The 72,089-nt window shown below is 36.7% G+C and overlaps 4 protein-coding genes across 6 annotated transcripts; 2 read left to right on the forward strand and 2 right to left on the reverse strand.

The window, feature by feature from the left end:
- Nucleotides 1–3,289: 3,289 nt before the first annotated feature.
- On the forward strand, nt 3,290–13,638 carry LOC134654325 (trypsin-1-like). Its single transcript, XM_063509789.1, has 6 exons — nt 3,290–3,604; nt 4,026–4,203; nt 5,053–5,169; nt 8,856–9,022; nt 12,833–12,984; nt 13,432–13,638. Exons 1-6 carry the CDS (start codon nt 3,544–3,546, stop codon nt 13,636–13,638), a joined length of 882 nt encoding a protein of 293 aa, XP_063365859.1. The 5' UTR covers nt 3,290–3,543.
- Nucleotides 13,639–13,801: 163 nt separating this feature from the next.
- Nucleotides 13,802–30,209, reverse strand: LOC134653896 (SET domain-containing protein SmydA-8). 3 transcript variants are annotated; one of them, XM_063509258.1, is made up of 6 exons: nt 30,114–30,209; nt 22,517–22,556; nt 21,580–21,764; nt 15,829–15,954; nt 15,396–15,518; nt 13,803–15,013 (listed from the first exon to the last, which is right to left on the reverse strand). In XM_063509258.1, exons 2-6 carry the CDS (start codon nt 22,550–22,552, stop codon nt 13,921–13,923), a joined length of 1,563 nt encoding a protein of 520 aa, XP_063365328.1. In that variant the 5' UTR covers nt 22,553–22,556; nt 30,114–30,209; the 3' UTR covers nt 13,803–13,920. The 3 variants fall into 3 exon arrangements, with proteins under 3 accessions (XP_063365327.1, XP_063365328.1, XP_063365329.1); XM_063509257.1 differs by lacking the exons at nt 22,517–22,556; nt 30,114–30,209 and adding an exon at nt 22,182–22,373 and having other exon boundaries at nt 13,802–15,013; XM_063509259.1 differs by lacking the exon at nt 22,517–22,556 and having other exon boundaries at nt 13,804–15,013.
- Nucleotides 30,210–33,392: 3,183 nt separating this feature from the next.
- On the forward strand, nt 33,393–36,711 carry LOC134653906 (SET domain-containing protein SmydA-8). The gene is made up of 3 exons (XM_063509269.1): nt 33,393–34,801; nt 35,279–35,463; nt 36,522–36,711. The coding sequence occupies exons 1-3, from the start codon at nt 33,502–33,504 to the stop codon at nt 36,681–36,683; spliced, it is 1,647 nt and encodes a 548-aa protein (XP_063365339.1). The 5' UTR covers nt 33,393–33,501; the 3' UTR covers nt 36,684–36,711.
- A 781-nt stretch (nt 36,712–37,492) lies between these two features.
- On the reverse strand, nt 37,493–42,679 carry LOC134653911 (red-sensitive opsin). Its single transcript, XM_063509275.1, has 7 exons — nt 42,557–42,679; nt 41,406–41,709; nt 40,973–41,151; nt 40,373–40,495; nt 39,465–39,653; nt 38,363–38,536; nt 37,493–37,706 (listed from the first exon to the last, which is right to left on the reverse strand). The coding sequence occupies exons 1-7, from the start codon at nt 42,656–42,658 to the stop codon at nt 37,494–37,496; spliced, it is 1,284 nt and encodes a 427-aa protein (XP_063365345.1). The 5' UTR covers nt 42,659–42,679; the 3' UTR covers nt 37,493.
- Between the last annotated feature and the right edge of the window lie 29,410 nt (nt 42,680–72,089).

The raw sequence follows: 72,089 nt of genomic DNA on the forward strand, positions 1-72,089 counted from the left end.
AGTCGAATAGCCTAAACGGCGTTTGTCTATGTTGCACCAAACCTGAGTTCCACTAGGTACAGCCAGGGTTCAGCATCAGCTCTATCTTGGGTACTGCTCTCCTAAGTGCTCACCAAGACGAGTCGGATGACCAAAACGGCATTTGTCTATGTTGCACCAAACCTGAGTTCCATTAGGTACTGCCAGGGTTCAGCATGAGCTCTATCTTGGGTACTGCTCTCCCAAGTGCTCACCAAGACGAGTCGGATGACCAAAACGGCGTTTGTCTATGTTGCACCAAACCTGAGTTCCACTAGGTACAGCCAAGGTTCAGCATCAGCTCCATCTTGGGTACTGCTCTCCCAAGTGCTCATTGTGACGAGTCGAATAGCCTAAACGGCGTGTGTCTATGTTGCACCAAACCTGAGTTCCACTAGGTACAGCCAGGGTTCAGCATCAGCTCCATCTTGGGTACTGCTCTCCCAAGTGCTCATTGTGACGAGTCGAATAGCCTAAACGGCGTGTGTGTATGTTGCACCAAACCTGAATTCCACTAGCTACACCCAGGGTTCAGCATCAGCTCTATCTTGGGTACTGGTCTCCCAAGTGCTCATCAAGACGAGTCGGATGACCAAACGGCGTGTTTCTATGTTGCACCAAACCTGAGGTCCACTAGCTAGATAAAAATTACGGGCGCCTTTATAAAATTACGATATATTTTTGTTAATTGATAATTATCAATAATATTTTTAATTGTCATTAAAAATTGATTTAATTTTTAATGGTTTGTGAAGCATTACCCATTAATTCTTTTTAATTTTTAATGGTTCGAAATAAATTAATATTAATGCAAATTGATGTTAATGCGAATTGACAATTAATTTTCCTTCAATGGTTAATGGTTAATTCGAATTAACCTTTTCAATGGTTAATTTTTAATGGTAATTGGGATTAACGTTCGGCCAACACTGCAATACGTGCACCCATGGAGCCAAAAATGTGATTTATTTGCTTAAGTGTTAGACTCATTTTTAGATGTATTGAAAATGTAGATAATTCGTTTTTAATGAGTAGGTATTATGCTGTATTATCGGATAATTGTGTTTGATAACGATGGGATGACCTTTGGTCTACCTTCCTTCAATTAGATTTTTTTTTAATTTGCACGTCTGTATTAAACTTAAGGTTTCAGTTGGTTACAGTCAGCATTAGATAATAGTCTGTGCGGAAAGAGAAAGTCGTGGAATGTACAATACATTCCACGACTCTTCTCTTTCCGCACAGACTCTAGTAACGGAACAGACTACGCGTCAAAATTATGTATCACTAGCGACCCGCCCCGGCTTCGCACGGGTTAACATATTATACATAAACCTTCCTCTTGATTCACTCTATTAAAACCGCATCAAAATCCGTTGCGTAGTTTTAAAGATCTAAGCATACATAGGGATAGACAGACAGCGGGAAGCGACTTTGTTTTATACTATGTAGTGATAGTAATTCTCTAATAGCTTTAAGGGGCCCAACAGATTACCGCCGGGCAATATCAGCCTGTCAGTTAAACGCAAAAGGTGACAGTTCCGAACAACTGACAGGCTGATATCGTACGGCGAAGTGGTAATCTGTGAGCCCCTTAACAAAAACTTATAAGTCCCTGTAAGTAGACTTTGACAGATAGGTACTTTAGAACCTGAACTGAAGAGATAGACTTATCTCTGTTTGGAAAATAATACCAGGATGGCAAATACTTTTGGGGCATTGTTTCATCCGCTATTATTATAAAATAAATAAATATTATAGGACATTCTTACATAGATTGACTAAGTCCTAAGCTAGTCTAAGCTCAAGAAGGCTTGTGTTGTGGGTACTCAGACATATTGGTATTAATGATGCTGACTGTACATTTACGCAAGTACCTAGTTAAACAAAGTTTCAGCTGATTATGTAACTGAAATAAAGACGGCAATCATAGCTCTTGAGATTTCAGGCTGGAACAGGAGCGTGAAAGAATAACTTTTTAAGGTAATTTGAACTTTTCTAAGTGATCTCGTTATACCATCATTCGCAGAACATTTTGGATGGTGGATAATTACGAGAACAGGAGCCCAAAGAGCTACTAAAGCCGATATCAGTTATTAAGCTCAAGAACACAAGTGGATAAGACTATTGCAACGTTTCTGATGAAACCACGTTTCCCAGCAGCAACATGTATGCAAGCATGAAGCAGTAGTATTAAAAAACTCGTAGGCACACTCCTTATTTGAAATGTAACCTTCGAGAAAACCTCGGAAGGGTGTCCAATGTTTGCGCTAGGAAATTGCTCTGAAACCGCACACCACCGCCATTTAAAGAAGCCACCCCACACTAGCGTTTCTCGAGCGTCGGCGTCTAGTCAACTCTATGGCTGCTGCTCGACGCAACGTCGGCGCAACTGCGCAGCGATGGCATTTTTCATAGCGCTGCACTACTTGACTAGACGCCGACGCTCAAAAGACGCTAGTGTGGGGTAGGTAGCCCATAGGTTCTACGGTGTAACAAGTAACTACATAAGATAACGTCCCGATTTTAATGATGTTATGTGATTAAGGTACCTACTCTAAATAAAACATTATGAATTCAGTGCCTAGATATCGATATCACAAATAATTATTAGTCAGAAGCATGCATGGCATTGCATGGGTCTATTTATGTATAATGACACTTAGTTCCGCGAGGCGTTATCACGAGGTTGCAGCGAACCTGACAATGAATTCGTTTTAGTGATGCGGGTCGATATCGATGTTTATTTATCGAAATACTATGCAATTTAATGCCGCTGATTAAAGTAGGTATAATAGGAATATTAATAACTGTATAATATACACAGTTTTTTATGAATAAGTACTGAAGATAAAGTGTATCAGTTAATAACTGTTAACATTACAGCTTGGAAAATGATGAGAAAAATGTTTTGTTCAAAAAGTTACTAATTGGGCCTGCATAGTCCAATGAAGGTGCATAGATTGAATGTTTATGTTTAATAAATGTATTCACATGAAAGAGCTAACTTCGTTGTGATATTTATTTTCCGGCTCTATAAAAAAATTATTTGATTTCAGGCAAGCACACATATAAACACACAAAGTGAAATACAAAAATTACCTATGTTATGAACGTTGTGTTCTTATGTATGAGTTTATTTACATCTTAGTGTTATCACAATCATGCCTATTTTTTTTATCAAGTGGTATTATTACCGCTGTGCTTATCAGTCTGGTTGACGCAAGCACCTCTAGCATCGGCCGGCTTCGCCCACCATTTTGAGTATTATCTCGATAGAACTATCGATGTACTTATATTTTTCCGCATCACTAGGATGAGATATAGGGGTCAGGCCTTCGAACAAGCAAAGGAGGGGCCTTTCAGTACAAATCACAGGACTTTAAATAATCATATGATAATAATTTAAATTTAGTTAGCGCACACGCTTTGACACGCGCGTGCGCTGATTTTTTTATTTATTTTTGTTTTTATTTAGTTTTAGTTTATTTATTTAATTTAAGTGTTCGTTTTTTGTTAGTAACAATGATTCGGTTATTAGTGCTTGTGATATTTGTGTTGGATTTTGGAGAATGCTTTTTGAATTGTGAGTTTTATCTATTTTCAATTTTAGAAGCTCCAAATATTATGATAAAAATATTTTTAATTATCATTACCCATACTTTTCTTAAAAAATATTATCTAGAAAGCTATAACAACAGCTTTGTTTGTGTAATATATTTCCTAAAAAATAATGATTGACTCCGTTTATTTAAATACACAATTATCAGAAAATCAATATACAATAACATATAACATAGAACCATTCCTTAGATACTTACATTTACAAGTAAAACAAAATATCACAAATAGAAACTATTTAAGGATCCATAATGTGTGATAAAGACACCAATTTTACACACTTCTACTACGATATAGCATTAATTCACAAAAACCTTTTCCAGTAACATCTATTCCTAATTGGTTCAAATAAAAATTACTTTTTTATGTGACTCTAATTTCCACAGTGGCCGACGTAGAGTGCGGGGTCGATACGGCCCGCCGTGGCCGTATCGTTGGGGGCACAGATAGCTTGCCGGCTGAATTCCCGTGGGCCGCCAGTCTTTGGAGGCAGGGGGCGCATCAGTGTGGCGCTACTGTGCTTAGCGACCGATGGTTGTTGACCGCTGGACATTGCGTTTGCAGGTAAATAATAAGGTTCTAGACCTATGTGTGCGGGGTCGATACGGCCCGCCGTGGCCGTACTGTTGGGGGTACGGATAGCTTGCCGGCTGAATTCCCGTGGGCCGCCAGTCCTTGGAGGCAGGGGGCGCATCAGTGTGGCGCTACTGTGCTTAGCGACCGATGGTTGTTAACCGCTGGACATTGCGTTTGCAGGTAAATAATAAGAATAACGCGAATAATCAAAGTAACTATGCCCAAAGGTTCAAGACCTATGAGTGCGGGGTCGTTATGGCCCGTCGTGGCCGTATCGTTGGGGGCACGGATAGCTTGCCGGCTGAATTCCCGTGGGCGGCCAGTGTTTGGAGGCAGGGGGCGCATCAGTGTGGCGCCACTGTGCTTAGCGACCGATGGTTGTTAACTGCTGGACATTGCGTTTGCAGGTAAATAATAAGACTACAGGATGACTCACGTTAGACCGGGCCGTGTCCGGGCCGGAGCTTCCGGAGCTTTGTTTTTATGGAAATCATCACGTGATCACCTCTGTCATCTGTCATAGACTGCCCGGTCGGCCCGGTCTAATGTGAGTAGGGTTTGCAATCCGGATCCGAAATGTATGAAATTATCCGAATCTGGATCCGGATTCGCGGATATTCCCATACATTTCGGATCCGTCGTGCAAACCCTAAATGTGAGTCATCATAGCGAATAATCAAAGTAACTAGACCCAAAGGTTCTAGATCTATGAGTGCGGGGTCGATATGGCCCGTCGTGGCCGTATTGTGTGGGGCAGTCATTAAAGACAGCGAGCGCAGGAGCCAGCCATGGCCCTAACCCTAATAAATAATAAATCTTGTCATATCTCGATTTCAGTGTATTTCACGAGTTCTACAAATCCAAACAACTGTCGGTGGTAGTCGGCTACACGGACATAACCAGCAACGAAAACAACATGGCGCTCTCCAGGATAATACCGCATCCTGAATACAGGTAAGTATTGGTACAGATGCTTAAAGCATCATAAAGATATCGATCGGAACGGGGGTTAAATTTATCAAAACTTAAAAAAAAGAAAGAAATAATAAAAAAATATATGACGAAATATAGAAAAATCTGGCCAAGTGCGAGTCGGCCTCGCGCACGAAGGGTTCTGTACCATTACGCAAAAAACGGCAAAAAAATCACGTTTGTTGTATGTGAGCCCCACTTCCATATTTATTACTTAGGTATATTCTGATATTGTAAAATAATTAAGAGCCATACAGAAGATTATCATGCATGAGATCTGCTTAAGTAATAATTTATGCATAGATTTTGTCACAAGGGAGCAAAATGACATATGTATTTACGGCGAGGGCGTACATTAAATCTAGAAAAGTGGCACTTTGATCTCTCCTGGCAGGGAAGAAAAGTGCCACTTTGATCCTTGCATTGCTTTCAGGGAAGAAAAAGCGCTTTTCCGAATAATTTTAGGTAAATCTTTCTCTACTCTTTAATAAAGTGTTTCAACCAATGCCTATTCTACAACCTCTAGGTAGGTACTTAATTGAACTCAAACAAACATCAAATTAATCTTGCCTTTGTGCAATCAGCATGATATAAAGGAGGAACTTTTGATTCAGGTACAAACTTGCCTAAGTAATTAATTGAAACGGTATGGGAATCGCAAGATTAATTGTACATTTTCTATAATAATTCAAAATTTGATTAATTAATTGATTTGTAATACATTCAGCCCTTACGTAAGTAATCCTAGTGTTTGTAACAGGGATGTTGCGAACATCCGCATCCGCATCCGCAACCGCGGAACTTCCGCATTATTTTCAACATCCGCATCTGCATCCGCATCCGTATAAAATCGATGCGGAGCTTATGCGGATGCGGATGTCGAACAAGTCAGTACATGAACGTCTTAGCGGCGGCGTAAGTGCTACGTAATTTCGTCATTGCCTATAAGTCCTATAACGAAATCGTCTAGATCCAGAAAAGTCGGCCAACGGCCAAGTTACTGTTTATTAAATATATCGCACCTATATTCTTGCTCAAATACTGAACGTTTCGTTTTTTTTTTTAATAAAAAAAATACTAAAAATGTAATATTTGACGTTTCCTAAGTACCTAATCTTGACATCCGCATCCGCATCCGCATCCGCGGATGTCAAAAAATCTGCATCCGCAACATCCCTGGTTTGTAATTATGATCATTTATGAAATACTTACCTAAGTATAAACTGTAGTCAAACGTAATGAAACTTCAACTTCTTTAGAAATAATTATGCGTCGTGAATCAAATAAATTCACACACTAGGCTAGATGACAAGTTTATTAATGGCGGTCGATCCGGTTTGTTTTGAGGATCAAATGTTTATATGTGACCAATTGCATTAAAGTAATACAACAGTCAGAAATGCCAGTTAAAGTCCGATGTTCGTAATACTCTAACGCAAGAAACGCCTCTCACTAAAGAGGATTTTGACGTCAAAAACAAAACTAAACTAGCAGGCCAATTTTATTCGAACATGCACCTAACATCTAACCGATATAAGGCCCACTTGCACCATCGTACTAATCCGGTGTTAAGCGGTTTAACCGTTAACCCAGTGTCAAATTGTACTGGAAACCATGGTAACTCCAGGTATAACCGGTTAACCCCGGGTTAGTGGAATGGTGCAAGTGGGCCTAAGAATGATATATTATTGGATTCATATCAGTTAGCTGTCATTCGGGCGGGTCTTGTTCGCATCATGCTCGGACAAATCTGAGCGAAATGAACAGAAGCGATTGACAGCTAACTGATATGATTCCAATATCATTCCTAACCTCCTGAGATTCAGAAGCATTTGTTTTGTTTTTGAATTTGGAACCCTTAAGATGACAGTCCATTTACAACCGCAGCTGCACTACTGTCCGTTTTACTATGGAAATTGACAGTAACAGCGACGCGTTCAGTACCAGGTAGTGCAGCTGCGGTCAGAAATGGAATGTTACCCTTAGTTACTCAATGAAAGTTCAAAATATTTTTGCTAAAGACGCCGCTCGCCGGTTCGAATCCGGCCTTCACCACTGGACAGCTTCGTCACTTTTTCTTTTATACAGGGTGCTTCCTGTAACAGGAGCAATAAATTTAACTAAAGGCTGTACTCCTCAAACTGACCAACATTTGTTCAGCAACTTTAAAAAAATATGAATTCTTTAGACTTCCTCTTTTTCATACAAAATAAATATTGCCTTCAATGTACGCTGATATTAGTGTGTTTGACGTTGCTTGTCACGCTTTAAACATAACAAAATTTGCAATACATTGCGTCATAGAATAAACTTTACAGTGTAATAAAAATCAAAACATGAGTTATTTTCAAAAGTTGCTGATCAAATGTTAGTCAGTTTGAGGAGTACATACTTTAGTTAAATTTATTGCTCCTGTTACAGGAAGCACCCTGTATATGACATCTATTTCAGTTTATAAACAAAACATTGCATTAAAATCGAACGCTTCCACTGCGCCGTTGTCTGACGGGATGTTTTAATGGATTGATCTTTTGTCGCAGACAAAGAAAACCCGCGAAAACATAAGACAATCGTTTGGCAAATGTTCCATTTTTAAAGTCATTGAATGCGATTTTTGCTTTGTCCTATGACTTTGTTAAGGTTTTTATTTTAGTTTTAGTTTCCTAATGTTTAAGACTTTTGTATTTAATCCGGTTCAGATTTAACAGTTTGTTACGGTTATGATCTTATTTTGATATGAACTTGAAGATCGCTCACGCTGATTGATACGTAATAAAGTAAAGTCGTGCGCGCAAATTACCAAGACGATTGTCAAAGTCGTATAAAAATCATAACAATTTGGTAAATTAGAATCTCTATCACCTACGTGGGTATAGCGACGGAATTAAACCATCAGTTTCAGTTTCAGTTTCATTTATTTTTTAAATGAATAATAAATTATTAGTATTATATAAAATACTGCACCAAAGCGCTTGAAATATAATAGCTACTTAAAATTAAGCCCTAAGATTATTTTGGACATTTTAATGAATAGCAAACAAGTTGTAAATTTTGTCAAATCTCTACTATTTTACCGCCTAATGGTGTAGACTTCGAAAGCCGATTTTACAATACAATTTTTATATATTTTTATTGTTAAGTACAACATCGCTCAATTTCGACGTAGCTGACATCTTTCAACAATTACCTTGAACAATAGTGGCATTATGAGAGCTGTAGACCTTGCGAACCCTTTATATATATATACCTATATTTAATTATTGAACCTGCTCACAAAATTTCACTACAATCGGTTGATAAGTACGACCTATCAAGATAAAACGGACACATTTGATTCATTCAGTCACCAGATTTCAATTTCCACTGATATTTGACACCATTAAGATTTTCGTATTGCTTTTGATCGTCAACAAGCAGTTTTAAGGATGACTCACGTTAGACCGGGCCGTGTTTGGGCCGGCGCTTCCGGAGCTTCGTTTTCTATGGAAAGCATCATGTGATCACCTCTGTCATCTGTCATAGAAAAGTAAGCGTTGGTAGCTCCAGCCCGGACACGGGCACGGAACGTGAGTCATCCTTTATTCGTAGAAAACGACTATTTGTTTTAGATATGTACCTGAGCCCACATTGATGCTTTTGCCACGTTTACCCACATTGATGGTTTTCAGATGCAACGGCAAATCAAACGACGTAGCACTCCTCACAACAATACAGCAGCTTCAATGGTCCAGCGATTTAAGGCCCGCCTGCCTTCCACAGCCAGAGGCCCAGGACTTCAGCGGTGCTGTAGCGACCGTTGCTGGTTGGGGATTCACTAATGAAGATAGAGGGAAAGGTAAATATTACGGCAGTTACAGTGGTTAAGAAAAATAAGGCCCGCCTGCTTTCTACAACTGGAGGCTGAGGACTTCAGCGGTGCTCTTGCTACGGTTGCTGGTTGGGGATTCACTAATGAAGATAGAGGTAAAGGTAAATATTACGGCAGTTACAGTGGTTTAGAAAAATAAGGCCCGCGTGCCTTCTACAGCCGGAGGTCCAGGACTTCAGCGGTGCTGTAGCCACCGTTGCTGGTTGGGGATTCATTAATGAAGATAGAGGGAAAGGTATTTATTACGGTAGTTACAGTAGTTCAGAAAAATAAGGCCCGCCTACCTTCCACAGCCGAAAGCTTCTTTAGGACAGCAGTGCTGTTGCTACGGTTGTTTGTTGGGGGTTCACTAATGAAGATAGGTAAAGGTGAAACCCTTAATTTGGCAGTGTCCAAAATACTGTAAACGATCTTTGACCCTCTTTTTTATTTATTTTTTACATTAGAACGATTACGACTAGAGCGCCGAGGAGGCTTGAATTCACGAGTTTCTTTTGCAAATATACATTTCTGGAATAAATTTGCGAACGATATAAAATAAAGAGATACATATTTATTCTTTAGTAAAGACCCAAGATCAAAGAAAAATCTTATTTCATAAAGTGTATTAAGGCTCTATATTTCTTCTCTTCAAATAATATCAGGGGAAGAATTCGAACTTAAGTATTGTTATTGATATAATCGCAGCAAGCGCTATAGTCAGATCGCTGGTAGCCTAGCGGTAAGAGCATGCGACTTTCAATCAGGAGGTTGCAAGTTCCAATCCCAGCTCGTACCAAACCTATGAGTTTTTCGGGACTTATTTACGATATATCATTTGATATGTACCTATTGCTTTTCGGTAAAGGAAAATCGTGAGGAAACAGGACTCATCCCAGTTGCTTTCGTAAAAATAGTGCCTACGCCAATTCTTGGGATTAGTTGCCAAGCGGCCCCCAGGATCTCATGAACCGTGGCAAAAAGCCGGGACAATGCGAAGATGATGATGATGATTAATATAATAGCAGCGCATCTCGCTCGCAGCGATAAAATGTATGAGCGACATATATCAAAACGAGATCAAAATTGACATCAATTTGATTGATTGAAGTTCGAATCGGCATGCAGTCTTCAGTATTACTCTTTTGTATACATAATATCTATCCAAATAAAAATAGTCCCTAAATCCACTTCCACTTACCGTCTGTAGGGCAGATAAGAATAAAAGAAAATCAACTAAAACACTTGAATTGTCGGAAGGGTTTGTTGAAATCGTCAAGAGCCAGATTTACCTGTTTGTCTCAATTCATGCGTGATTTGATACAAATATAAGATATATTTGGACAGGCTTAAGGATGAAAAGTAAACTCGTGTAAACCTAGTTGAACTTGGCCATAATAATTTCTTATCAACCTCAGTTAAATGGTAGACGTATACAATAATCTTACTTCTTAATCAGGTTTTAGATAACGAAGTAGCTGTCTTATATCTCCATACAACCTGTTTCATATTAGCCTAGCCAATATTCATTTGAACCTAAATAGGTACATAGTTGTGTATGGCATATAACTTCTGCTTCACTTCATTTTACGCTGTCGGCTCTACAGAAAGATATTGGCTGTTCGCGCTCCGATGAGCATTTGTTTATTTACTCATACGTCACTATCCTCTCGGGATAGTGATATGAGCACTTTTAGATGTCGTTCACAGCGTTCAGACCAGCTATCGTGGTCGTATTTTTATCACCTGTCATGCCATGCGTCACTTTCGCACTTACATATTTGTTAGAACGTGACAGCCATGGTGACAATGATAAAGAATCGGCCATCTTAGCCCTACTGGCCACTTTAGACCCATGTTTGGATTTCCGGTTGAACTTCAAAATGGCGAGATCCAGGCCACTTCGCAAACTGATATCTAAATGATGTTATTTAGTTATCGTTCATTTCGCTTGTACTTGTCCGTGCATGTATTGGCGCGAAACGTGCGATTACTAAATGATATAATTTAGATTATAATTCTGGGGCCTTATTCGACAAGCGTAACGTAACGTAAACGTATCGTGCTGAACTTCCGTTGAATATGATCAATCCTGTGTCAAAATTTGACATTAGCAATCCACAGTTAGGTGACAACCAGACCAAACCATTATTAAACCTTGAAGTAGTAATAAAACAAAGTTGATATTTGTTGAATTATTGGTTGTACCAAATGATATATTATTATCCGCACTTGATGAACATGCGGTTCATTCAATTGTTTAATTTAAGTGGACGCGAAATTTGACAGTTGTACATGTCGAATAGGGGCCCTGATGTCAGAATACGTTCGAATTGACATCTGATCATCTTTAGAATATTTTTAGCCATTCTCTAGTGAATCCGGAATCCGTCGTGGTTATTTAGCTATCACTTTACTGAAAGCAACTAGCCAACAAAGTCATGCTTTACGAGCACACTTTTGAGCCCTCCGCTTTTTGCTACCTAATCCCAGGTATTGGCACAGGCACTAGAATTTCCGAAAGCGATTGCGGAATCTAGACTTTATTGGGCTAGTCTGGTGTCAATGTTGTTAACGACTTTCATCTTGTAGACCGAGCATTAATATATAATTTTGCTGTCTTTTTTTGGGAACTTGTCGAAATGGCGAAGCCATGGGGGTTCGCAAGAAGTAGTAATAATAACAACATAATTATTAGTATGTGACAATATATGTGTAACATTGTAGGAGGCAAATCTCATTAGTTTCATTACCAAGCAAGCCCTACTAATTGAGAAACAATTGCGACTAGTTAGATTCCCAAAATGAAATAAATTAATCAATAATATACCTTTAACCTTGGTAATAGAGTGTAATTTGAGTATAGAGCAACGTATAAGACGATTTGAAAGTAATCACTGTTTGCCTTTATGAATTAATTAGATAGATTAAGTAATTGTGTAATATTATTTTGTCTTTAGTACGCTGTTGTTTACATACGTAATACTAATATGTGTGGCTTTTAAACAGGAAGTGAGTTCAAACCACGGCTTGTGTATCAATAAGTTTCTCAGAAGTAAGGTTATATACAAAATTTAATATGTTTATTTTAAACAACAGTCGCTTTTTGGAAAAGAAAATCATCATCGGCAAACCTGATAAGAAAATTCCGAAGAAGGCTTTTGGCAGGTTGAAAGTCAAGATAGCAGATGCTTTCACATCTAGTTTCTTCGCCAATTCTTGGCAGTAACTTACATAGCAAACTCAAGGCTCTCATACTTGTAGCAAGCCGAAATAAAAGTCGGGACTGTGTTACAGGATTATCATTATCAGGATTAACTTTGCATGGTCGATACGGAGCTATGGACCAAATTACTACATACAGGAAAGACACTACTACTACTAGGAAAGACAGTGATAACGTGGAAAAGGTGGTAATCACTGGTGAAATCTAAGACCAACCGACAGACCAAATTTGCTCATCTCTTGATATAGCGCTCCATGATGCTATAGGTACATTCGGCGACTGACAGAAAGAGGTGGCCACTACTCTCAGTGAAACCGATGCAAGTAGAAGGGCCAAATCACTAGCGATAGGAATAGAAACAAGAAAAGCATCCATATAAGTATCATTACATAGTATAAAACAAAGTCGCTTCCCGCTGTCTGTCCCTATGTATGCTTAGATCTTTAAAACTACGCAACGGATTTTGATGTGTTTTTTTTTTAATAGATAGAGTGATTCAAGAGGAAGGTTTATGTATAGTTTGTTAACCCGTGCGAAGCTAATATACCATAAAAAAACATTGTCCTTTTCAGGCTCTCGACCAAACATCCTCCAAAAGACCGACGTCGTAGTAGTCACCAATGAAGAATGCAACCAGTGGTACAAGAGCCAAGGGAAGAAGGTCAGCGTCATCGCCAGTCAGATGTGCGCGGGCTATGAGGACGGAGGCAGGGATTCTTGCTGGGTAAATATATTTATAAGAGTTATTATTTAATTAATAATTATAACTAGAATATACTCCCAATTCCCTTATGGTTCAATCTTCCCCCAATCCGCATTGGGCTAGCTTGGACGTAATTAAATTTAAAACTTCTTGGAATCAGAGAAGACATGTCACTAGTAGTGGCACGTACTTATTTAGGCTGCTAATGATGATCACACTCAAGACAACGGCTTGTATAGAGCATTGTATTTTTCTTCCGAGTTCCCTTATTTCTGAGTATTTTGGACATTATTTGTGACCCCACTCATATGCTGCTTTTTCCCAGCCAAAACTAAACTGCTTACTCCTTAACCAGCAGTAGAACTTGTAAAAGCTGATGATAGTGATGAAAGATGTGACGTTTTTCTGTTTTAAAATATCTGTTTCTCCGGTGTCCTAAAAATTCTTATTAACATCATTCTTCTACAGGCAGACAGTGGCGGCCCACTAATGATCAAAGAGCAAACCCACGCCATGGTTGTAGGCGTGGTTTCAACCGGAAGTGGCTGCGCGCGTGCCAAGATGCCCGGGATCTACACCAGGGTGTCGAGATACACCGACTGGATCGTGAGCAGCATCGATAGTGATAAGGGAAGGAGTGGGTTTAGCTGGTACAGGAATTTGGGCAGAAAGTAACTAAAATTTTTGTACTAATTTTGAAAAATAAGGAAAATTCAAAGGAAGGAAGGAGGAAGGTTGCAAAATGAAATTTAAAATTGAAAAGTACTTATGACCATAAATAGTATGAAAAGAAAACAAGAAAAATATAAATAAAATCAACATTGTCTATAAATATAGTTTATGACTACAAAATGTAGATATAAGAAAATGTGAACAAAGAAACAACTGTGATATTTAAAGATAAGGTAGCAACAATTATAAAATATTACTAATAAAATCAAAAACTAATAAACAAACTCAAACGTTGATCTTCTTTTTCTTACAATACTTATCAAAATCCTTTTTGCTCTCCGTAATAACAGCAAACAACTTTTTTCCGGCTATTTCTTCCATGTCATCTTTCAATGAGTCTAATGCTGCGTTAATAGCAGTTTTAGCTTCTGAAATAAGTGGTTTCAAATCGTCTAGAGGTTTTCCTTCACCGTTGGCTTTCTTGACAATCATAACTAAGGCAGAATGTAATTCATGTTGCAAGACAGCCATGTACAAACTCAGTCTAGCGTTACCTGGATCTAGTTTCTTGGTAATATCAATGAGATCCTTGCACATTTTGATTTTCCTATTCAAAATTTCATCTGAAGTGTAACCCGCTTGTCGACCATACAGCTGTAACAAGGAGTGCTTTATAGAATATAAGTGATAGTGATTTGGATGCAGAAACATTGACAATCTGCAAAGCAAATCTTCCCACATCTGTATTGTTCCTCCCATCATTTCAACAGCCTCAATTTCTTCAGCCATTTGTGATATTAACATAAGAACTTGTGATCCATTTACTTTTACTGAACATTTATTACAAGCCCAATCAGTTTCATCATCTAACGGGTCTTCAGACAAATGTATTCCGTCGCAGATACTATCTCCATCTCCTAGACATTTCATAGCACTGATGTAGGTTCCAAGTTCAGTTGGATCAGCACATCTTTCACACCGACAGGCAAAATATTTGGTATCCTTCAAATGCTGTCTCCTCGCTTGTGTTCCCCATAAAGCGTGGCTATACATTGTTGTTATATGATTCCCTTTTAACACTGGAACCACAACTTTGACAGTGATTTTAAAGAAATCATTCCTATCTTTAGTCACGTGACTAAAGGTATGTTTGGTGTTTGGTATGCAACTATGTTCCATGATGCAAGTATTAGTGTACAGTGCAAGTAGCTCAGTGCCCTCCAGAAGTCGAATTTCGAGTGCATTAGTGTCAATAATGCCACAGAATACGTGAAGGTGTTCTGCTGACATCTCTGGAAAATATTTCTGCTTCGTCTCCTCGTCAAGCTTATTGATGAAGTTGTTCATGAGGTATTCTACGATGAACTCGTTGGCTTCACTGAAATAAAGAAATATATTTGTTATTACCTAACGACTTAAAACGACGTTTGTTGCAACTAAGCAATATTTATATATACAGGGTGACCTTAGCCATTGGACAACCCCTGAAATCCCACGTAGGGAAGTATCCCTACGTGGGATTTCAGGGGTTGTCCAATGGCTAGAAGTATCTCAGGAATGCTCTGACAACCCCTGAAACTCCACGTAGGGATACTTCTCAGGAATGCACTAACGTTACTGGTTTTTTAATTAGAACAAAAAATAAAAAAATAAAGTTCAAACAAAAGTTATTTAGGTACTTTTTAAATTAAACAATAATATCCCACAGACCAAAACTTTTCATCGTTAACAACGTGCTTTTCATTTCATTAGCAACTCACTCGTAAGCTTCTGTTCCCGGAGAACGGCACTCCATATGCGACTGCATTTCTGACAGCTTCTTCCACAGTTCGGGTGCAGTCGACTGCAGTAAGGCGCATCGTAGAGGCAGGAGAGCGTCATGCCTGGAAAATATTTTACAATAATTTAGACTTTGTGGATGAGTCTCAAAGATAATGGACTAAAGTCTTGAGAAGGTTGAATATTACGCTGGACAAGTGCTACTGCAAGGCTGCAAGGGATAAAGTATTCCTACATGTCCTAATCTCATCCAGATCACTTTGAAATTATTGGGGAGAACTATGTCTAGCAAGGATGCAGGCGAGCTGCAAAAGTGCATATGTACTTCAAGGGTGATCTCCATTCAAAATGTGGGTATGCACGTTTACAGCTCTGCGTACATAGTCCAGCAGCTTCGCAATAAAGCTGTCTTACCTATAATAGTCAGGCATATTGTCCAGAACACATTCGGGCCGCGCGCTCAGTATGACGCACTCAGCTCCGTGGTGTCTCGGGTCTGTCAGTCCTGGGCAGTTCCCACTGCACACTGGCCAGCCACATCTGAAAAGGGACAAAAAGGAGATACTAAAATCTATATGGAAAGCGTCTTTGCTTTACACGGACTGCTAAAATTAACTATTCAAATCCTAAGCTTTGGCGTAGTTGACGTTTGGATAATAATTATGCTAGAGTCTGTGTGGAAAGAGAAGAGTCGTGGAATGTAAGGGGGCATACATTTCACGACTCTTCTCTTTCCGCACAGACTCTAACTGTAATTTTTTCGATCTGTAGGTACCATTATTTACTTTGAAATCATTTCAAAAACAAAACAAAGCTTCCTGAAAACAATAAAAATGATTAAGAATTCAAAACACCGAACCCTGTTTACGCAAAATGGAATTTGTTATGTAAAATTACTAAATCCAATTATTTGAAATTCTCTTGCAAATTCAACATGAGAGATTTGAAAAATAAAATGTTTTAAGTATTCCAATTCTTAGAAACAAAGATGAACAAAGGATTACTTGGAGTTTTCATAGTTAACCACGGCTAATAGGTAAGTGTAGGGTTCTTTATATACAAGTTTGTATTTTCCTGATACAGCCGGCCACAAACCGCCATCTTTGTACCGGGCAATAGAAGGCAAGGTTCATGATGGAGATTTGAGAGGGGCGGTTCGTCTTCTTTTGTCCGATTCTTCTCTTGCTCCGTCTAGTGCCGACACTCTGGAGGCTCTGAGGGCTAAGCACCCTGCACCTTCTAGACCACTTGATTTTCCGCCTGAGCCTGACCTAACGAGTCCTTTTCTTACCATATCAGTATCCGACGTTACTAACGCAATTGGTTCTTTTTACAATGGCTCTGCTGCCGGCATAGATGGCCTTCGCCCACAACATTTGAAGGAACTCACCTCGCTAAATGTGGGTGACAATGGATACAAACTTCTCGAATCGCTTACTAAATTGTGTAATTTTCTTTTACGTGGCATGCTTAACCCCCAAGTCTGCCCTTATTTATATGGTGCGAGTTTATGCGCGTTAGAGAAAAAAGATGGAGGTGTAAGGCCCATTGCAATAGGTACAACCTTACGGCGACTCGTTGCTAAATTGGGTTGCCGTTCAGTAAAGGATGAGATGGCAGCATATTTTCAGCCACGTCAAATAGGTTTTGGCACTCCTTTAGGTTGCGAGGCGGCAATCCATGCGACTAGGCATTTTGCTGAGTCCCGTGAGAACAGCGATACCGTTATATTGAAGCTTGACGTCAAGAACGCATTTAATTCGGTAGAAAGGGATATAATTTTGGAACAGGTAAAGACATGTGTTCCAACTTTGTATCCCTTTCTTTTCCAATGTTATTCCTCTCCGAGTAACCTGTTCTTTGGTGACAGCACGATCTCTTCACAGGTTGGTGCTCAACAAGGAGATCCGTTGGGTCCTCTGGTATTTTGTCTTGCGATACAGAATTGTATAACGACTTTGCAGTCACCATTGAATGTGTGGTACTTGGATGATGGCACTATTGGAGGAAGCCCTAATGTAGTTCTGGATGATGTGAGTAGGCTCTTACCGGCTTTGCAATCAATTGGGCTGGAGGTAAATTCCACAAAATGTCAGCTGTATCCATGTGGTACCTCAGCATTAGATTCCGTGCCTAACTTCCAGTCGGTTTTTCCAGGTCTCCGGCTGCTGAACAAAACTTCATTTTCCTTATTAGGAGCACCCATTTTTCCAGAGGGGGTGAGCTCGGCGGTTCAGGCCAAGACTCAGGCGCTGGAGTCTGCTTTTGTACATTTCAAACACTTGTCGGCGCATGTTTCACTCATTCTTCTACGAAACTGCTTTGCAATGCCTCGTGTGACGTATATCTTGAGAACTGCACCGATATGGAGGTTTGATCAAGATGCAAACACCTGTACATCTTGATCGTGTACTTCGTCAGGGCTTAGAGGGTGTTTTGAATGTCAGCTTCGATGAACCACAGTGGCGCCAGGCATCACTTCCTGTTCGGTATGGGGGTCTGGGGGTACGTTGCATGCGTGACGTCGGTTTGGTGGCTTTCCTAGCATCATCTCATGCGGCATCAGGTCTTGCCACTAGAATTCTTTCCTTCAATGGTGGCAATATCTGTATTACATTTCTTCAGGAGGCTCTTTCCGAGTGGTCGTGCCGCTTTGCAGGAGTTGAACGACCAGAAAACCCCTCTTCACAAAGACTTTGGGATGATATTTTGTGCCGTGAGTGGCATAAGGGCCTGTTGGAGAGTGCTGTGGGGAAGGACGTTGCCAGGCTAAAGGCTGTTAGGGAACCTGAGTCCGGGGCATGGTTGCATGCCTTGCCGACACCACACTTGGGAACCTTACTTGATAATGACACGTTACGGATGGCGGTAGCACTGAGAATCGGGGGCAAGGTGTGCGAGCCACATCAGTGTAAGTGCGGGGTAATGGTGGAGACGGATGGACACCACGGGCTAAGCTGCTTACGGTGTGTGGGTAGGATACCTAGGCACTGTGCCATCAATGAGTTAATAAGGCGAGCTTTGGTGTCGGCGAACGTCCCATGTATCATGGAGCCCCAGGGCCTAAGTCGTTTGGACGGTAAGAGACCGGATGGTCTTACACTTGTTCCTTGGGCGAAGGGCCGCAGCTTGCTTTGGGATGCCACGTGTGTGAGTACTTTTGCACCCACTCATCTCGCGCGCACGGTGAACAAGGCAGGTGCAGCGGCTGAAAGTGCTGCTAGGTTGAAGCACAGCAAGTACGCGAACCTTGAACAAGTGTACGACTTCGTCCCGGTTGCCGTCGAGACGGCGGGGCCTTGGTGTGCCGAGGCCAAAGCCTTTATTAAGGATATAGGGCGACGTTTAACGGATAGGGGCTGTGACCCTCGCTCTGGTTCTTTCCTTGTCCAACATATATCACTGGCCATTCAGCGGGGTAATGCGGCCAGTATTTTTGGCACATTTGATCCGGGAGACAATCAGAGTGAGGGGTGATATTTTATTTGTTAAGTTACTTTTACTCATTCTTAGGTTTATTTTAGTTTATAATTTGTATGTTTAATCAGTTAACTACCTATATTTTTGAAGTGTAAATTAAATGTATTTCACAACAATAAAAAAAAAAAAAAGTAAAGGCATATTGACAAACTATAGTAAGTAGGCACAGGTGAAATGTATTGTCTGTATTTGGTCCTCGAAAGCAGTACTAAAAGCGCACGAGTTTTACCTTATAAAACCTTATAAACATTCGTCGCTCAAAAAAATGTGTGCATTAAATAAAATTGCAGTCGACCAGCACTTGACCTGGATGTTATTGCACTGGCTTAGTAAGAGCCAGCGAGTCGAATGCTCAGGCCATCCGATATACATTATAAATATGCAGAAAATAGTTATTTTGCTGAATATCGAAGTAAACAATAAGTATAACTGAAGTGTAGGGATTGATAGTCACACACGTTGGGCGGACAGAATGACGTCAGTGACAAACGCCACACTGCAAGCTAGGATGCACTGGGCCCAGGACAGAGTGGGTTGGAGAGCACTGGTGAAGAGAGCCCACAATCGTCACGTTCCTCAGCTATGAGGTTACAACAAGGAAGAAGAATAACTGAGAAACACAGAACGCAGGCAATAAGCACGTCAACGATAATCATTCAGCGATTCAGTGTTTTATCTTTGGAAATACTTATGTCGCCGACTTATTTAAACAGGCATATCAAATTCTGCGCCAGAAAATTTCGAGATTTCTCGCAGCCGATCTGACTGGTACACCCGGGCCTATAACTTTAACTCTACAGTAGGGTTAGCAGACGTCAGGGATTTTGGCTGTCAGGAATGCGGCTCAAGAAAATGTCAGTAATTTTAATGAATCAGTAGATCAGGAATTTTGTCAGGTAATTCAAATTTTGTATCAGGTAACCCTTACTGTGTCTCGCCAAGCAATGCCAACTTTACCGCCTAGCTGTTGAGTGTTGGGCTGGATGCCCATTAACCTCCACTAGACTACTTTATTATAAAGTTTGTAGCAACTGTAGGAACGTTATTTTTAAAGCTTTTGGCTTTTTAGATACGAATGTATCAAAGGGGTGTTATTCACAGAATTAGGACACGTTTTATCTATTATGTTAGGTTAGTCACAAAAGACTGGCACGTTAGACAGAATGGTGGTGTGATACGTTACGTACAAATAACCATACATTTGACGTGCCCCTCCCCCGCAAAAATCGGCAGACTTTTTTGTACAGAAAATGACAGACCAGGCGTCTCCAGTTACTAAATGCTCTAAGCGCTCGTCAGACCTTCGTAATTATGCGTAGTATTCATATTATTAAATTTATTTAACTCAAACAAGAGTTGATTGACACCAGCACTGACAATGTCTGCATATTAGTTTCGTATTCAATTTAGTTATTCAGATAACTTCGTTTGCATTGAAATGCGGTATTAATATTTTCTTGGAATCCTCTCCAGACGGAGGATTTAGTATTAACATTATTTATTAAAATTAAAATATGTTTGCACAACTTATAAACCAATGAACTCTTTGAAGACGTGTTGAAAAACAGCTGATTGTGCCGCAGATAGTTATAGGTTGAAGTGGAAGGCGACAGACGTAAGGGCGAATGACCCCCACCAACTAGATGGTCCGACCAAGTTAAAAAGGCCATCTCAGGCAAACTCCATCAAGCGGTGCAGGCTAGGAGAGATCGAGACCGATGCAGATGGAGACAAATGGCTAAACCAAGTCATCACAATCCTCAGTAACGGACCGAAAAAGAAGAAGAGAAGTTAAATAAAGGTTGGACCAAAGTTGTAAGTACCTATGGGTTTATGTGATGAACCTGACGGATCCTCCAAACTCAGGGGCAATGATGCAGCCAGAACGTCGAATCATGTTTAAACAAAACAGAAAGCGGCTAAGTTGAAATGGGACGGGGCTGGTCATGTCTGAATGCCGATGCCGGACGACTTGTGGGCCAAGTTAACCACGGAGTGGGAGCCCCACAAGTCTAACCTGGGATGCGGCAGACCTCGTCGGCGATGGTGGGATAACTTGGACTCTTTTTTGAGAGGCTGGCCAGTATAGCACTAAAGAGAGACGAATAGAAAAAGAGAGGGACGCATTGGAAATAATGTTCATTACTGTCACCACTGTCTCCCTACATATTTTACTACCAATGCCTAAAGTACCTAATAATCAGTTTTCCTTATTTGTACAAACATCGTAAACTAAGTTACGCTACGCCGGGCTATATTGGATATCTTCAGAGAATACATGAAACTGGGTCACAAACTTTTTAGGAGCGTTAATTCCTATGGTCATGATTAAAATAAACGGATTTTAAAACAAAGTAATGTTTTTACCTAAACGTCTCTATTGTTTCCCAAATAGTTTTAAGTCATAATGTATTGTTTGCCCGCATTCAGAATCGCGTCACTTTTCAGGATTGCCATAAAACAAACCTAGCTTAACCTAACCTATATATATTATAGGATAACCTTATGAAATACATTATGACTTAAAACTTTATGGGAAACAAAGGGACCCCGTTAAGAACATTGGTAAAAGTAATGTCCAACAATATGGCTTTAAGACCCAGATTTGAAGTACCAAAGGCAAAGCAAACTCGCACTCGCTTCCAGGTCTTACCTAAAAACAGAAAGAAACAAAAAGAACCTCACTTAGCACATCTCTCTCCAACATCAGTGGGTACCGGCTTGTAGCACCCCACACACGGCATGGTGGCCTCAGGGACAACCGTGGCCTTGGGGCCAAAGACCAGGGGTCGTTCGGTGAGGACCAGGTCCCCTGGGGCCAGGTCGCGGGCCGCGACGAGGTAGCGCCCGAGCTCTTCTGAGGTGCGAGCCTGGAAGATCAAATGAGTTATAAGTAAAAATTAACATACTTTGATTTTAAAATGGGGAAGGTATTGTAATATTTGTAGGTAATGTATATATGGTTCGTGCGTCGATCGATTGATTTTGAGAAAATAGAGAAAGTATTTGAGCAATCGAATGTAGGAAAAGGACGATATTCGTAGGTGGGCTACTTCTTAAAAAATGCGATGCAGTGTCATGTAATAGTTGTAGACTACCTACTATTTCTGAAGTAGTATGTAGGATATGAAGGCACATAATAACTAAAAAAAAAACCGGTCAAATATTAGTCGGACTCGCGTTCCAAGGGTTCCGTACATAACCTAATTTTTAATAATGTATTTATTTATGTGGAACGTGAATAAAATGTGTAGGTACATTTTTCAAAATAATTCAAAATTACATACATGTTCGTAGCGAACGTTCTTCTGGTCTATCAACCGTAACATTGCTATTGCACTACTAATCATCGACACTTGTTATTTAATTGCATCCCGATCGAATTAGTATTTATAGGTTTTCAACTTATCATTTTATTTTTCAAACGCTCAGTGCCATCTAGTGGCGATTAGGCGAAAACTAAATGTAGCGCGCCATCTATTGATCAAATGAGAAACTACAACCGCTTGAAGCTATTCCATGCAGTTCGTTAAGGTTCGTCGTAAGCTACTAGTGTCGCTATATTTATATAGATGGCGTGCAAAATAACATTAATTATTTTACATAGTTGCAATTTGCTTACCTCAAAGACGTCGCTGGTGCCATTTTCTAGCCCCATGTTACTGTAAAATTAATTAAACGCATAAACATCTTCTTACCAATTACTAAAGCTTTATGATTTTAGCAGTATGTGTATAATATTGTATGTAACATACAGTTGCTCCAAAGCCTAAACCCCAATGTTATATATGCCATTGCCAACATTGTAAACCAAACGTGAAAAGGTTAAGGCAGCCGTTTTACTTTGGCACGTGTCGAAAAGGGGCCAAGTTTACTGCTAATTACATTCAAACTGTGTTCCAATACTTCCAATCAGCCAACTAAACGCTAAAGTGATAAATGGCGAGTTGGCAACGTCTTCTACTCAAATATGTCAAGGTTTACTTCATTCAAACTATCGTATCTTTATACAGTGCCTATAGTTAACATAAGAGCTTTGCTAAGTAACTATATAAGAGCTTTTATTCCCTTTCTACATTTACCGAATTCAACCAGTATATATTTACATCGAGATCAGAGGGGCTACCGCGAAAAGTCGCAAATTGCGGGGATGTTTCTCTTTTACTCCAATAAAGGCTTAATTAGAGTGACAGAAAAATTACCCAATTTACGAACTGCGATTTTCGCGGTTAGATATTGGCCAGTGCCTAAGTGTAAGGCCTGAGTGGACGCTCATGTTGGGCGTGCAGCGGAGCGGGGCGTGCGGCGTGCATGTTAAACACAGACCAACCCCTATAGACAGAGCTTATAGGACGACTCGCGGTCATCACCCGTATGGTGCATAGGTCAAATATAATATCGCACGCGCGCCGCTCCGATCAGTAGCGACCAAGCTTACGACCTGTTAGCAGTGTGCACGTGTCTAAGAAAATAAATCGTAAACTATTGAATTCTTGAGGAAATCATGGGATATTGCAGCGTAATATGGTGTGGCAAGTCATCTTAGACTTCTACTTACAAAACAGATGGAATTACCTTCGACGGGAAAGTCAAATTCATTATTTCGTTGAAAATTGTTTCTTGTCCGCGGGGTTCATTTTATAGTGGTCAATAAGCTCAGGGCGAAGTATGTCCGTCCCTTTTCGTCAACTTGAAAATGCAATGTGCTATCCCTTTCACATTACGACTAGGGATGCGACGATGATGGTTTCGTCAGTTGCGCGAACTTCGTGCCTTCGTTCGTACCGTATTGTACCATTTTAAGAAATATAAAACAAAACTGTGATTCTCTTTTACTTTTAATTGAATATAATAATGTAATTAATCTGTAGTTTTAATATAATGGTAGTTTATCTTAAATATTAAGTAGGTATACGTATTTTCGTTTTTTGCTAGTAGTATAATCATTATAGAGTTCTAGTTTTAAAATAAGAAATGGGTGAGTTTTTTTAGAATCGCGTAGGTGCGCAGTTAGGTCTCATGTCACCAGATGGGCCTCATGATGAACTTCAAAGAAGTGCGAGGGAACTAGGTGTTGGTTTGTGATAGGCATATGTTGTGTGGGTTTTTTAGAATCCTCTAGGGGAGCAGTTAGGTCTCATGTCACGAGATGGGCCTGATAATAAACTTCAAAGTAGTGCGAGGGAACTCGGTGTTGGTTTGTGATAGGTATATGTTATGTGGGTGTTTTAGAATCCTCTAGGGGAGCAGCTAGGTCTCATGTCACGAGATGGGCCTGATGATGAACTTCAAAGAAGTGCGAGGGAACTCGGTGTTGGGTTGTTATAGGCATATTTTGTGTGGATTTTTTAGAATCCTCTAGGGGAGCAGTTAGGTCTCATGTCACGAGATGGGCCTGATGATGAACTTCAATGAAGTGCGAGGGAACTCGGTGTTGGTTTGTGATAGGCATATGTTGTGTGGGTTTTTTAGAATCCTCTAGGAGAGAAGTTAGGTCTCATGTCACGAGATGGACCCGATGATGAACTTCAAAGAAGTGCGAGGGAACTCGGTTTTGGTTTGTGATAGACATACGTCATCATCTTCCCCGCGTTGTTTCGGCTTTTGCCACGGCTCATGGGTACCTAGGGTCCGCTTGGCAACTAGTCCCGAGAATTGGCGTAGGCTGTAGTTTTTACGAAAGCTTCTGCTATCTGACCTTCCAACCCAGAGGGTACACTAGACCTTATTGGGATTAGTCCGGTTTCCTCACGATGTTTCCTTTACAGAAAAGCGACTAGTAAATATCTAATGATATTTCGTACCTAAGTTCCAAAAAACTCATTGGTACGAGCCGGGTTTCGAACCCGCGACACTACTCAGAATTAAAAACCATTTCCATTTTTACTGAGAAAAAAACAATGCACCCAATTTTTTTGGCCTATTTCATTATGTTTTTAATAGAACACTCTATAATGACCGTAACAAAACGGAAAGTAAATTGTATGAACTTTCGGTGACAATTTTTGCTCGTATTAGGATTGAAAGAGATCGCGATTTTAAGTGGAAATAATATAAAGATCTAAAGTTTAAAATGCAAGATGCGGGAACAACTTTAAATATAAATGCCATTATGTTAAGTAAAATTTTTAGGTTTTACCTACATTTTTACATTGCTAAAATATTATTAGTCAATAATATTCTTAAATAAGTTTACTTTAATTACCTAAACTAAATGATAACAATTTTACCACAATAAATTACTGTACCACTGTACCACTGTCCGTAATGAACGTGTCCCATCCCTACGCTGACACGTGACATCGCGCCATATTTGAAACGACCAATCGCAACGCCGTGAGTACCCCTCCCGCACCTCACAGTTTGGTGAGTTGCGTCGCGAACAAAATGACCAATATTAGGTTTCTATAGGCGGTATTCTATGATGTTAAACAAATGCAAGCGTATAGGAGCAGGAGCAGCCTTAGTGCACGCTGCTCAAATCACTTGTGAGGCCGACGCCACGCTGCACGTCCCGCCGAACACCCCGCATCGAGCGTCCACTCAGGCCTTACACTAACGTTTTAACAGCAATAAGTACGGTCGAAGATTTTAATGTACGACCCATTTCGTAGGTACCTTGTTACAGTGACAATCAATATGAAAGTCGCTAGAGATCTCATACTATTGTAAAATCTTTGGCTTAGGTACAGTCGTATCTTATCATATCGTATCGTACTTGGGTGTCGAGAGATCATTTACTAGGTGGTCTGGTGCTAGTAATCGGTAATCTATATAAAATAATCCTAGCTTTTAATACAGTTAGTACTTAAGAGCCAACAGGAGTGGTCTTTTCTCCATACAAACGTACTCGACTGTTTCCTCCGTGGATTTTGAAGCTAGAGCAATGATTTTTTCAACACCGATTAATATTGTCAATATCTGTGTCGGACCGTTTTGCTTTTTTTGATATTTTAGTTTTTTAAGGCGCTAGAGCCCTTCAAAAATGGCCAAAATGGCCTAATTGACTATGCCGCAATGAGAGGCGTGCTATTCAAAACTGACATCAATTAGTCAAAAAAGTAAAACGGTCCGACACAGATAATGTCATAATCATTTAGATTTCCAAATTTGGTTACGATTGGTTAAGTTTTGGAGGAGGAAACAGTCTAGTACGAAACCTCGATTTTTGATATTTTTACGCAGGATTTTTCGCCTTGTCCTTATCGCACTAGTTTTAGGAGCCGCTTCCGTTAGCGAGACGGGTATATTTACCTAAAATATTTTAATCTTAGCTCCAGTTGGCTCTTAATTGCTGATACGCCGTATCTCTTTGAGAACTGTACGGCGTATAAGAGCTTTGGTAAGTTACTATTTATGAACTCGATTTAGTGCATTTAGAAAATGGCCTCCGTAAGTATTAAATGCTGTATAGGTCGTTTTAGAATTAATAGGTTAGGGATATTCTATTGAAGAGTCATTGAATGAAAGCTTAGGTGACAGGAAAATAGACTTTATAATACCCACGTAAAGTTCATTTCAGTACTAATCTTTTAATAAAAGATAATTTTGGCGAGTGCAGAAAATGTAAATTTTATTTCTATAGGATTAGAGTTTAGTTTCGAACAATGCTTAAAATTCGAAAATACTCGTAAATAGCGTAACGGCAATTTGGCATGCGCTTGCACAGGATTCAATGCCGGTCATTCAATATAGTGAACTGTCAAAACATTGGCAGTATTCTTGACAGTCTTGAGTGATACTAACATTATGTTAGACATTTCATAAATTATTTTATAAACATTATAACAGAGTTGCACTAAGAAAAGTCTGCAACGATTTTGATAACACACGCAGTACACGTGTAGGTAGTGTGACACACGCAGAACTTTTAAACGTCAGACTTCTATGAAATTACGACGTATAAATAACACTTGCACTGCGAGTGCTATCAAAATCGTTGCAAACTTATCTTGGTCTAACTCTAAAGACAGTGGTCCTTATAAAAAAAAAGTTCCCTGCATTTCCTATGAAAATTTCCGAGAAATTTAGGCACTAAACGTGGCGACTAAATAGGTAAGTACATAAGTACCTAACATTATGACCCATACCTACATAACTCCATCCTGTGCTCGGGAGCCTGTGCCAAGTAATAAAACATACACACTGAATGACCTAATCTCACAAATTGCAACTGAAACGCGCGATTCCTAACAGTTAAAATCTGTGGGAGAAGTCCCGTTTCACAAAATACCTGCCCCAGAAATAGATGCGCTAAATCATTTTAAAACGGCACCATCGAGTAGTACGCGCGAACGGGAAATGAGGTGAGTAAAGTTGACTTGGCGGATATTGTTTGACAAGGACAAGGACAAGGACTGATTCAGTTTTTTTTTAAGTTTATTTGTGGCTTTCCATTACAGAAGGGTCCTTAATACTTCATGTGCAATAAGGACGTTTTAACATAATTGATGTTAATTATAAGACGTAATATTTGGAAAAAATGTGTCCCACCGAGTTTCTTACCGATCCCATATTGGGATACCCTTTTTCAATTTAGGGGGGATTTAAATCTTCTCGGGCAGAGGTGTAGGGTTAGAGCCGGTGAAACTATTTGAAGTTCATTAAGCGCATTCTAGAATAAACTAAACTATTAAATAAACTAAAAATAAAATGTACAATATTGCCTGCCAGACTTAGTAGTAAGCCCAACCAAGGTAGTATCTCCATACAAACGTAGTTACGCTCTCATTTTAAAACGACTGGCTAGATTGCTCTGAAACTTTGTACTTACAATAGGATAAGGTAAATCTTTGCATGTAACTAGTTTATGTAGCTTCAGATATCGTAGTTAATAAAATACAGCGAATTAAGTTTTTCATACAAAATTTGTTTTTGCTATATTTCGTTTGTTTTATAAGCTGGAGCTAACCTATATAAACTAATTGCAGGCATAGATATACCTCATGTATGTGCAAAGTTTCATTAAAATCCAACACGTTGTTTTAAAATGAGAATTAAGCTCCGTTTGTATGGGAAGGTGGAATTCGGCCGAGCTTGCTGCGCACTATGAGGCTTCGTGATAAACCATATCAAATCAAAACATTAAGGATGACTCACGTTAGACCGGGCCGTGTCCGGGCCGGAGCTTCCGGCGCTTACTTTTCTGTGACAGATGACAGGTGATCACGTGATGCTTTCCATAGAACACGAAGCTCCGGAAGCTCCGGCCCGGACACGGCCCGGTCTAACGTCAGTCGTCCTTAAAGTGGTAGCTTTTATGTCAGAAATTGCGTGTCATAACTTAAAAACCGACCAAGTGCGAGTCGAACTCGCGCACGGAGGGTTCCGCACCATCAACAAAAAATAGAGCACAACAAGCAAAAAAAAACAAGCAAACAAACGGTCACCCATCCAAGTACTGACCCCGCCCGACGTTGCTTAACTTCGGTCAAAAATCACGTTTGTTGTATGGGAGCCCCACTTAAGAGCCAACAGGAGTGGTCATTTCTCCATACAAACGTACTCGACTGTTTCCTCCGTGGGTTTTGAAGCTAGAGCAATGATTTTTTCAACACAGATTAATATTGTCAATATCTGTGTCGGACCGTTTTGCTATTTTTGATATTTTTGTTTTTTAAGGCGCTAGAGCCCTTCAAAAATGGCCTAATTGACTATGCCGCAATGAGAGGCGTGCTATTCAAAACTGATATCAATTAGTCAAAAAAGCAAAACGGTCCGACACAGATAATGTCATAATCATTTAGATTTCCAAATTTGGTTACGATTGGTTAAGTTTTGGAGGAGGAAACAGTCGAGTACGAAACCTCGATTTTTGAGATTTTTACGCAGGATTTTTCGCCTTGTCCTTATCGCACTAGTTTTAGGAGCCTCTTCCGTTAGCGAGACGGGTATATTTACCTAAAATATTTAAATCTTAGCTCCTGTTGGCTCTTAAATCTTTATTTTATTCTGTTTTTAGTATTTGTTGTTATAGCGGCAACAGAAATACATCATCTGTGAAAATTTCAACTGTGTAGCTATCACGGTTCTTGAGATACAGCCTGGTGACAGACGGACGGACGGACGGACGGACGGACGGAATTGCATTAAAGCAATACAAAAGTCAGAAATGATAGTCAAAGTCCGACAGTCATACTTCACTCGCGAAACGCCCCGAACAAAACGCTATGTGAACGTGACGTCAAGGACACTGAGAGCGCTCTTGAAGTATGAATACAATCTTTTTTTGGATAAAATGTGAGGAATCGAATGGTAATCTTTCCTTACCTACTTATTTCGTGTTTGAAAGTAAAAATAAACCTTAATTTTGAAACTTTCGGGTGTTGTATTTTTGTATTATTTCCATATAGTTTTTTAATATCTACAATATTGTGATAAATTGCTCATTTGCTATCTATTTTACTAGATTTTGCTATAAAATTCAACGTGTGTCATCATCCCTATTATTTGACTATATTACATATAGAATACCTATAAGCGCGGATTCTCTATAAGACTCGGTTCCTACCGGCTTACCAATGAAAGGCGTGAACACCTTGCCTACAGATAACTAAGAAACCGGCGGCTTTCCTAACGTACCTACAGGATGGTCCAAACATAGACGTCCAAAAATTTTTTTTAGATTCCTCACATCGTGGGCTATCAGAATATTTATGTTAGCCGTATTCTAGTTATAAATTTTTGAACTTTTAAATTTGTCAAGAAATTCCGGGATGAACCAATTAATTAAAAAAAAAAAAGTATTGAACTTTTTTGAATGTTTCTTTTTGTAACATAAACCTTTACAAACGGCGCAGTTTCTAAAAAAAAACAGCATCCTCACTTGACTGCGAGTTGGGAAAAAAAAAGACAAATGTCAAAGTTTTACGTTACATCATACATATACCCCATATTCTGCAATGATAGCCCACGATGTGAGCAAACTAAAAAAAAATTTTAGGCTTCTATGTTTGAACCACTCTGTATGTTTGATACCCCGCCACTGATAGGTGACCTACATTGAACTTTAATCACTTATGAAGATGTTTTTACCATTAAAACGAATTAAGATTTATTTTAGTAACAAACCGACACTTCGCTTCGCGACCACTTTCCACATTTCCACAAATACCACGACGATGAACTAAATTCCACATTTTATTATCACACTAGTTATATTACTTATAAAATAAACCTATCACGTTTCATTTCATCATATTATTAACGGTTAAACTTACTTTTATAAAACACTAAACTGAATTCAAATTTAGAACGTCCAGTTTTCCCCGATCCGCTTTTTTCATGGAATCGAGCGGCGCGCGCGCCGAGCTCTTTCAGACTACAACTCATTTTCCGAGCCCGTACCGAAAGCATTTTTGTTATGTAATAGTGTGAACGGCCCTTTGAATGCCGAATTTGATTATTGTTTACGGATTTTTTTTTTGTAATAAATTGTCTACAATTTTTTATAACGTAAATATTTCAGGGCGCATCACGTTTTTGTAGCTGTGACCAACTAACCATACGACAACAAAATGTAACCTTTGCTATTAACCAATCAAAATCATCTTGTGTATTTGGCAACATCACACGAGATCGCGTGCGAGGTTCTCGCAAAACTATACGATTTCACAAATATCTGTACAAGCCAACGTTCTAAAAATATATTTACACGTCTCTAAGACTGACAATAGGGTCGTGTAAATATATTTTTGGAACGTTGGCCTGTAAAGATGTTTGTGGACTCGACCGTAAAGCAGAAAACATCGTTCTTATTTAAATTATATAGGTACTTACTTAGGTAGTAAAAGAAGGGACAATTCGATCGCGAAGACTGTAATCATGTACTGTATACTGGAAACATATAATAAATATGTAAATTTATTGGTATTGGTTTACAAGTCGGTAAAAAGTAGGTACTTACATGTTTTACTAATTCTAGGTACATCATTTACACAGCAGCAGCATTTTTTAGGGTTCCGTAGCCAAATGGCAAAAAACGGAACCCTTATAGATTCGTCATGTCTGTCTGTCTGTCTGTCTGTCCGTCTGTCCGTCTGTCCGTCTGTCCGTCTGTCTGTCCGTCCGTATGTCACAGCCACATTTCTCCGAAACTATAAGAACTATACTGTTGAAACTTGGTAAGTAGATGTATTCTGTGAACCGCATTAAGATTTTCACACAAAAATAGAAAAAAAAACAATAAATTTTTGGGGTTCCCCATACTTAGAACTGAAACTCAATTTTTTTTTTCATCAAACCCATACGTGTGGGGTATCTATGGATAGGTCTTCAAAAATGATATTGAGGTTTCTAATATCATTTTTTTCTAAACTGAATAGTTTGCGCGAGAGACACGTCCAAAGTGGTAAAATGTGTGTCCCCCCCCCTGTAACTTCTAAAATAAGAGAATGATAAAACTAAAAAAAATATATGGTGTACATTACCATAAACTTCCACCGAAAATTGGTTTGAACGAGATCTAGTAAGTAGTTTTTTTTTATACGTCATAAATCGCCTAAATACGGAACCCTTCATGGGCGAGTCCGACTCGCACTTGGCCGCTTTTTTATCAATCTTTAGTAGGATACTTGACAGCTTGATGGTATTTAAATCTTGTGGAAAGAAATAATGTCGCATTTGTTTTGTAAGAGCAATTGGAACTCGGCGACAACGACATTTTATATTTGCAAGAACATACACTCATTGCAAATTTACGATAGTACCCAGTAATAAAACTTAAGATTTGTATTTGGGTTTTGGATGTGAATATATTGAATATATGTCTGAGTAAATTTGGATTAATTTAGTAAGCGCTGGTGGCCTAGCGGTAAGAGCGTGCGACTTGCAATCCGGAGGTCGCGGGTTCAAACCCCGGCTCGTACCAATGAGTTTTTCGGAACTTATGTACGAAATATCATTTGATATTTACCAGTCGCTTTTCGGTGAAGGAAAACATCGTGAGGAAACCGGACTAATCCCAATAAGGCCTAGTTTACCCTCTGGGTTGGAAGGTCAGATGGCAGTCGCTTTCGTAAAAACTAGTGCCTACGCGAATTCCTGGAATTAGTTGCCAAGCGGACCCCAGACTCCCATGAGCCGTGGCCAAAATTCCGGGACAACGCGAGGAAGAAGAGTACTTACGGAGAATGTAGACAAATTTAGAACTATGAAAACAAAAATATTGCTTTGCTAAGACGCGAATTTATATGCGAGTTATATTTCAACAATCTAACGCCTGATTCTATTAGATGTAATTATTTGAATTCTAAATCAACTTTTAAGCAATAAACAATTGGTTGCATTTAATTACGAAAATACGTTCTTTTTGTTTTCCTTGGTAGGCACCCAGAAAAAAAACACAATATGAAGATTTGGGCAATCAAAACAAATCAAAAAATCAAAATACATTTATTTCGGATAACTCGGACCCATACATAAAATAAGTAAGACAAAGTAAGCAAGTCCCAGATTAAGGAAGCCCCACAACGTGATATACCTCACAGCGTATACGCTGCACCGAGTGTCAGTGTAGCAGGGGCCTTACCATCATGATGTCCTTATTGCGATTCTGTTTAGGACCTAAACTGAATTGCTAAGGGACGGAGTTTTGCGACTTATATGTATATAGCTCCGTCCTTTAGCGATTCAGTTTAGGTCCGAACCAGAATCGCAGTAAATATCATGGTACTAAGGCCCCTGATCCTTGCTTTTACCAATCTATACTGTGTTTATTTATACCGTCTAATGTCCACTACGTCCACTACCATTTATGTCCAGGCGACAAAACGGGTCTAGTTGTGAATTGAGACTGCTAAAGTGACCACCTGTTCACATTTTAGCGTCAGTTGGTTAATTACTCAGTTATTAATAGAAATTTATTTTAAAACAACGCGTTTGTAATTCGTATTGATGGTAGTATGTGGTGACCCGTTTTATGTGTATTTTTACATTTTTATTGTGTTTTTTACATTTTCATAGGAATGGGATCAAATTATGTACTTATCATATTGAATTAAGATAAAAGAGACACTTGTTTGTCATATTGAAACCAAACCCTACTACGGCCAAATCACGCTAAGGCAAACCGGGTCAAAGTCAACGGCTAAGATGGTCGTCTTCTGTAGGGCTATTATGGCCGGCTCTTTATCATTTGTCACCATGGCTGTCACGTTCTAACAAATAAGTAAGTGCGAAAGTGACGCATAGCATGACAAGTGATAAAAATGCGACCATGATACGCCGCCTGGTCGTCTTTTTATCATCTGTCACCATGCCTGTCACTTTTTAACAAGTATGAAAGTCCGAAAGTGACGCACGACATGACAGGTGATTAAAATGCGACCATGATATCCGTGCTGACTTGATTTGGTAAATCATTTTCATTTTATTACTCTTACACAATTTAATGTCATCGATATAATGTTGTAGCGAAAATAAATTCACTTTCCGATTCATTAACCTCATCAAACAGCGCATAGCCTTCTATCGCAGATAACAGGGCATTATGTTTCATGTTGTTGGCAGGCGGCCCAAGTTTCAGCCAGTGATAATTATGTGATCTATTTAAAACGAGTATTGTACTCGAGCTCTAACAAGCCGGCCGTGTCGCTTCTACCAGAAGACATGGAGCATAAGCGCGAAATTCCGCAGTGCGAGGTCTGCCAGAAACCGGCCAATCAGACCTGCGGAGGATGCAAGCTCGTCTACTACTGCTCAAGGGCCCACCAAAAACTAGGATGGAGGGAAGGCCACAAGTTCAAATGCTGCGCCTTCAAGATCCAATACTCCGACACCATCGGACGACACATGGTTGCGACCAGAGACATCCAACCAGGAGAAATGATTTTAAAAGAAAAACCCGCACTGATCGGTCCAAAGATGTCCTCACCAGCACACTGCTTGGCTTGCGGAAAGAAGCTAGAGCCAATGAAAATCGGAGACAAACTTGATTTCTATAAATGTACATCTTGCTTATGGCCCATGTGCAACCAAAAGTGCGAGAAAGCTGAAGTACATAAGGCTGAATGCAAAATCATGACTGAAAAGAATTATAAGTGCACTATTAAATATGAACAGCCGGACAAAAGTGAAGCAGCATACTGTGTTATTGCACCGATGAGAGTCCTACTGATGAAACAGTCAAATCCACAGCAATTTGAGAATATTATAAATCTGGAATCTCATTTAGACGAGAGGATAGGTACGCCATTGTACTCAGTTCTCAAAGCTAATCTCAGTACATTCATAATACAAGTTCTCGGACTTGATTTCGATGAGGAAACTATTCTGAAAGTGGCTTCAATCATTGATACAAACGCGTTCGATGTCAGATCTCCTGACGGATCGAAAAGGTTACGGGCTATTTTTGTCACAGCCGCAATGATGAACCATAGCTGCAAACCGAATACTCGTCACATTTATTTGGGCGACGATTATAATATGGCCCTGATTGCAACTGTGCCAATTTCTAAAGGTGAACTTATAACTGCAACGTACACACAGTCGCTATGGGGTACCTTGGATAGACGGAGACATCTAAAAATAAACAAATGTTTTGATTGTGACTGCGACAGGTGTAAGGACCCAACCGAATTTGGTACTAATCTAGGGAACATATACTGTTCAGTTTGCAATTCAGGCGGAGCAGCGAATGGGGCTATGTTGATGTCAACAAATCCTTTGGATGAAACGGCAAATTGGAAATGCGAGAAGTGTGACCATTTTATTTTGAGCAAGCAGATGTTTTGGGGAAACAACGCTCTGAAACAAGACTTAAATAAGCTCGATAGGAATGGCCCCAAACAGTTTGAAGAATTCATTATGAAATACAGTCAGACACTACATCCATCAAACCATTTAGTGGTACAAGCGAAGTTAGCCCTGATTCAGATTTATGGGAATTACAAAGGGTACAGCTTATCAGGTAATATTGCTATGACGCTTGACCACTTATCACAAGAATTGGCGTAGGCACTAGTTGAATGGTGAAAAATATTTACCAATTGAAGAATCTGAAATATATTAATAGACGTTTACTGTGTACATTCCTAACAATTGAATTGTAGGTACTTTGAAAATAACGTATTACGAGTACCTATTTATATACTACGGAATACAGGATATAAACATTATAGGTACTTTATATAATCACTACATTGTATAAAACAAAGTCGCTTTCCGCTTTCTGTCTGTCCCTATGTATGCTTAGATCTTTAAAACTATGCAACGGATTTTGATAAGATTTTTTTAATAGATATAGAGTGATTCTAGAGGAAGGTTTATGTATAATTTTTGTTAACCCGTGCGAAGCCGGGGCGGGTCGCTAGTATATAATATAATAAGTTTATACTGACAGAACTCAGTATTTTAAAGCTAATTCCTCATACCTAATTATTTGCAGATCTATCAGACAACCTCCTGCAGCGCAAAATAGACCTATGTCATGAACTTTTGGAAATTGCCGACAAAATTGAACCTGGATGGACGCGGTTCAGGGGCACCCTTATCCTAGATTTACAATCGGCTATGACTATCCAGACGAAGAGGGAATTTGAAACTGAGAAGTTGACTAAAGCTGCTGCCCAGGTAATTATAATCCAAAAATAGAAAAAAAAAACTTATACATTTAACATAACGTGTTCAACAAATACAATTATGCTGTAATGGTCATTGGCCTGAAGAATGAATTGCGATAAAATAAATAGACCCGCAATGTAAATTAACTCGATATCATGTTTTCCTTTAAATTCTCGTTAAATATTGCATCACATGTCATAAAAAAACTACGCATTCTTATTTCCATTCATTTTTACATTTGTGAATGCAAGCACGTGAGTTTTTTACAAAACGTAAATCCAAACATTGGAATTCAGCCAAATAGAATTAATGCTAACCGACTTTGTGTTTGTGTGCCCATGCGTTAATATGTCTAAAATTATATTGTGTTTGAGTTCTATTGCGGTACTTCACGTGACGAATCGTTCAACTGTTAATTTTAGCATACATATATTACGTAACGTTATCATTACCTATTTGAAAGGCGATGGTGCATTTATACTCTAGCAAAAGTGGCAAATAAATCGACACTTCATTTTCTATGACAGATGACCAGTGATCACGTGATGATTTCTATAGAAAACGATGTGTCGGATGCCTAGGCCCAAACCCGGGCTGTTCTAGACCAGTGATCACGTGATGTTTTCTATAGAAAACGATGTGTCGGATGCCTAGGCCCAGACCCGGGCCGTCCTAATTTGAGTCATCCTTAAGAGGTAAAAACAATCCAAAGGGTAAAAACGGGACCCTATTATTAAGACTCCGCTGTCCGTCCGTCCGTCTGTCACCAGGCTGTATCTCACGAACCGTGATAGCTAGACAGTTGAAATTTTCACAGATGATGTATTTCTGTTGCCGCTATAACAACAAATACTAAAAACAGAATAAAATAAAGATTTAAGTGGGGCTCCCATACAACAAACGTGATTTTTGACCGAAGTTAAGCAACGTCGGGCGGGGTCAGTACTTGGATGGGTGACCGTTTTTTTGCTTGTTTTGCTCTATTTTTTGTTGATGGTGCGGAACCCTTCGTGCGCGATTCCGACTCGCACTTGGCCGGTTTTCACGGTAATCACGTTTTTTCACAGGATCGTCTAATGGAATGCATGGTTCTACTGCAAGAAGCTACAAATATTCTCCGAGTTGAGCCTCACATGAAAGATGCTCTAGAAGCTAAGATACAAGAGCTGGCCAGTCAATTAGAAGTTACTGATACTGAGAATGGCTCTGAGTGTCTATCTGTAGACTAAGAGAAAAACAAAAGAAAGTTACATAATAAGCTTTAATTATTCACCCAGTTTATTACATTACAAACGTTAGGCATTACAGTAACCTATCTATAGGTGAACCAGGATCTATTGGGGGTGCGCCATGTTGCGGAATTTCACTGGAACTAATTTTTTCATACTACACTGAATTGTCACCCTATACATGAGAATAACAGCGCCCTCTTGACAATTATCATATATTACTGGTCAGGCTATATGTTAATATTAATTTAATACTGCGAAATAAAGACATTTATAACAATAATATGTTTTAAGTATATGATTTTTTTACAATCGCTTGGTAAAATAACCTTAATAGTCTATAAGCGAATACTGATAATTAAGATTCAAATGATCTAGATTTCTTTAAAGAGCATTTCTCAGAAAAATTGTACATTTCGATCACATCTTACGATTTCTATAAAAATTGATTTGCTGGTAAAGTACATGAAGCTGAACAATTTCCACCACATTTCCCAAAATGTCCAAGAAAGTTTGTATGAAACATCTTTTTTTGTTACCAGATTTCCTTACACATTTGGTAACAAAAAAGGAATGTTTCATACAAACTTTCTTGGACATTTTGGGAAATATGGTGGAAATTGTTCAGCTTCATGTACAGCATACCAATTTTTATAGAAATCTAAGATGTGATCGAAATGTACAAATTATTTGAGAAATGCTCTAGATATGAACACAATTTTCACATAAAAAGAAAATCTTAATGCTTTACAACTTTCTATAGTTTTTTTCTAAATGTTTACCTTTTGTACATTTACTTAATTTAACAGTTCAGTTATCAGGTTTCAACGGAGTGACTTTAGTAGGTTTCCCGGTGATGTCATCAGCTTTTGGTATACTAAGCTCTAATGTATCCTTATTGATACGCAGAACATTCTTGATTGCTTTCGTCAATTTCCGGTTTGGTTTCGGTGAATTCTCAATTACGAAGATCTTCTCTGAATTCTTGTCTCCCACTGAAGGGGGAGTTTGTTTCCTTTTCAACTGCAACATCATGGACAATTTTGATTTCAATATTATTGTTCGTGATATTTTTTAACTTTTAACTGGAGTTATTACAATAAATAAATAAATATTGGGGGACATCTTACACAGATCAACCTAGCCCCAAACTAAGCAAAGCTTGTACTATGGGTGCTAGGCGACGATATACATACGTATATAGATAAATACATACTTATATACATAGAAAACATCCATGATTCCGGAACAAATATTAGTGTTCACAATACAATACAAATACATATTCTCTTTATTGCACAACCTGAAAATAAATAAACAACAATACGTAAATATTAGCCTGCCTTTTGTTTACCTCTGATAAACAAAAGGCGGCCTTATCGCTGAAGAACGATCTCTTCCAGACAACCTTCAGGTAGTGGAGAAATTAAACTCTAAATTTAACCAATTATACGGATTATACTGAATATTTATCAAATAATGGTTGAATATTTGTCGAGCGGAATCACCAACGTGTGTGTGCGTGGGTGTTGTATTAACTAAGTAAGGAAATTTTATACAAAGGTCATTTTTTAAATTAACTAATAAGGACTGTCTAGCATAGTAAACCCTAATTTCATATTTTATGACAACATCCAAATTTTTAGACTCGGGCAATTCAGGCAAGCTATTGTACTTACCATGGCACAAACACAGCACCAAGACCCAAATCTGCAGCAGGCTATGCCAGGAGTCCTATCCATAGCCCTGCGGAACCTGAGGTTAGTGAACCCGTAGATGAGAGGGTTGATAGCGCTGTTGAAGTACATAAGTAAATTACCCGCAAACCAGATAATAGAGAAGATACCGTCCACCTAAAAAAAAAACATTGAACTTTTGTCAAATTATTTTCCAGTTTATTAATGTTGAAACTTTAGTGCCACTAGAGATAAAACCTTATAATTTTAAATAAATATTCAATAAATAAAATCTTGCTGCAAAGTTTTTGAACGTCTACTGACTTTTATAGGTCACAGCATAAACATAGTACATATGATATAACGGTATTGTATGGACTGTACAGTTTGCGTGTTGGCCATAAAATTTCTCCGTCCATAAATTATCGCTAGTTTATGAAACTTACCTAGTTCATAGTTATGCTGTTATTATATTTAATTACACAAACGGGTCTACCGCGATATAATTTCATTGTTTTTACCTTTAATTCCGACGTTTCAGCTGAGTTGCACCAGCTGTGGTCACGGAAAGACTTCCGTGACCACAATAACATTAGTAACATTTTCTCGATAACATTTTCCGTGAACAGTCTTTCCGTGACCACAGCTGGTGCACCTCAGCTGAAACGTCGGAATTAAAGGTAAAAACAATGAAATTATATCGCGGTAGACCCGTTTGTGTAATTAAATATGTGTACAAAACACGAGAGTTTAAAGTGTTATATGCTGTTATTATTCCTTCAATAATAAGTAGATCAGTAAAGTGTACGGAACTCTGTATAGGTACACAAGACATTCGCAAGTAGAACGCATACGGCAATCCTCATGGCTCGGCATTTAGTTCTTACGGGAGAGTGTCCAAATATTAGTTTACAACAGAACGTCTACGTTAATTTACTGAGTTAATAGTCATGTTGTTATTGTTTATCCAGTTGATGAAAGTATACGATATTTTGTAGAAGATAGAGAGCAAAATGTTTTGCTGTTATCTTCAGCACGCGGTATCTAGAAAATTAGCAGGCTGGCCTTATCACATTTAGAAACACAGAAGGCAATAAATACTTACAGAATTTATAGTCATGCTGTTATTATTCCTCCAATAGATGAGCAGTGTGTATGGGAGCCTGCAGAAGACAGCCGCTAGTAGAACGCATGCGGTGATCCTCATAGCTCGACGTCGAGCTCTGGCCGCTGTCAGACCGCTCCCTCGTAGTCTCCTTGCACTCCATTCTAACTTCCACATTATTGTGCCGTACTAAAAGATGAAATATTAAAGAAAAGATAAGTATATCGTCAACCGAACCGGGTGTTTGTAGAACCGACCGAATTAGAAATACCGAACTGCGTTCCAAAACTGGCATTGTGGATATGGGCATGAAGGCCGCTAAGCTGAAATGGGGCTGGGCAGAGCACATCTGCCGAATGCACCTAGAACGCTGGGCCAAATTAGCCACGGACTGGATCCCACAGGATGGATCTCGGGGCAAAGGAAGACCCAAACGGAGATGGCGGGATAACCTTGATACATTCTGTGTGGAGTGGCGGGAGTATACATTGGACAGAGTCAAGTGGCAGGAAAGAGGGGAGGCCTTTGCCCAGCAGTGGGACACACTAATAGGCTAATAAAAAAATAAAAAAAGTATATATCAATATCTTCTTAATCCTTCCGGCCGATTTCGGCCATGGCGACCACTTCGACTCCTAGTTTGCTCGGCGTTCGTAGGTACATATATAAAAATTGAATATACCTAAATGAAAAATACAAAAGAATATGAACAATAACAAAAGGTCAATAACAAAATTGAAGGCAAAGAAACCTAAGCATAAACTTACTGATAAGAAACTTAATTGTAAGTGTAAGAAAAAAGTTTTAAGTATTTAATATTAATTGTTGTAGCTTTTGGTGTTCTCATTCTCGAAGTTGATAGAATGATAGAACCAAAACTAAATATATACTTGATAAGAAACACTTACAGTTAAAACCATGACTCCTAGAGGGATCCAAACCAGCATACTGAGCGTGAAGTGCCAATAGATACCAAGGAACTTGACGTCTTCAACGCAATACGTCTCCAAATGATCCAGCCATTGACGTTCCTTAAATATCAAATTTTAAAAAAATCATGAATAGGGCGCTTACTTAAGTAGGTACCGTCCGTAGGTAATGTGCTAACAAGACAACATGTGTGCCTTCATTACTCATTTTTGACAACAAAAATTGAGTTTCATATAAATCACAAATACACAGTATCATTTATTAATTTCTAAAACTGCAAAGAAGCACCCAATAGTGATTTATATTTAGTAAGACTCACAATTTATATTCCGTCATTCTGTCTGTCATTTCTGATTCCATAATTTCAATCAATTCACTGTCAATAGTAATGCCATTTCTAGTATCATTACTTTGACATAACTCAAATACTGCGAGCTATTTAAATAACTTAATTATTTACCGTCACTCCTTCATGCCAATCCCTACACTATCACTAATAAAAATGTAATTTCTTCAAAGGAATGTCATTATTTATGAAATTATGATAGTGTCGGGCCCATAACACAAAGCTAACGTACCACATATTCTCGCTTAATGATCCAGGGTAGCGACAACAAGATGGCGGCGACCCAGCTGATGATGATCAGTTTCGGAGCCGCTGACTTCGTGACCCTCGCGTCTGCTGTTAGGGCTGCTGCAGCCATTCTGTCGTAGCAGACAAGCATCACTGCACCTACTGCTGCCAGCAGCATTGTTGCTTAAACAGAAGAGTCAGTTTAGGAAATACTGTAAGTACTGATAATTACGCCGTCGGAAAAATTTCTAAAATTACCTATCACATAGAAAATTTTCAGAAACATTATTTTGTATGGGGGTTGAAATGTTCAATTTCCAGCAAGAAAGTTTCCTTTCCTTTAAATTCTCAGATCTGGTTTATGATCATCATTTCCATAGTACTGGAGTACCTAATCAGATCAATTTATTTACAAATGTAATAAAACTAATTAATACCTTGCATAAATCCCTCGAAGCGGCAGCCAAAATTCTTCAACACATAGTTCTGGTAAAAGTCCCTGACCAACATGAACCAGGGACAAAATAGCAGCGTCATCAAATCCGTCACCGCCAAATTGCCAATCAGATAATTACTCGCTGTCCATAGCCACCTGTTCTTGGCTAACGTGATCAGTATCACGGAGTTTAGGAAGATCCCGAATACGCCGATGATGAGCATTGGGGTTGTTTTTAGTGCTATTTCTTTTGGGGATTTCACGTGCCATAGTGTGTTCGGAAACGGGAATTGTGATGTGTCTATCTGTAAGTAAGTATAAAAGTGCTTAAGCTCTAAGTATAAATCGAAACATTTTCACTATATAGTATAAAACAATGTCGCTTCCCGCTGTCTGTCTGTCCCTTATGTATGCTTAGATCTTTAAAACTACGCATTGATTTTGTCAAGGTTCCGTAGCCAAATGGCAAAAAACGGAACCCTTATAGATTCGTCATGTCTGTCTGTCTGTCTGTCCGTCTGTCCGTGTATGTCACAGTCACTTTTCTCCGAAACTATAAGAACTATACTGTTGAAACTTGGTAAGTAGATGTATTCTGTGAACCGCATTAAGATTTTTACACAAAAATAGAAAAAAAAACAATAAATTTTTGGGGTTCCCTATACTTAGAACTGAAACTCAATTTTTTTTTTCATCAAACCTATACGTGTGGGGTATTTATGGATAGGTCTTCAAAAATGATATTGAGGTTTCTAATATCATTTTTTTCTAAACTGAATAGTTTGCGCGAGAGACACTTCCAAAGTGGTAAAATGTGTCCCCCCCCCCCCCTGTAACTTCTAAAATAACAGAATGATAAAACTAAAAAAAATATATGATGTACATTACCGTGTAAACTTCCACCGAAAATTGGTTTGAACGAGATCTAGTAGGTAAGTAGTTTTTTTTAATACGTCATAAATCGCCTAAATACGGAACCCTTCATGGGCGAGTCCGACTCGCACTTGGCCGCTTTTTTTTAATAGATAGAGTGATTCAAGAGAAAAGTTCATGTACAAGTTGTTAACCCGTTCGGGGCCGAGGCGGGTCGCTAGTAAAGTATAAAATGAGATACACTTGGGCACAAACCAAATTTAAACAAAATGTACTTACATCTAAAAGATAATCATAGCTCCAATTAGTTTTAACCGCTAATTCATCGTAATCCAGCATCTTTTGAGGCAAACTTATGTTATTGTCAATTCCACAGAACATTATGTACTTTCATTATTTAGTGTTAAAGAAAATAACACACTGTATAGGTACCTACTAATTCTTATTTTATTTTACTAACTAAATTCTTAATTTTACAGTCCCTTTAAAACTTTTCTTTAAAACCACAAAAAAACTGAAAAAAAAATCAAACGAATAAAATAATATTTAAGCTCGGGACACACTTATTCCACGTACGCAACGTATGCAATGCATTATGACATCTGCACCCTAAAATTTGTATACTTAGAAGCATACTTGTCATACGCAATTCAACGCATGACAAGTATATTCCTAAGCATACAACTTTCAGGGTTCAGATTGTCATAATGCATTGCATACGTTGCGTACGTGGGATAAGTGTGTCCCTGCCTTTAGACGCATAAAACCTCAAAAATGTCCTGATATAGATGGTTAAGCTTATGAAATCATACCTACCTGGAAAAAAAATACAAAAATAAACAAAACACGTTTAACGGAAATGATGCATGTTCAATAAATATAGGTAATAAGTAAATTTAATAATAAAACAAATGAAAGCACTAAACCAATGCACTATGACCAAGCTTTCTATGATACTGACTAGATAAAACCAAGCTATCATTTTGTAGCACTTCAGACTGATACAATCCAACCATTATTAATTTGCACCTATTAAAGACCTTAAACCCATGAAATAAATCCTAATTTAGCTTGATTAAATAATTTTATTTAAGTGGCGGTACTATATTATCACGTGAGCGGTAGCTGCTCCATTACGATAAAAGCTTTGTTATCTATGAATCAGTAATGCCTTTTATTGATAATGGTGAAGTGTCAAAACACACGGATAACGTCAAGGGCATAGCTAAAGGTTAGAACTTTAGTATTAGGTAGGACTTATTGCCAAATCTAAATCGGTCAGTGATAACAAAAGCATCCTGTATGAACAGAAAAAAATATTTTTGATGTAATTGACAAAAATAGGTATGTATGTAATTGTATTTTTATTTGATAACCAGTAATTTTTTTATTTTATTAGCTTTAATTTTATTGTGGTCCACAAAAAATTACGCTTCAAGGCCCAAAAAAAAAATTCGCCACCTTTAACAATTTCAGCAAACAAGCACTTTTATTAAGACGCCATCTATGAGATAATAGCAGAACTACCAAATGTACTACGTGGGAGCTTGTTGGAGGAAAATGCACGCTCTCTAAGCTTCCACCACGCTTTTCTTGTTAATTCCAGTGTAGCCCGCTAGATGGCTTGTTTAGCAAAGTACGTTTCCATTAGAAATAAAATTGTTATCAGTTATCACACATGCAGCGACATTCACGTTTTAAAACTCTGACCTCTCGTCCCTATGGTTGGTACATATTCCACATGTCCAATTTTCTGGTCCAATGTGCAATGCATCTCACTCTCTCACTAAGAAAAATGTGAGACGCAAATACACATCGGACAAAGAAATTGGACAGGTGGAATCGGAATACCACCCTATGACAGTTCAGTATTAATGGAGTAGCTGTCACGTGAAATGTTTGTAGACATTTTTTGGAAGTGTAGGACATTAATTTAACTTAACATTTAAGTAATAAAAAAAAGTAATAAAAATACGGTAAAAACATATTTCTTAAATTATTATTTCAATTAAGCCTATCCAAAAGCAGCGACTTGGACGAACTGTTATAGGACGCGTGAAGTATAGGCCTATTACACATGCATGAATTTGGTTCGCCATATTTTTCGGTCTTTGTAGTGGGTATCATAAACTATAGATGAAAACATGTGTATTTGAATACAAAGTTAAAGCAAAGTATCCTACACGTAGGTAATTTGCTCCAAACCCATCATATCGCATTTACCCAAAGTAATGCATCCGTAAGTATATTTTAATGAAGTTTTATATCGTATTGTCTTATATTTCACATGGGCCCAAATGGCGTTTTGATGTGTGACATTGAGATCAGTAGGTGGATAACGTTTGGGTAAACAATTGAGGAAATTGAGGAAGATCACTTTAATTTGAGTGCATATTGATGTGTATTTAGGTTAGGGACATGTAGTGTGTAGATAGATACTCGATAGAGATACCTAACTATAAGCCGGGTGTTGCTAAAAACTATTATGAGACTAGCGACCCGCCTCGGCTTCGCACGGGTTACAAATTATACATAAACCTTCCTCTTGAATCACTATATCTATTAAAAAGAACCGCATAAAAATCCGTTGCGTAGTTTTAAAGATCTAAGCATACATAGGGACAGACAGCGGGAAGCGACTTTGTTTTATACTATGTAGTGATTGATAATCAGAGGACGATTTTTTATCACCGCGTCAGACTCCTTTGCGTCTGCGTGCTGCCGATGATACTACTCGGTATGGAGTGAAACATGACGGTACACAGACAAGACAGTCTCACGGAAGTTTTGTTCCTAAAACTGAACCTATTTCTGTGAAATTGAGCATATGCGGCTACGATACCGCCTGGCAGCATCTTTTGCCATACATTGCCAGCCGGTGAAACCGAGCATAAATGAACTCTATACATTCTCTTATCCTATTAAGTATTAGTTTATACGAGTAGACCCAGACCCACCACACAGCGAGACAAAGGGATTTGTGTAAAATTCATTAAAGCGGAGATGAGTGTGACCATAATTGTTCACTATTTCAGCAAATTGCAGGGAATGTGAGGAAAGAATACGAACGTCAACCGTGTTCGCAATTACAGACGGCTGCCGTGGATCGCAGAAGTGTAGATACGCTTTAAAAATTAATTTATTCTTATTCTTATTCTAAAAGTCATATATTTATTCTTAATCTTATTTATTCTTATTCTAAAAGTCATTTATATGTAAGTACCTATTCATATTCTTATTCTGATTTATTATTATTCTAAAAGTCACACGAACCGAGCCGCCACCTTACAATACAATCGAAAATATGCTCACATTTTATAAATATGCTTAAATTTATATGAACATTTACTATTTTGGTACTAATTTGAGCTGACAGAAAATGTAATACAAAGAAATCAGTCATATACATACAGTCAACCACATAAAAAGGTTCAGGCGGAGTATGTCACTTTCTTAGGACGTCACATTCTGAGTTCGTCACTTTCTGACTTTGTCACTTTCTGAGATCGTCACATTCTGAGTTCGTCACTTTCTGACTTTGTCACTTTCTGAGATCGTCACATTCTGAGTACGACACTTTCTGAGGACTTCACTTTCTGAGAACGCCACTTTCTGAGGGCGTCACTTTCTGAGGACGTCACTTTCTGAGAACGCCACTTTCTGAGGACGTCACTTTCTTACATTTAACGACCATAATACTGTATGAAGAAGAAGATGGGCGAGATAGAAAATTGGAAATAAAATTTCTCGTTTTCTCCTCAGTAAATGTATGGAAAAAGTTCTTATTAATTTGTGGCTTTTTAGAACATTACCGTAAGTTGACCCCAAAGAAACTATTGATACTGGATAGGAATGGAATCGATTGGCATACAAAAATAGCATGTGAAAAATAAAAGGTTTCATTTTCATAGAAATTGTATGGGAAAAGTTTTCCTCGACCTGTGGCTTTTCTAGCCGGATTTTTTTTTTTGGTTCCGTACAAGCTTTTGATCCTCAATTGGAATGACATCGATTGGCATAAAAAAAAAATTGTCAAAAATGACCTTTTTCTCGCACCCTGTATGTTTTTTCCAAAATCTGTAAAAGCCAATCTTCATTACTTTGAAATCGAGGGAAGGTTTTCTAAAACCGTTTTCTCGTAGCAGTACGGGATCTGGTAGCTGTCCTCACTGACCCAAAAAGAAAATCCACCTTGTAGACCACCCTGTATAGTTTGAATGTTGGATTGCGTATTACTGAATCGCGATTAGAAAGGGATTGAGATAGCTGTCAATCCATATTGATTTTGACGTAAGTGTATGGAAATCTGTTATTTCTAATCCCTTTCTGATCGCGGCATGATAATACTGATCAGTATAACGCTGTCATTTTCTATTACGCGATTTCGTCCGATTTTACCCGGAAAACGAAGTTCATTCTGAGAGTTAACGGTTAACGGACTGCATGTAGTGTCAAACCAATTTGTCATTAAATAAGAACAATACAAACTATACTCATCCTTTTCTTTTGGGTGCTAGCACTAGTGTAAGACAAAGATAGTATGATTATCTCTGTTTATGTTTGAAATGAGACGGTCCTTTGACAAACTATATAACCTTTTTGTAGTTTCGCATTTTAAATAGAAAAAAAAATCAGCGATGTCAAATCGGCGACATGATAGATTTTTATTGTCAGGCTAAAAGTACAATGTAATATTAATTTAAAAATGCATCGTGTAACCTATATGTATAGGAAGAAAACAAACAAATAAATTGCATTAAATATATGCAGAACGAGAGTATGGATCACTCCATACGCAGAAGTGATTGATGGCTGAACATATATTCTGAAATTCGGCAACGCTATGAAGAAAAAATCCTTTGACGCCTATTCTCCACAGGTGACACGATAAGAAATATTATCTGAAACAAAACTGCAAGAGCTGATTTTATACGCAGATATCCAAAATTTACACTATCATCAGAAAAAAAGACGTTTGGGTTTATGGAGACATGACAGAAGACGCGGTATGCTGAAGAATATGTTGTCACGAAAGGAGCGGCAGTCCATTTAAATGTAAACATGTGGGAATGACCTTCCACTGGTGTCAGCGAGCTTGCCGTGATACCTTCACGGGCTAATCACAGCGGCGAATGATAAAATCATGGTTCCTACAGTGCGAAACATTTATGTGTATTGTATCGAAGCTGTTGCCGGCCTAACTCCAATCTGTGGCTAAATGTTTTGGTGCTTGTAGTTTTTAAGTATACTGAAATAAATACTCTGATTGAAACATAATTAGATTGTTTTATTATTATTATTTATTTCTCTATTTTCACTTTATTGCACGAAACATAGGACGTTTTGCCAAATGGAATTCTCTACCAGTCAGGCGTAAGGCAAACAGAGATTGGTATTGGTATGTATGATATAAAAGTGCCCGTATGTCGAACAGCTAATCTGGTTGCTGGCAGTATAGGTACATCTTTCGTGCAGGTATATATTATATGGTAGAAAGTGACGTCCTCAGAAAGTGGCGTTCTCAGAAAGTGACGTCCTCAGAAAGTGACGTCCTCAGAATGTGACGATCTCCGAAAGTGACAAAGTCAGAAAGTGACGAACTCAGAATGTGACGTCCTAAGAAAGTGACATACTCCGCCTGAACCAATAGAAATGGGGAACAAAGGTTATTCACAGGGTTACTTTTCACAGTAATGATTTTGACACTTTTAACGGTTAATAGTAGCTTTACGGCCGTAATACTTAACCAAAAACTTTATAAGTACTTTGTTAAACATTTCATTTTTGATACAAGCTTTTAACACAATGAGGTTGCGGTTTTTTATTGATAAATTGTGATCACAGAGTTCCTATGCCACCTCCTGTGTCCATCATCAGATCAGCTCGATGGTACCATAATATCACCCAACTTACACATGTATGTGAAGTTTCAGCCCAATCAAATAATGGGAGGTGGACATAATATATTTAGCTTACAAGATGTAACATTTTCAACCAAAATGTATCACATTCTCGGTTGGCGATAAGGTTCATTTCAAATTGAAGATATGTATATGGAAATAGCGCCTTATTGACAACCGACAATAAGTACCCTTTTGATTGAGGATGTCACAAATTACAAACAAACATTGCAAGTTAAATAAAAGTTTATACTATTAAAAAGATGCCCGCTCCAGTAATTCGCAGCTTCGCGGCCTCGTGCGGTAATTCGCGACAGACAGACAGACGTGCAATCTCACACGACCGCCGTCTCATTTGTTCAACGGTGTTAATATTCTGTGTGCTTATTAATTTTTTCCCTGTGTTACGCTGAAAGGCGGAAGGCGTATTCTGAATCTAACATCTTACAAAACATTACCTTAAGAAGAAAAAATCTGTATAGGTATATAATTTTCTGTTGAGTTACGATAATACCATAACCTCTTGTAATTCAGAGGATTTTTAGGACATACGGTGAAATTGTACAGAATAGGGAACTCTATCCATCCAACTTTATTGAGATTTGACGAACAAAAAGCAAAAAAAAATCCCAGGTGGATAAAAATCCCTTCTTATTTTATAAATTCGAAAGTACCTAACTCTGTCTCTCTGTTACGCTTAAATTAAACCGCTGAAATGATTGAATCCTCACAACGCTCCAAGATTCCACTTTTCGAACCTACGCTACGCTCGTTTTCAATTTTAAAATCATTCCCTTGCTCGGGTATCAATATTATCACATCACAGACACAACAACTTTGCCTCCTTGTAAAACTACTACTTTACTCCTTGTTCTACTTTACTTTAGTCAGACTTTAAACTTCTAAAAGGTTCCAGAATAAGCCTCCGCAACCGCAGATGTCTACTGTAATTTTGTACGAAAGAGGTTAGCCTACACGTCTTAATAATTTAATTGCACCCGATCCATTCCATTCTGCACTTTACGCTGTTACAAATAAGGATCATTAGGCAGGGACAGCTAAGGTTGTTGGTGTTTAATAGAAAACGTGAGGACGACATGTCGACGCCGAGTGTTTTAAAGTTTTGCAAGATTTTCGAGATTGAGACACGTTTGGTTAAAACGTTTAGAACCTTTTAAGTTAAGATAAGATAAGATAATCATTTATTGCATTATTATAGGTGTTACAGTTATTGTTTAGTTGCTTAGATGTTCATGACGGGGTAAACTCAGACCAAATATAAAAACCGGACAAGTGCGTGTCGGACTCGCCCACCGAGAGTTTCGTACTTTTTAGTATTTGTTGTTATACATCATCTGTGAAAATTACAACTGTCTAGCTACCACGGATCATTAGATACAGCCTGGTGACAGACAGCCGGACAGACGTACAGTGGAGTCTTAGTAATAGGGTCCCGTTTTTACCCTTTGGGTACGGAACCCTAAAAATCTACTACTGTAAATTATCACCCAAGTCCCAACTATGGCAACTATATAATAGTCCATTATGTACTACAATACCATACTATAGGCTCCTAGAATCTTATGATGTATACCTACGAGTATGACGTCCTATAACCACTTTGATTAGAAGACTAGACTCCTGCTTAAATAAAAATCAATCCTTCAAACCCATTTCCTTCATATCAACGGTCTTCAATAAAAATCTCAGACGATTCTTTAGATACTTTTAGAACCTCACAATTGATTGTTACTTCGTTCTAATTCAAACCTTGTTTAAGAGCAATAAAGTGTGTTTTAGATTGTTAATCAGTTTGATATGAGGGTTTGGAAGTTAATTCTTGTTTCCAGACTGGATAAATCGAATAATGATGAGACATACCGTATGAAGAATTAAGTATTTGATGAGGTGAAACAGTTGAACATTAAATAATCGTAGAATTTTTCATCTGTTTTAAGATGACACGAGGGTTGTGAAAAATTACTACAGGCTGTCCAGACTCCAGAGGCAGATTTCCGATTTCAGAGTTCAATAAAAGAATCATATCAATAATGTTCATGATTTACATGATTTTTTTTATCACATTTTCTAAACGTCGACATTTGCTAGCTGTAGGTATATGCACTCCTCCAACCTTTTCCGCATATTCCGAAGTTAAAACAAAACTTACACCTTGCGGTACTAACGGTTGCTTGTGGTTGCGGCTTGTTTGATGCAAAATTAATTCGATTCATTCTAAGCGAAAAACCTTTGGTTATATACGCCTCAATAGCATATGCACGCTGATCTGGTCAGCGATCAATTCTCACTAACCAATGAACAACATTCACGAGAAATAGTAAAAAGAACACATTATATTTTAGCCTAAATGAATAATAGAGGAGATTATAATAAAAACACAAATTTTCCTCATTATTTATTATTTTACACATATAACTCTTGGTCTAAGAGCTATCAAAGTGAGCTGAATAGTTAGACAACGCTGCACGATTTCAGGGGCTATCCATTTCTTAATAAGCGAAACAACTGCTTTTCTAGTTTCAATGACTTCCTTAGAATCGTCATCCTTGATGTGGAGTATATTAAAAACACCCGCTCCATTTACAAGGAACGATACGGCGGTGTCTGATAAATTACTTTGAACACCCAACAGCCGATAAGGATCCAACTCTCCATAAGTGAATACTACGTTAGTAACGTTAGGTGTTATTCCGCCAAATTTCTCATTTGTCTTCTCTATTCCTTCATCAATTCTTTTTTCATCGATACCAAACCAACTGTCACATATTTGAAGATTGAAATCTAAAGGTTGCCAGCGAACAAATGGCTGTCTCTCCAAGGATGTAGTAGGGAACTGCCCAAATTCAGAACATTGTTGATACCAATGACCATAAGTAAAGAAAATTTCTTTCCTGTTATTTACATTACAATCCCAACACCATCTTTCCTGTCGAATTATTTCTTTCGGAATTTTTTTACAAAATGATTTTATATGGCTTGGGGTCCCATAAAATGTGAGCTCATTACAAAAATGCCAATATAAAATTGTATTCCAGAAAAATTGTTTATCAATGTGCCTTTCAAATTTATTATTGTTGTCGCAAAGGTTGAATCGTTTTATTAAGATGTTAACACCTTCGGTAGTTTCGAACAACTCTTCAATTGAATGATAATAATGACCAAGGTTAGAAAGACATTCGTTGGTGCCATATTTTTCATATGCGTGATGGATTTCGTCAAAGTATTCTTTGAATTCTTTTTTAGTCAAAAGCGCAGCGTCGGAGGCCACGACCGCGTCCACAAGTTCAGGGCAAGGACCGGAACCGGTTACCTTAACCGGGGTTTTTCATAGGGTTATTTTAGAAGTGGTTATAAAAACCCCTACCATAACGGTAACCGTCTGATAAGGTAACACTTTGATTCGGTAACCGTATCAGATCGAGTTAACCCCTGTTACCGGTAACCGAAATAAAAACCCCGTCTATGCTGTTACCTCATAATAAGGTTTTGAACCAGTTCAAACGATTGTAAACTTTACGCAGACTTAAATTCAACTTATTATTGAATAACCGTGGTTGGCATGGGCGGTCTATGAAGCCTCCAGCACAAACAAGTTTTTTTGCCGGTAACTTCGCTTATTGACAATTCAAACAATATTGCACTTTGAGTCCTTAAGCTAAAATTGAAAACAAGTGAGCAATTACAGTATTATTTTTAGAGCGACAGCCGCGGCGCAGCGCGGCCATTCCTTTGTTTATCTTTATACCTGTGTGTTCCTATTGTTTTTGTCAATTCTAGTTTAGAAATTTTTAGAAAAGGCGTTGCAAGTAAACAACATCCTATCCTAGTAATATCTGCTATTATTTAGATATATTTTATGCTACTTAGATTATTATTTTTATTTTCGGGTTCACACTTGATATGTACCTACAGATTAAAGACTGATTTAAAGAAAAAATTTCACCTAACTAGTAATTTTACTGGTACCTAGTTAGGTATAATTTATCTTAAGTGATTTAAAAAAAAACACTTTGTGATAAAGATACATGCGCTAGCGGATTGTGGTAGATATTTTACCATTGTTAACAAATGACATATGTACTAGTTATTATGAGCTTATTTTATAATAAGCAATTAAAGTCTATTTTTTTATTCGGTAGACTAAAATGACATTTCATAGTATGAAATGAAATGACACATGATGTTCATACTACGAAATGTCATTTTAGTCTACCGAATAAAAAATAGACTTTAGTTTACAATGTTTTCAGATGCGGTGAGTTGTATGAGCTAAGTCGTAATTTACCTTGTACCGCTTAATGCAGCGATCAGAAAATATCTATAGCAGTTATAAACTTATTTTAATACTACAAATCTTTCATTAATACCAGGGGGCTCAGCACGGTTCCATTTTTATCGACTATCACTATGCCCGTCACTTTCGCACTTACATACTTGTTAGAACGTGACAGGCATGGTGATAAACGATAAAAATGCGACCGTGCTACTAGGGCAGAATTCATTATACATATTCATTGGGTATCTATAACATTGGTAGGTGAAATAGTTTTGATTAAATTAAATAGATACATAATTACATACATACTTAGTAAGCAGTGTTGGGCATTCAAGAATAAAATCATTATTTAAATAAGAATTCCTAAGAATAAAATCATGTTGATTTTATTCCCGTCAAAATTATTCAAATAATTTTGATCGGAAATAATTCGTATGTGAAAAAATTGAATAAAAATAATCTCATTCTTAATCAAATAAATATAATCATGATTTTATATTCTAAATAATATTCCTGGATTAAACATGTAGTATGGGTGCCGTATAGGCGTTACGTATAGATGGAAGTAAATTAGACAAGAAACTATTATGTTTCTTGACTAATTTATACCTGATTTTATGCAATAAAATCTTACAAATTTAATTTACTGCCGCATAGTCTTGGTATTGGACGATACCCGTATTTATTTTAATGTGATAACTAAATCATCAGGTACAATTCAGCTGCTCTGAACGGATGGTGGATAGCGAAACTCTTCAATGGCTGTGCCTAAATTAATGTAAAAAATAAAAAACCGGCCAAGTGCGAGTCTGACTCGCGCAGGAAGGGTTCCGCACCATTACGCAAAAACCAGCAAATAAATCACGTTTGTTGTATGGGAGCCCCACTTAGATATTTATTATATGCTGTTTTTAGTATTTGTTGTAATAGCAGCAACATAAATTAATTATTTGTGAAAATTTCAACTGCCTAGCTATCACGGTTCATGAGATACAGCCTGGTGGCAGACAGACGGATAGAGGAGTCTTAGTAATAGGGTCCCGTTTATACCCTTTGGGTACGGAACCCTGAAAAAAGATGTTTTTAAAGGTAGGATAAGGAATGGCTTGATATGGTGTATTCCTATTTCTCCCCGCCGGGCACAGATGGGAATAGGCGCTTCATTTAAATCATTCCCATATGTCCCCGCCTCATGTATCGCGGCGATCACGTTGGGCAGGAACAAATGGGGAAAATACTCATGATTTTTTTCTGTTTTCGAATTATGTTTATAATTCGTTTTTTTTTAGCATTAGAAAGAACTTGAAAGAAGGTAAGCGACTTTTTAAAAACCATAACTATTACTTATGAAAGCAGAAGACTATAAAAGATCGTATTAGATTCATAATTGTTACATATTTACCGTAACTTATTTTTAAAATGTGCTTTTCAATTAAAAGAGACATCAAGATTGTTTACCTTATTTCTAATGCTAAAAAAAACGAACTATAGTATGTGGTTTCAGTATCCGAGTTACTACCAAGACTTATGGTGTTTTTAAAAGCTCTTCTGATATTTAAAATTTGCATTTATTATTTAGACGGAAATTAACAGGTATATCGTTTGACACAACGCTTGCCGCACGTGTTTAGCAAATGCTGACAAAGAATTCACCACGCCACGACTTAATCCTATTGTTATTGCCAATGAGTAATAAATGACGGTCTCAAGTGCAAACACGCCTGCAACTTTCTGCAAATCTATTTAATTATAGTGATAAGCGTAGGACTCTTTTCTTACCTGCAGTAATTTACTATCTCATTCACTTTCCGTAGGTGTGAAAGAGATAGCATACGTAAGACCTCAAGGCTGGTAGGAATAATAAACAAAATACATACTTAATACGCAAAGAAATATACATTGAACCATCATAATTATAATTTCGCAGTTTACTTTCTATGTAGCTTCATTATAAAATTATCATCACCGTTTCGAAGGCTTCAAAAAATTCAAATCAATCCGACCATTGAAAAGAGGGGTGAAATTCATTTTACTATCTATATACATTGTACTACATATAATATGACGTATAATATGACCAAATAAATGCCATTTAACCTTGTTACCACTAACTCATGTATCTACAATTACATCAATTAGTCATGACACGGCAGAGTACTGATAACAATACTGTAGTGTAGTACAATAATAAGGCTTTATTGTTGTCACTATGACTCTCACCGCATTCTGCTTAATCCTAAATATCCTAATACAATAGAAAATACCACGACCTTTAAACATTCGGTGCACTTGCGTTGTAGCGCGTGCCAGCGGAGCGCAGCGTTTCGATTTAAATACGCTTGTTGCTTCGCCTGTGTAGGTATATTTATTATCTTCATGTTATTAGGTACTAGGAAGTGCAAATAATTGACTTCATACATGAAAGATATTTTCCAGATTTTGTTCAATAGTCACCTTCAACAACACGAGAGTAATCTAGAGCAGAGTTGGGCAAAAAATAACTTGAATAAGAATAAGAATAAAAACAGAAATTTCATTCTTATTCCAATCGATTTGAATAAGAATAATTCTTGCACTCGTTATTTTAGAATAAATAGAAAGTGAATAAATCATGACACTTTTATTTTAAATACAAAAGACAAAACGGAATATTTATTCCAGATGTAGGATTATACTAAATAACGTTTTATTCAATTAGAATGTTATTCTGAATTAATTTAACTTTTGTAGTTACATACTACTACTTTTAATTTTGTAAATTTCTAAAATAAATAAAACAAATAAAATAGATAAAACAAATAAAATAAATGAAATAAATAAATAAAAACAAATAAATTATATTATTTACATCTATTTTATTAGTATTGCATTTTAGTTTTTATATAATATTATAAGTATTAGTTTAATTTTTAAGTAGGTTTATTTTAATTTTAGTTTAGGTTTTAAATTTTTAATTCATACTATTCATAGTTAGTTGTAATGTTTTTTTATTATTACCTTTTAAGTTAAATAAATGAACTTTATCCTAATAAAATAAATAAGATAAATAAAATAAACGAAATAAATAAAATATATAAAATAAACAAAATCAATAAAATAAATAAAGTAAATAAAGTAACTAAAGTAAATAAAGTAAATAAAGTAAATAAAGTAAATAAAGTAAATTAAGTAAATAAAGTAAATAAAGTAAATAAAGTAAATAAAGTAATTAAAGTAAATAAAGTAAATAAAGTAAATAAAGTAAATAAAGTAAATAAAGTAATTAAAGTAATTAAAGTAAATAAAGTAAATAAAGTAAATAAAGTAAATAAAGTAAATAAAGTAAATAAAGTAAATAAAGTAAATAAAGTAAATAAAGTAAATAAAGTAAATAAAGTAAATAAAGTAAATAAAGTAAATAAAGTAAATAAAGTAAATAAAGTAAATAAAGTAAATAAAGTAAATATAGTAAATAAAGTAAATAAAGTAAATAAAGTAAATAAAGTAAATAAAGTAAATAAAGTAAATAAAGTAAATAAATTAATAAAGTAAATAAAGTAAATAAAGTAAATAAAGTAAATAAAGTAACTAAAGTAACTAAAGTAACTAAAGTAAATAAAGTAACTAAAGTAAATAAAGTAACTAAAGTAACTAAAGTAAATAAAGTAAATAAAGTAAATAAAGTAAATAAAGTAAATAAAGTAAATAAAGTAAATAACGTAAATAACGTAAATAACGTAAATAAAGTAAATAAAGTAAATAAAGTAAATAAAGTAAATAAAGTAAATAAAGTAAATAAAGTAAATAAAGTAAATAAAGTAAATAAAGTAAATAAAGTAAATAAAGTAAATAAAGTAAATAAAGTAAATAAAGTAAATAAAGTAAATAAAGTAAATAAAGTAAATAAAGTAAATAAAGTAAATAAAGTAAATAAAGTAAATAAAGTAAATAAAGTAAATAAAGTAAATAAAGTAAATAAAGTAAATAAAGTAAATAAAGTAAATAAAGTAAATAAAGTAAATAAAGTAAATAAAGTAAATAAAGTAAATAAAGTAAATAAAGTAAATAAAGTAAATAAAGTAAATAAAGTAAATAAAGTAAATAAAGTAAATAAAGTAAATAAAGTAAATAAAGTAAATAAAGTAAATAAAGTAAATAAAGTAAATAAAGTAAATAAAGTAAATAAAGTAAATAAAGTAAATAAAGTAAATAAAGTAAATAAAGTAAATAAAGTAAATAAAGTAAATAAAGTAAATAAAGTAAATAAAGTAAATAAAGTAAATAAAGTAAATAAAGTAAATAAAGTAAATAAAGTAAATAAAGTAAATAAAGTAAATAAAGTAAATAAAGTAAATCAAATACATAAAATAAAAAATAAAAAAAAATAAACAAAATAAAAAAAAATAATCAAAATAATCAAAATAAATTATATAAATAAAATTAACAAAATTAATGACAAATAAAATAAATGAAATAAGTAAAATAAACAAAATAAAAAAATAGACAAAATAAGTAAAATAAACAAAAACATTAAAATAAACAAAAACATTAAAATAAGCAAAATTAAAAAAAATACAAAAATAACAAAATAAACTATTAGTTCTATTAATAAATTAACTTTTTCTTTTAGTAGGTATTTGACTGACGGCACATCACTAAATACGAATGTAGCAAACCAATAAGCAACCGATAATAAAGGTTACCATAACTGAATAAAAACCGGTTAAAAACCCCTAACAAAAACCCTAACGCGATGGGGTTTTGAGATTAACTCGGTTAAAGGTTAAGGTTACCGTTTCAATAAGCTTACCGTTACAATCAGGTAACAGTATGATAGGGTTACCGAATGATACGGTAACCGAATTGATTGGGTTACCGAATGGATAGGATTAAGCGTAAAGAGGGGTTTTCCGGTCCTTGGTTCAGGGTATTTTACGCGCATCCACACTGCGAGACGTCCGCCATCAGTGGTCCCAATAAGCACAACCTTGGATGACTTAAACCCGGACTGAGACTTGATATACTTTATCAGGTCAGGTCAGGTTTGCAAAATCAGCCAACACTTGTTCGGTGGTCAAGAACTTAAAATAATCTTTGTCACGTGGCAAAACGTCCAACAGATCGTTATATCTCTGATATCTTTGAAAGGTTAAGAACATGGACCCATTCGTCTCTTTTGCCAATTGTGCTATCAGGGAACCATCAGCAAAATGGTTTTCATCAACGTCCGAGATTAAACTTTCAAACATATATATATATCCAGGTACGTAAATTCAAATGATCTTTTTTCATTGTGACCAAAATGATCAAGAGGTTGGCTTATGTTTCATACTTGCCGTCTCCTGACAATAAGCATGATACAAGATAAGAATGAATATGCAAGTGAATATGTGGAAGTTTGCATGGTAATGTACATCATATATTTTTTTTAGTTTTATCATTCTCTTATTTTAGAAGTTACGGGGGGGGGGGGGGGGGGACACATTTTACCACTTTGGAGGTGTCTCTCGCGCAAACTATTCAGTTTAGAGAAAAATTATATTAGAAACCTCAATATCATTTTTAAAGACCTATCCATAGATTCTCCATACGTAATGGGTTTGATGAACCCCCAAAATTTATAGTTTTTTTTTTCTATTTTTGTGTGAAAACCTTAATGCGGTTCACAGAATACATCTAATTACCAAGTTTCAACAGTATAGTTCTTATAGTTTCGGAAAAAAGTGGCTGTGACATACGGACGGACAGACAGACAGACAGACATGACGAATCCATAAGGGTTCCGTTTTTTGCCATTAAGCTACGGAATCCTAAAAAGGACAAATGTGAGTCAAATCAGTAGCTCTTATTATTTGATTTTATTTGTAGCACTTATTCTTACTAAAAACTATAGGTACCGTCGAGTTACGTACGCCTGGGTTTTGACACTTTTCCCAAAAAATCCCTCAGAAAGTATTTTAATTCGTTAAGACGAAAAAATGTTTTTTAGTACTCCCAACTATCAGTATACACCACTAAAACTTAGAATTTCATTGGTTAAGTTGGTAATAAATGGCTCCAAAGGCAATAGGCGATGTTTGGGTATTTTTCCCAATCTTCGCCTATGGCATGCCTTGCCGCTAATACTTACTTTTCTGTGACTTACACATGTTAAGTCGTATCTCCTTGGAATGTGGTAATATATTATGAACCCTACACCACACTAGGCATATTTATAAATAAAAAGCGGCCAAGTGCGAGTCGGACTCGCCCATGAAGGGTTCCGTATTTAGGCGATTTATGACGTATTAAAAAATTACTTGCTAGATCTCGTTCAAACCAATTTTCGGTGGAAGTTTACATGGTAATGTACATCATATATTTTTTTTAGTTTTATCATTCTCTTATTTTAGAAGTTACAGGGGGGGACACACACATTTTACCACTTTGGAAGTGTCTCTCGCGCAAACTATTCAGTTTAGAAAAAAATGATATTAGAAACCTCAATATCATTTTTGAAGACCTATCCATAGATACCCCACACGTATGGGATTGATGAAAAAAAAAATTTGAGTTTCAGTTCGAAGTATGGGGAACCCCAAAAATTTATTGATTTTTTTCTATTTTTGTGTGAAAATCTTAATGCGGTTCACAGAATACATCTACTTACCAAGTTTCAACAGTATAGTTCTTATAGTTTCGGAGAAAAGTGGCTGTGACATACGGACCGACAGACAGACGGACAGACGGACAGACAGACAGACATGACGAATCTATAAGGGTTCCGTTTTTTGCCATTTGGCTACGGAACCCTAAAAACGGGGTAGTAGGCGAAGTTTGGTAGCAGTCTGAAGTTGTTTTCATACATTTTCTATAATGAAGCTAGGGCTGCCAAAAATTAACCAACATGCCAAATAAAGGAGAGTAATGGTTTATAAGTAAAAAAAATATATTTTTAACAAAATTTTATAATTGTTGCAAAATTGTTCTTATTATCGTAATTGACATCAAATCAACCTTATTTACACAAAGTGAAACATAAAATACCTATTTGGTACCTACTCAACATCGGTAAGAGTAGAGATAAACATTTGCATATAGCGTAAACTAAAATAACCAAACATAAGAAAATATTTAAATTTGGAAACAACTTGAAACAAGTAATGTCATCCACCAATAAATGTGGTAAAAAAAATTATCAACCCTAGGGGTAGGCGAAATTTGGCAACAAGATGGTCGCAAAGTACCCTCACCAATGTTTTATCCAATTGTGACTTCTAAACGTAAGCTAGCCATTAAATAATAGTTTCATATGAAAAAGAAATAGTTATAGGATATAATCATGTAAAAATTTTATCATTACCGGGTCCGTAACACCGTTTAAAACTGAAGTTAAAAACAACCAGTGTTTTTCAAAAAAACGTGTGGTCGGTGTCACGAAAAAACCTCACTAAAAGTCAACTGTGTGAAGTTAGCCGCAGATTGTTCGAAGAATGTTGACACCCGTAAAAAATACTTTGTATTTAGCAGTTTTACGTAAGGCTTACATTAAAAACATTTTGTTAACGGCAACTTATGTCAAACTAGGCGAAAATAGGTAGCGCAGGCAAAAATACGCAACTGTACGGTACCAATTGTGTAGATCATTAAGGGCCACTTGCACCATCCCACTAACCCGGGTTAACCAGTTAAACCTGGAGTTACCATGGTTACCAGTACAATTTGACACTGAGTTAACGGTTTAACCGGTTAACCCCGGGTTAGAGGGATGGTGCAAGTGGCACTAATATGCATACCTACAGTTAATCCACGCAAGAAAATTCTTGCGAAATATATTCAGGAGTGATATCACCCTCCCTTCCATTCTTTTCACGATTCTATACAAAAGTTTGAGTAAGAGTAATACACGGCGTCTCGCGAGTAGGGTGGCAAGGTTGTTCTGAAAATACGGGATATGCTGTCCAGAATGTAATATTGTACAGAGCGTAGCTTGCCTTTGCTAACACCTTGCATATATCAGTAATAACATATGTTTGATAACATAAAAATTTCACCTATCCATACTACTCTGTATTCCTAGTTTAAAAGTACTTGAGCAAATAATTGAAAAATAAACTTAAAACATTATGACTCTTAATTTTATTAAAGCAGGCGGCGTAGAAAAGCTAATATAATTCATATACTGTACGATGTACGATAGTGATTATACTTTTGCAAACATTCTATCAGTATTTATTATTCATTTTAGCAAATATGTGAAATGTATTGTTAAGTACCTATGTAATATATTATACGCATTTGTGTTATCTTACGAATATACTTAGTTCCTTATACTAGTACCTTACTAAGACATATTTTAACTATTTTTGTACATGATTGTGAGAAGGCAAAAAACTTATTTTTTATTAATTATTTATTTAAATATCTTGTCGTAATCGTCGTTAAATATTTTTTATGTAAACATAATTATATAAATGTTGTTCATTTAATATAACTATGACGATTACAGCGGCGGTAGCACGTTTGCATTTTTATCGCTTGTCACCATGCCTGTCACGTTCTAACAAGTATGTAGGTGCGAAAGTGACGGGCACAGTCACAACCAAAAAATGGAACCATGCTGCGCCCGCAGGACTCATTTTGTAACATGTTTCCAATGTATACCACATAAACAAAGTATTAGCATGTTCACCCTACTCGCATAAGGAGGCAATTGTTCCCAAGATTGGTTTAAGCCTCCGCATGTGATCTTAATTAATGAAACGAATGACTAAGCTCATTCCGTTAATTTATTCCGTGAATCTACGTTCTTGTGGACACCCTAATTCAAATTAGACTTTATCGTCATAATAATAAGGCTTGTTTTGTATAAGATGTCGGATAAAAGCTTCCATACAATGTGTGAATAATTGTGTAATTAAGTGTTTATGTGGGTTTCAGATTGAGTTTGAATTAAGAAATGTTTGTTTTCCATTTGGATGTATTTTTGCAGTTTCCTTAAGGTTATAAATAAATTAAACGAGTTTCTGTTAAATACGCAGTAAAAACTGACAATCTCTACTATAAATACTAAGTAACTTTGTCTGTCTGTTACCTCTTTAGGCTTAAACCGCTAAACAGATTTAGATATTTTACACTCCCCATACAAAATTGCCCATTCTCCTTTAGTTTAAAGATAGTTTAAGGCCTGGGCATAGAGAAATATAGTAAGACAAGAGTGCTCACTCCATACATCAGTTCGGACTATTAATTTCAGTGTCTACATCTAGCATCGAGTAGCGGAACTATCAGTACTGCTACTTGATAATAGATGTAGCACCGACCGGAAAGTCTTATGCTGTTGAGAATAGTCTTTTTGGTACTAAAACTGATGTATGGAGTGAGAACTCTATGTATTTTTTTCGTTATGGCCTGGGAAAGGACAGAAGCTAAATAGTTCTGATATCAAATTGTAATTTATTTTCAAATTTCTCTATAACATATGTAATCTCTCTTCTTTCTCCGTGCCTCTCCCATTTCATTTGGGGTCGGCCCTCTGAATATGCTTCCGCCATTTGGCTCTATCATAGTAGGTTGCTGGTATTTTTAGCGACTGTTTCTCCAGGTTTCTCCACCAGGTGGCTTTTGGGCGTCCTGATAGTTGTTTGCCTATGTCAATTTCAAGAGCAATTTTTACCGGGTGATCTTTTTCTCGACGCATTACATGTCCGTACCATCGGAGTTGGCTTTCGTGGAGTTTGTCTGAGATTGGCATGACTTTAAAACTGCTTCTAACATGTACATTTTTAATTCTATCTAGCCTGGTGACTCCGCTTGCCCATCTGAGCATTTTTATCTCAGCTCTTAACATATGTAATATAAAGTAAAATAAATTTGGATACCTAGATACCTTTGGTGAGTGCCCCAAAAATGGTATACCTACCTACTTACTAGAATGAATCAATAAGACGAGTATCATTTCAATTGAAATAAACTTTATTGTCTAAGAAATTACAGAAATTTCACTTACAAGACAACTTATTAATATTAACTTAAATAACTTCACTGGTATAGACAGTAAATAAATAGATCGGCAAGTCGGTCTCATTATGACTACCACTGTTTTAAAGTTCACATTTTCCGTCACAAAACTCAATTCCAAACTAAAACGTAGCTAAAATAAAACTCCAGTTAAATAAAACTAAACGTACCGTGACAGACGAACAGACAGATAGGGCTTCATTGAACATTAATGTTCGCTAGTTGCCGTATGAATATTTCAAATATGCCCGATGTTCCGATAATGTGGAGATATATTCACGGAGCGTTGGCAAAAAATATACAACAATGTACAAACGGCAGACTTGATGCCAAAAAAAAAGGAAAAATTACATTCGGATCAAAAACTTTTTTAGTGTGAGTTAAGTACGTTTTCCTGGTGGATATAATAAAATAATCGAACTTTAAAGACTAATTTTCGTACTTTAGCCTTATAGGCATGTTAAGACCTTCTAATAGGTACTTTAAAAAGTCATACAAAAATGTATGTAAATCATTAACTTTTTTAATTTTCACAAAAAAGACCGTTTTCCCGAACGGTTTTGACCTATTCAATAATTATATAAGGCTTTAGGTTTTTACTTATTTTATTGACATCCTTTTCCACCTTAAATTTTCTGGAAGAGATCGCTACCCGCTATCGCTATCAATGGTATGCCACCATTTGTTTTGAATTTGACGAAATAATTCGAAATGTTTACATTATATCTCGAAATAGGTAATAAAATAAACCTTCCTCTCTCTATCTGTGTCTCTTTATACGGTTAGATGATATCATTTATAATCTGGTTATATATTTCATTATCTGTTAAATATTAAGCAGCAAAAAACTTTAGGACATTACCCTACAAACCTTTATTAACCTACAAATTAATATTATTACAATTCTGCAGACTATTAAAATCAACGCTAATTAAAATTTTAAATAGCACATTTAAAAAATACATTTTTTTTCTGCTATCCGTACTTTTAGTCCCGAAGGCAGTCGATAAGAACCGCACACATTACGGAGTAAGGTCAGCAAAGCAAGTCTAATCAAATTGATTCTCATTCATGTATTCAGAGCAACGTGTGATGAAGATTGTCGCGAACGGTTTCTGAACGTTTTTATTATCATATCTATAAATTATCAAAGCTATTTCATATAGGTACTTCATATATTTACCTACGGCACACCTACGGTCAAGGAATTTATTTGTTGATAGATGCTTTCCAAAATCCATTAGGGCCTCTTGCACCATTCACTAACCCGGGGTTAATCGGTTAAACCTGGACCTACCATTATTACCAGTACAATTTGACACTGGTTTAACCGCTTAACCCCGGGTTAGTGGGGTGGTGCAAGTGGCTCTAATGTATTTAAACTTTTAAACTCTATGTAACGCTGCCTTCTGGGGGGTTGTCGATTACAAAATGTTTCTTTCTTAGCCCGCAACTTTTGTATGTAGATACGGATACTACTTAATTAATTACCAATTAATCATAGTAAGTAAAAGACATTATAAAGATTATATTTTCATATTAGTTCATCCGAAGTTCATTACCCTCCAATTCCGCAAGTTTTTCGTCACACAATTCCCAAAATGTGTGGTTAAATAAAAGGAACCCTTCCAACAATGCTTAATAACGCTTTCAGGCGATACGTTCATTAAGCCGCCTTTTGTTCACGTTCGCCAAAAATTATGACATACTGTGCTGCGGGGCGCGTAGGGCTGCCAACTGTGTAAAATATAGGTAGGTACTCTATACATGCATAGGTACCTACATGACACTAAGTAGTTAAATTGTACTATAGGTAATTGCCGTAAAACCACTTTACTATTCACAACTTTGGGAACAAAGCAAATTATTTTATTAAATATTTTGATTTGTGTTTTTTTAAAGTAGTCACACTACTATTTATAAATTATAAACTAAAATAGATGTCATATATTAATTAAAGAAAAAGTGACGAAGCCCTCCAGTGGTGAAGGCCGGATACACTTAACACTTAACTATTTTGTCATAGATAATAAGTAATAGTCGCTATTTTGGACCATAATGGGAGGGGCAATCAAAACCTTAGGTACTAGGTAATAATAGTTACTCTTAAACATAGTGTATAGCAGGTTTACACTTGCATAAACCTATATTATGAAAAAAAAAAACCCGTGAACAATCGTGGTCAGCGTGGAACTACGGTTGTAAGTAGTAGGTAAACAACCGTAAATAATGTTTACAGTTTTTTTTTTCATTGTGTTAAGCTCTGGTTTCCTTAGTATAGCGTTGCCGTCATAATATAGCGGCCGTCTACATACAAGTTTTGCATCCAAATTATAAATTGAAAATCACGCGCCATACAGTAAAAAAAAAGAATAATATACACGTGTAATAAAACATATATTAATTTCTTAAATTTTTATTTTTTATTAATCGCGCCAACCCTAGCACACATCGCCAGAATCCAAACCGCTACACGTTAATGCTAAGAAAACACCGAATCTACGGGGTGTTCTAAATTCATTCCTCGCCGCGGCGCCTCGCGCATACGTCTCGCTTATTCTATTCATTGGAGATTCGATGTTTCGAGTTTTATCGAAAATTATGAGCTAATCGTGGGATTTTATTATTGTACCTACGTTTATGTTGAATTAACTTTATAATAAGTATGTCTAATCTGTCTTGTTCTGATTATATCTGTTCTGTTTGTGTATTAGTTTTAAGTTTTAGCTTTTAATTTTGGGTGCCCCGAAAACCAGCGCAGTGTCTTAGAGACACTGCTTATGCTAAGCGGCATCCTATTTGGTGTACCTTTCTTTATTTAATTTTCTGTTGTACCTAATGTATGTTTTTACGCCAAATAAATATTTTCTATTTCTAATATCTGGGAGACCGAGAAAACATATACTCGTACAAACTCAAAAATGCGCGTTTTTCCAGAGATAACACCTAGCTTGATCGATTTATCGCCCTCAAACACCCCCGTATAACAAATTTCATCGAAATCGTTAGAGGGGTTTCCGAGATCCCCGAAATATATAAATATACAAGAATTGCTCGTTTAAAGGTATAAGATTAAAGGACTAAGAGTCAGATCTCTGTAAATTTTATTCGATAGCGTTACGGACTAGTAACGCGTTTGCGTAAGTCTCATTTTGTATGGGATTTTGAACTGCGCGTCAAACGGGACGTTTTGGAGATTCAAAATCGCCTACAAAATCAGACTTAACGTAAACGCATACTTCACGTCACGCTATCGAATGAGATGACGTGCGCTATATGGACATGCTATGTACCTACCTGAGTGATAGTTTCTTTTCAAAAATGCCTTCCTTTATCTAGTGATTAAGCTATTTATCTAGGTTTTGGGGCTAAGCTAAAAAGGGTCCTAAACTTTTTAACATTACGTAGTAACCTTATATAAATATAAACACCTTTAGTCAAAATAGGACAATTCAGTTAGGTTAGATATAAAAGTTACTAGAAAATATACCTATATTTCGTGACCCAGTCTGTATTTTTAGGGTTCCGTAGCCAAATGGCAAAAATCGGAACCCTTATGGATTCATCATGTCTGTCTGTCCGTCTGTCCGTCCGTATGTCACAGCCACTTTTTTCCGAAACTATAAGAACTATACTGTTGAAACTTGGTAAGTAGATGTATTCTGTGAACCGCATTAAGATTTTCACACAAAAATAGAAAAAAAAAACAATAAATTTTGGGGGTTCCCCATACATACTCAAATTTTTTTTTTCATCAAACCCATACGTGAGGGGTATCTATAGGTCTTCAAAAATGATATTGAGGTTTCTAATATAATTTTTTTCTAAACTGAATAGTTTGCGCGAGAGACACGTCCAAAGTGGTAAAATGTGTGTCCCCCCCCTGTAACTTCTAAAATAAGAGAAAGATAAAACAAAAAAAATATATGATGTACATTACCATGCAAACTTCCACCGAAAATTGGTTTGAACGAGATCTAGTAAGTAGTTTTTTTTAATACGTCATAAATCCCCTAAATACGGAACCCTTCATGGGCGAGTCCGACTCGCACTTGGCCGCTTTTTTTAAATGCGTATTCACAAAAGGAAAGGAATGGAAAAATTCGCTTCAGGTAAGCTTCGGTAGCTAATTTGTTTATCTGTGCTTGCACCTATGTTCCAAAAGACTCACAGTCTTGCCCCTGGCAGGCATTTTTTCCCGGTTTTCCTTTAATTTAAAAAAATATATTTTAATATCAATAAGATTATAATCAGCCTGTACAGTTAAGTAGGTATCCTTCATATTGAGCGTTCTCTCAATAATATTTAGAGCAAATTAACAATGTTGCACGCGTGACTCCGTCTATACTTAATGTCGTACATTTACGCGTATTATGCGTACTTAATATGTCAATGAATGTATTTCGTACGTGGCTTGTTAACGGTTGGGTAAACTTATTTAGCTTGTAGCTATTATTTTGTGGTATTCATAAGAAACTACCTATATTACTTACAGAAAATGATAACCTTTCATTGAATTTCCTTGATCAAGAATTGGTCAAGGATTGCATAATATAGACCTCGAGACCTATAGTACTCGAGAATTTAATAAACTATTTAATTTAATCAACTGTAACAAACGTATTTCGGTAGGATGTAAAAATAGTCAATACTAGTCCTGTTTAATAATCATATTTGATCGAAGCAACACTTAAATTATTATTAAGTACCTACCTACACACAAAGTAATTGAATCATTCATATTAAAATTCCTAACGTCTGATTCGTATGCAGAAAGCAAGAGTTAGTGATTTAGTTCCGCTACTCGACAAAAGATGGCACTACGATGCACGAAATAAACTACCGAGAACTCATACGAATTTTGTTCTGTTAGTGTTACTTTTATTTAATAAATACTTGCAACACACATCACACTAAACATAGAATATTACAATAATAACTCATCATTATTTTATTTAATATTTTAGACATACCTACCTTTAGAAATTATAATTATTTCATATTTTTTTGAAACTTAGATAGTAAATGTTATCTTCATCATTATAATGTGTTATTATTTTTTCTATTTGTAACTAAGTAGGTACCTACAACAGTTTTCTTATTTTATGGGTATCCAACATATATCCATAATACAGTACAGAAAGAAAATTCGTGATATTTTGTCCATATCACCTAATTGGCAAATAATTATGTATCACTGTTTATCAAAGAACTAGCGACCCGCCCCGGCTTCGCACGGGTTAACAAATTATACACAAACCTTCCTCTTAAATCACTCTATCTATTAAAAACCGCATCAAAACCCGTTGCGTAGTTTTAAAGGTCTAAGCATACATAGGGACAGACAGACAGCGGGAAGCGACTTTGTTTTACAGTACAGAAAGAAAATTCGTGATATTTCGTCCATATCACCGAATTGGCAAATTATTATGTATCACTTATCCAAGAATTATACGCCTCTTATTATTGGGTAGGTACCTTATAATTGTAGTAATCCGAGCCCACGGTAGACCAAAAAAGCGATGGCTCGATGTCGTGAAAGCAGATATTTTATGAGCGTGAACGGGCGAGACGACGCCCAGGGTCGCCTAAAGTGGAGGAAAGCAAGTCGGAAAGCGGACCCTGGCAAAAGCCGGGATAACGCTAGGTAGAAGAAGATTATTGGGTAGGTACCTACAGTTTGTTATAATTGTAATAATTCCAACCTGATTGTTTGTAATTATCTATTTAGTACCATCAAAGGATCGCTATCAAAACAGTTTGAAACATTATAGAGCCGTCAACAAATCAAAATATCATTATCAACGCTTTGTTCTACTTGATTATTTAAAGAAGCTTCACTTATTATAAACCTTATCTTATTCTAATAAGCATTAAATTCGTGTAGCAGATCAAGATGATTCAGTTCCTTAATTTTAATGTACAGTATACATCTGTGTTAAAAATGCGCAAGTGTTATTGATACTATATTGTTATTGTTAATCGATCACATATAGGTTATTGTCAAAAAAAATATTCTTGTACAAGCTTCAATCGCTGACTGCACTTTTCTTTCCACAGACAACCAATACTCGAGACATTTCTAACAACCCTAAACACAGTATATTATTTAGATTGGATAATTTAATTTAAAACAATCAGAAACGTCTGCGATCGATGCTATTAAGCTTAGAATAATTTTAAAAGTGGAAAAATTACTGTTTCGGGTGAGACTTAAACTCACGGCCTCTGGCCATCCAGAGTTCAAGTCTCACCCAAGACAGTAATATTTCTACCTTTAAATTTATTCTAAGCCTAGATTAAATAATTTTACGGTTTAGACTCACTTGTTTTAGTCATTCGCCGCTCGCTCTAAACCGTATAATTATTCAATGTTAGTATATCTCACATCAGTTTAAATTCGAATATTATTTAGAATAATAAAATTCAAGTAAAAGATATAGCTTTATTTAGAAAAGTAATCGAGAGTTGCAGATACTTTTGGTACGTAACATGGCGCTAACTGTACGTGTACCTATATAATAAGTTTTATTGTCAGCGGAATAAGGTCGATAATAGCTAACATTGTTATTGTTATTGAACTATCGTTTAATATTAGATGTGTTTTAAAGATAGTGACGATAATTGGGTATGGTTATGTTGTATATCTAAGATTAATTAAGGTTTCGATGAGGATGACGGTGATATGGATGATTGGAATTTTTGACATGATTTCATGTCAATGATCTTAAGTATTGTTTTGTATCGGAAAATCCCCATGCCATGAGAATGATGATCTTTAAGTATTGTTTTGTATCGGAAAATCCCCATAAGATGAAGGATATGGTTTTTATTAGATGGATATTTAGTTGTCGGTGGAGGTCCCAGATTCGAATTCTAGTAAGAGCTTTTATCCGTGTTTATCAGGGATAGGTGTTTATGAGCTAATATGTATGTTTCCTATGTATATAAGGATTAATATATATCTATCTATTATACACGATGATTTTTAATCGGTGATCAGGAGTAGAAAAATATTAATATCTAGCCGAATTTAAACATATTAGGCTAGGTCTTACGCAATTATCTCATTGTTTAATTAATTGAAAGTAAGCGCGCCAACGCCGCCAGCCTTCTGGGCACCCTACCGGTCGGCACAGACTTGGGGCCAATTTTTTATTTGTAGGTTTTTACTTTTTAGGTAGTTTTAATTTAGTATATGTTTAGTTATTAGTTTATTTTATTTTTGTTAGTTGTAATTAATTACTTTTATTTGTAGCATAATTATTTGATAAATAAAGTTTTTTATTGAAAGTTAAAACATAATTAAAACGAATAACCACTAAATACATGGTTATCCTACATGAAGTAACTACGATACGTCAAGTGCCATCGATATGGCGGGAAATTTGACGGATCTATGACTTTGTTTATGCATATGACAATGACAATGACAATGACAAGTTATTACTCATAAATTATCAATTTCCATTAAGTTTGTAAAGAGGCTATAACTCATAGATACCGATTAGTAGAGTGACAAGTATTTTAGGATAAAATTGATCTCAAAATTAAAATTACCTATGATAAAAAAAAACAAGTTTGTTTCCATGTAATTACGACTTCAACGTGATCTACTTACATCAATTACTGAGTTAGAAAAAAATGTTCCTGCTCACCGATTAAAAATCATCGTGTATACATATATCGTCATCTAGTACCCACAACGCAAGCCTTAAATCAAAGGAACTGTAGGTATAGGTATAGTTTGTCAAAGGACTATCTCATTTCAAACATAGACAGAGAAAATCATACTATCTTTGTCTTACGCTAGTACTGGCACCCAAAAGAAAAGGATGAGTATAGTTTTTTTGTTCTTATTTGCTGACAAATTGGTTTGACCAACTATATACCTATGTAGTAGGTACCTAACTTGAGTACCTACTATGAAGTTATCTGTAAAAATTACTACTCATGTGGCATACCTACTAAAAACATGTTGAATGTCGTCCGCCGAAAAACTACTGTAAAATGAACGGTTTTTAGGGTTCCGTAGCCAAATGGCAAAAAACGGAACCCTTATAGATTCGTCATGTCTGTCTGTCTGTCCGTCTGTCTGTCCGTCCGTATGTCACAGCCACTTTTCTCCGAAACTATAAGAACTATACTGTTGAAACTTGGTAAGTAGATGTATTCTGTGAACCGCATTAAGATTTTCACACAAAAATAGAAAAAAAACAATAAATTTTTGGGGTTCCCCATACTTCGAACTGAAACTCAAAAATTTTTTTTCATCAAACCCATACGTGTAAAGACCTATCCATATCTATGGATAGGTCTTCAAAAATGATATTGAGGTTTCTAATATCATTTTTTTCTAAACTGAATAGTTTGCGCGAGAGACACTTCCAAAGTGGTAAAATGTGTGTCCCCCCCCCTGTAACTTCTAAAATAAGAGAATGAAAAAACTAAAAAAAATATATGATGTACATTACCATGTAAACTTCCACCGAAAATTGGTTTGAACGAGATCTAGTAAGTAGTTTTTTTTTTATACGTCATAAATCGCCTAAATACGGAACCCTACATGGGCGAGTCCGACTCGCACTTGGCCGCTTTTTTAATTATCCGATTGCACAGCAGAATCCGGGTCACGTAAAATGATTTAAAAAATAAAATTAAAAATAAATCTTTCAAAAACTAGATCGAAAAAAGAACACGCATCGAAAGACACGTCGTGGTACAAAAAGTATCGATTCTCGATCGAACACTCGATTCGATTCAATCAGACAAAAGGCAGGATGTGGTCGTCGCGTCCCAACGCGCATGCGTTCTTGGAAAACCAAGTTACTGGCCAAAAAACCTGCTACTTTACTTAGTGAGTAATAAAGATGAGATTTGAGTGTTTTTTGGTAAGATAACGGAATAAGTCCTGTGGTGGGGTCGCGTGCGTGCAAATCGATTATCGAAAGGATTAACGATCTTCGTGATTAAGATCACGGGATTATTCTTAAGATATACCTTATAAAAGTTCTGCAATGATATATCAACGACCATGTTTTTAATGTTTCTTTATCTAAACTATTCAAAATATATGATTTTATTCAAAGTTCTAACATGTTAACATTTGCTAAGATTACATCCACTACATAACTTCCAATTTGTGTTTCCAAGTACATTTATTCTGAGGTTGTGCAATAAAGAGGATTTGTATTGTATTGTATAACTTGAAAAACAAATGGATTAGTTAATGCAACATTTTTATTTACGTTTTGAAATGTTTGGCCAGAAAGTTACATACTGTGTACGTTTTACTGCCTCTATTCAATTGTATGTAAGTAAATTTTTATCAAATGTTAGCTTGTTTATACGGACGTATATTATTAAATAGCACAACGGTACTTAATAGCGTATTTAAGTATTTTAAGTCCCGTTGTACAATTTAATAATGTGTAAAAATCGTGTAACCGGACGTATATTGTTATTGTCGTATATTAAATTGTTTACCTACGCGCTGTGTAAAGTCTACTAAGAACATCAAAAACATGCAAATAACGACAGGTACTTGTTAAACATCACTATCATTTCACGTCAATCATTCGGCGCCCTTTTCAACAAAACCTTACACTATTATATTTCTTCATAGCCTGAACTATAT

The sequence above is a fragment of the Cydia amplana genome, chromosome 14 (assembly GCF_948474715.1).
Source record: "Cydia amplana chromosome 14, ilCydAmpl1.1, whole genome shotgun sequence".
Taxonomy (NCBI): domain Eukaryota; kingdom Metazoa; phylum Arthropoda; class Insecta; order Lepidoptera; family Tortricidae; genus Cydia; species Cydia amplana.

What these genes read in the sequence shown, in the direction of transcription:
- LOC134654325 (XM_063509789.1), top strand. Translation starts at nt 3,544, where the DNA reads ATGATTCGGTTATTAGTGCTTGTGATATTTGTGTTGGATTTTGGAGAA. An exon ending in GCTGGACATTGCGTTTGCAG is followed by an intron (nt 4,204 to 5,052) that starts GTAAATAATAAG and finishes TCTCGATTTCAG; the next exon opens with TGTATTTCACGAGTTCTACA. An exon ending in GAGGCAGGGATTCTTGCTGG is followed by an intron (nt 12,985 to 13,431) that starts GTAAATATATTT and finishes ATTCTTCTACAG; the next exon opens with GCAGACAGTGGCGGCCCACT.
- LOC134653896 (XM_063509257.1), bottom strand. Translation starts at nt 22,244, where the DNA reads ATGATTAGTAGTGCAATAGCAATGTTACGGTTGATAGACCAGAAGAAC. An exon ending in AGAACGTTCGCTACGAACAT is followed by an intron (nt 21,765 to 22,181) that starts GTATGTAATTTT and finishes TTGATCTTCCAG; the next exon opens with GCTCGCACCTCAGAAGAGCT. An exon ending in AATATGCCTGACTATTATAG is followed by an intron (nt 15,519 to 15,828) that starts GTAAGACAGCTT and finishes AATATTTTCCAG; the next exon opens with GCATGACGCTCTCCTGCCTC.
- LOC134653906 (XM_063509269.1), top strand. Translation starts at nt 33,502, where the DNA reads ATGGAGCATAAGCGCGAAATTCCGCAGTGCGAGGTCTGCCAGAAACCG. An exon ending in CAAAGGGTACAGCTTATCAG is followed by an intron (nt 34,802 to 35,278) that starts GTAATATTGCTA and finishes AATTATTTGCAG; the next exon opens with ATCTATCAGACAACCTCCTG. An exon ending in TGACTAAAGCTGCTGCCCAG is followed by an intron (nt 35,464 to 36,521) that starts GTAATTATAATC and finishes GTTTTTTCACAG; the next exon opens with GATCGTCTAATGGAATGCAT.
- LOC134653911 (XM_063509275.1), bottom strand. Translation starts at nt 42,658, where the DNA reads ATGTTCTGTGGAATTGACAATAACATAAGTTTGCCTCAAAAGATGCTG. An exon ending in TAGGAGTCATGGTTTTAACT is followed by an intron (nt 39,654 to 40,372) that starts GTAAGTGTTTCT and finishes TTCATCTTTTAG; the next exon opens with TACGGCACAATAATGTGGAA. An exon ending in GGTGCTGTGTTTGTGCCATG is followed by an intron (nt 37,707 to 38,362) that starts GTAAGTACAATA and finishes ATGATGTTGCAG; the next exon opens with TTGAAAAGGAAACAAACTCC.